General features: G+C 38.2%; 3 protein-coding genes and 1 pseudogene across 4 annotated transcripts; 3 read left to right on the top strand and 1 right to left on the bottom strand.

Annotated features, from left to right (window-relative positions):
• Positions 1–26,421: 26,421 nt before the first annotated feature.
• On the top strand, positions 26,422–29,654 carry LOC113300210. Of its 2 annotated transcripts, none has more exons than XM_026549415.1 (2): positions 26,422–26,555; positions 27,674–29,654. In XM_026549415.1, exon 2 carries the CDS (start codon positions 27,703–27,705, stop codon positions 29,260–29,262), a length of 1,560 nt encoding a protein of 519 aa, XP_026405200.1. In that variant the 5' UTR covers positions 26,422–26,555; positions 27,674–27,702; the 3' UTR covers positions 29,263–29,654. The 2 variants fall into 2 exon arrangements, with proteins under 2 accessions (XP_026405200.1, XP_026405201.1); XM_026549416.1 differs by having other exon boundaries at positions 26,426–26,555; positions 27,743–29,654.
• Positions 29,655–36,466: 6,812 nt separating this feature from the next.
• On the top strand, positions 36,467–36,967 carry LOC113296447. Its single transcript, XM_026544756.1, has one exon. The coding sequence runs from the start codon at positions 36,467–36,469 to the stop codon at positions 36,965–36,967; it is 501 nt and encodes a 166-aa protein (XP_026400541.1).
• A 9,563-nt stretch (positions 36,968–46,530) lies between these two features.
• On the top strand, positions 46,531–48,548 carry LOC113296448 (annotated as a pseudogene).
• Positions 48,549–56,423: 7,875 nt separating this feature from the next.
• Positions 56,424–57,368, bottom strand: LOC113293691 (MLP-like protein 423). Its single transcript, XM_026542248.1, has 2 exons — positions 57,032–57,368; positions 56,424–56,944 (listed from the first exon to the last, which is right to left on the bottom strand). The coding sequence occupies exons 1-2, from the start codon at positions 57,288–57,290 to the stop codon at positions 56,655–56,657; spliced, it is 549 nt and encodes a 182-aa protein (XP_026398033.1). The 5' UTR covers positions 57,291–57,368; the 3' UTR covers positions 56,424–56,654.
• Between the last annotated feature and the right edge of the window lie 3,580 nt (positions 57,369–60,948).

Raw genomic sequence — 60,948 nt, forward strand, 5'->3', positions numbered from 1 at the left:
CAGTGAAGATCTACAGAGGGAACAGTATGGAGATGAAGAAGAAATTAAAAAGATTAAAAGAAGAAGAAAGAAGAAAAAGTTGCAATGGCAGAATTTATGGAAGAACAATAGAGTTGCAGAGATGAGAGAATAAAAAGAGAAGAGAAAGTAAAAATAAAATGGAAAGAAGAGTAAGAAGAATATATAGAGAAGATTTTTTTACTCGAAGAAATAAACACCATTAATACGAAAAGACGTGAGCGGTTGAAAAGCAGCGGTTACAGAAGACGTGTCAAGAAATAGATGGAAGAAAGGATACGTGTGATAAATGCAGAATATGAAGAGATGGACAGCTGCGGCATTTCTCACATCGTTCTCTACTTCGCAGAGAAGATATGAGAAGAGGCAAGATGATAGAATCTCGCAGCAATAATGCCTCAGCGAAATTATTAACAACACAACACAACAGCGTTGCAAAACGATTTCAGAAATGACATAATAAACGACGTCAGCTAAATCATGAGAAAAATGTGACGGTCCTGCGAAAATTAGAGAGTTTGCGATATTAACATTTGTAAGGTCGCGAGAATGTCGCAAGCCATATCCGAAAATAAAGGACAGATTAACTGTCATCCACTATGTAATTCCCTATAAATAGCCGCTCAGTTGTAAAGGAAAAAGGGAGAGATCTTTTCTGATTGAGAAGCAAGTAAATAGGAGAGAGAAAATCAAGAGCAGTGGTTATTCTTGATTCCTTTATCTTTTCTTGTAAGATTGTTCAAAGATTCATCACTAAAATTAAGATTGTTAATCTAAAATGAGTTGAATGTTAATGAAATCTGGTGAGGGGTGTAGTGTAGGATTTCCTGGAACTACAGTGTACAACTCAGAGGATCTGATACTATGAAGCATTGATGCCTCTATTGAACTGATAATCCTAAGTAATAAATGATATCTAAGATCACAATAATAACGAAGAACATAGATATAAGTAAAAGCTTCTAAGTTATCATGAGACACAAGATATACGTGGTTCGACATTTATCTACGTCCACGGGGTAATGAGTGATTGTATTGTATTAAGTTTTTGGTGGCTACAAAGATCTTAAATGCTTCCCAAAGTAGTAGAGAGAACTCAAGTAAGAGTAAATACTTAAGTTCTAAACATTAAAGAGGTATAAGCTTAAGACTCGGTCCATCGTCCGCTGATATACCTTTCGTACCAGTGGTACCTTCGTCCACCGCGCTCTTCTCCAGTCGTATCTTGCCAACTCAGCTGGCCCACGTTCCTTCGGGAACTACTTATGAGTGCTAAAAAGTGCATATTCTATATATTTTTCTTGGCATTTAACTCATCTTTTGTGCATTAATTCTATATTTTATCCCATATTCTGTATTTTCATTGTTTTCAAGAATAAATATTTTTATTAATTAATTTTGCATTTTTAGGTACTAAATAAGGCCTGGTTAACTCACGGAGCAAAAAGAGCAAAGAGACGGCAAAGACTCCCGCAGAAAGGCAGCGAAGAATGATGTTTGCAAGAGCCGGATCAATTAGAAGTGGGCTTGAAGAGGAAGAATTTTTATTAAAGAAGATATGGGCTTTGAATACCCAAGGCCCAAAACCCTTACCCAAATCCATTTCCATTATCCATACCCATTTCCATGAGAGCCGTCAGATTGGATCCATCTCATCATCCAACGACCACTTCATCATTGTGCATCAAAATCCAAAGCTCCTGTCAAACACCATAGTACCTAGCTCCATCGGTAGCCGTCGGTTTCGTTGTATCAAATCATCCAACGGTCTCTACATACCTCTTCATCTTAGCCGTTCGAGTCAATCTACATGGGATCATCCAACGGATTCTCGTCGCCGTACATCAACTCTTGATGTCTCCGCCTCACACCCTAGCATCAGAAACCTATACCCTCAACCAAACGAACCCTAATCCCATTTCCATCGACTTCTCCCCCATCTCCTCATTTCTCTGCAACTGCTCCACCCCCATACCCTGCCATCGCCACCACCTCCACTGTCTCCTCTGGCGCAACCACTTCCCCTGCCACAACCATCCTATCTCACCATACCCCAAACCATAACTACCACCTAGCCCCCTATCCTCCTAGCCGAATTGTTCCATAAATCTCACACTCTTCCTCTCTGAACCCTAGAGTGTGCAGTTGATGACACAAATCAAGCTAGAAACGTATCAGGAGCAAGAGTAAGAAAAGATAAAGCATGGGTCGAGCTGAATTCGCAAATGGGTGAGAGAAATTGAAAATCCCCAAATTTTAGGGTTTAGAAATTAGGGATTTGATGTAAGCTATAAATAGAAACTGATGTAGAATGTTTAAAGTGTTCTTGGGTCATCCGAGATACCCCCTAATTGGGTTAATTTCATTTCAATTTCCATTTCAAAGCAATTTAGGGTTCTTCAATTTCTGTTCATATTTGTTCTTTGTTGTTTAATTCCATCTTTCAATTTTTGTTTCTCACATGTTAGTTAGTTTAATTTCCTTTTTAAATCTTAGAGAAGACCATTGAACCATGTTGGTTAGCCATTTGGGTTAGACCCTGTTGAGCTCAAAACACTTAGGTTAGTGCCATTCCAAGGGTTCACTGGCTTGTGATTAGTGGTGCTTTAAACAGACCATTAATGCTAGGAGTTAGTAATAATCTAAGGGATTCACAAAGCCATATTAGTTAGAGACCTAGACCTTAAATGACCTGTGATTGCCTATGCTTTAATCAGATAGGCAATGCTAGGGGTTATCCAAGGACTTTAGGTAGTTAACTAAGCCACATGACAGGGATGTAACCAAGGTGAACTAGCTAGGTGAAGGAGAATTCTCATCCATCTTCATACACTTCCATCTTCAACTGTTTTGCTTGTTTTCTGTTTTCTTTCATTTTTTTTACCTTCATTGCTCACTGTTTGTCTTCCCCTCATGCTCACAGTGGTGTCTTAGCACCACAATCTTTACTTGTTTCACTCACTGTTTACTGCCCCCATTCAGCTCTCATACATCAGTCCATTCAGCTCCATGTTAGCTTAGGAAGCAGCTAGAAAACAACATTTGCTCCCCCTTGTCCCTGTGGACTTTCCCTTTCTTCCCATTCTAGCTACAATTGACCCTGTATACTTGCAGGTCAATTTGTAGGTTGTTTATAAAACCCATCAAGTTTTTGGCGCCGCTGCCGGGGACTCGGTGGCGGCGCATATGTTGTTTTTCTTTCCTTGCTCATTTGCTTGTTGTTGCTCTTAGCTTGCAGCTGCACTTGCATCATTTGCTGTTTACAGTGCATTCTTGCTGTTTGCATCTTCATCTATTTGTTTGCTTGCTGTTCTTGCACAGCATCAGAGCATCTTCTTGCCTGTTGCTTTAGTGCACTGCTGTGAACTGCTTAGCCCATTTGCACCTTTGTTGCTGGTTCTTCCTTGAACCTGGTGCTGCTGCTGCTTGCACTGCCTCTGCTGTTGCTGGTGAACTGGTGGAACTGAGGCTGTTACTTTCCCTGTTGCTGCCTGCTGCTGCCTTCTGCACCTGTTGCTGTGTGACCTGACCCAAAGCCTGCTGTTGTGCTGTTGCTGCTGTTGCTGATCTGCTCCTGCTGCTAGGCCTGAAGTGGTGCTGCTGCCATTCATAAGCCAAGCCCAACTGGGCTTCAACAAAAGCTTAGGGTGATCCAAAGCCCAACTGGGCTTTTGCAACCAAACTGAACAGCTGGGCTGTGCTTAAGCAAGTAAGCCTAAACCCATTAAGAGAACCCAAACTGTGGGCTTCCATTTTTCTTGTGGGCTTGTAATATTAAACCCTTTTTTTGGGCTTATATTTTCTTTGGGCTTGTAATTAATTTCTTGTGGGCATGTTTGTTTAATGGCTTGTGGGCTTGTGGTGTTAGATTGATTTGGGCCTGTAGTTTTAAATTAGAAAAACTGAACTTTTAAAAGCCCAACTGGGCCACAAACCAAACAAGCAACAATTGGGCTATCTCAAAAGCTACATTGGGCTTCAGTTTGCATACACATTGTGGGCTTGTTCACCTTCCCTTGGCAAATAAATTTCTCCCACCAATGTGGGCTTGCTCCCAATACTAAAACCAAAATTTTTGCTCCCAATTAAAAAAACCAAAATTTTCCCAAAAATCCAAACCCATTAAAAACCAAATTTTGGGCTTTGTAACATAGTTACTTAGCTTTTGAGCCAAATCATGTCTAGATCTTGGTCTACAGTTGGGGAATACAACAAATCCCTTAGAGAACTTGCGTATGGACATACTCCACGTTATGAACCTCCCATAGACCATGATGTCAATAGTTATAGGAATTATTATGGACATTTTCAAAGTCCCGAGCCTCAATCCATGAACCCTAATAACTATTCACACATGCATCATTCATCACAACATGAAAATGAACATTTTGCTAGTGCCTCACTCACACAATCATCACTGAACGATCAATTAGAAGCTCAAATCGCAGCTTTAGAAATGCAATCACATGAGGAATCTGTCACATCTAATTTTCTTAGGCAACCTGAAATCTATACATGTCCCGCATGTGGTAGTTTAGACCACCCTGTTGAGAATTGTCATATTTTGCATAATTTTAGGCAATCTAGAGAAAATCCAAGGTATGAAATGCCCATAAATTGTGAGAATGGTAGTCATTGGGACCATAATCAATCCTTTGAGGGTTGCGATCAATATTTTGTAAACCCTAATGACCATGCACACATGTACCAATCACCACAATTTGAACATGAAGAATTTTGTACTCCCATGAACTTAGACTCCACCATAGAAGCACTTAGTGAGCAAAACTTCGATAGATCTACATCACGAATTCAGGCATATTTAGATCAGATTTTGCTTCACCTACAAAAGGAGGAAATTCATGAGGAAATGTATGTTGTCCCTAATGAAGTGTCTAGTCCCATTCATGTAAATGATGTTGACTATGAACCTAATTTAGAGGAACATGAATCGACTAATGACACCACCACTGTTAATGAGGACCAATATGCATGCTACCATGATGATGATTATGATGATTACGATGATATGTTAGAAGAACATGAAAATATTGTGGAACCTGTTGGTTCAATAACATATGGCTTCTCTCCCTCGACCTTCATGAATGTTGTTCTTTCTAATACTCATTGTAATTCATATGATTTTGATATTGACATGGGATTCGTACAATTATTCTGTGAAGATGAGCATGACATAGGAATAGTTGAATCTTCTGTAGACACTAATGTTAATATGCATGAAAATATATTTGATGTGTCTGATTCTCTACCTAGGTCATATTGTGATATTTCTCCTGATTTGCCGATGCATGAGAATAAATCTGTTGATGATGTTGATGACTCTGATTGTGATCTTGCCAATCTGTTTGATGATTGTGAGCATGTTGTGACACGTGTAGAAGACTTAAGAGATGTTGATGTGATTAATAATGATGTTCCTATCGTTCTACATAAGTCACAATCTGATGGCCTTCCACCCAACCTAGATTTGGTTTGTACCGATATTGTCAAACCAATTTTTCTGAGAATGCCCAACCTAGGTTTGGAACTGTGTGCTTCCCAAGTCCTTTTGGACTATTTTGCATCTAAGTATAATATCTTTGAGGAGCCACAGTTGGCATTAGCATGTTTTCCCGTCCCTAGCACAGTTCATTTCGAGCTAGACCTTGTGCATGATGAACCCCCAAAACTGCGAGATTTTGTTTCCAAAATTTTGTCCGTTGAAAATTCCAGGTTTGGGGGTAGCTCATTTTGTTTCACAGTTTCACTTGCGTTTCTTTCCTGTTATATTTGTGTGAAGCTGTTGAAACCTCTACACTTCGTCTTTTGGGTTGATCCTCAACTCTTTAGATTATTGGTGTATGGTGAATTTTTTGTACATAATCCAGTAGATAAATTTTTTTTTTAAAAGAAAAAAAAAAAAAAAAAAACCTTTTGTTCCTTTTGTATATATTTTGCTAATCCAATATGATCTCGGCTGACATATGTTGGATCCTTGCCTTGAATAACGGAGTTCTAATCTTGCTTTCGCCGAAATCGGGTATTCTCTTTCCTTTTCTCTACTCAGCATGATCCTCTTCATATGTGTGTATTATAATATTGTTCATATTTGAAACATTGAGGACAATGTTTAGTTTAGGTTTGGGGGTGAAAAGTAGATACTTTGATAATATGCCATAATTGAAAAAAAAAAAAAAAAAAAAAAAAAAAAAAGCAGAACTCCTTCTTTTTGAAAAAAAATTAAAAATTCCAAAAATTAAAAATTAAAAATTAAAAAAAATCATAAAAATGGAGCTCATTTACCTTGAAATGTTGACTCTTGTGCAAATATGTATTTTTATTAGGAGTCTTAGTCTAGATATTTAGGCACCCTGATTCTAGCACAATTCACATAGTGATAAGAAACTTGCACGCGCACGATCTACCAATACATGTATAGCCTCATCCTTGAGGTGTTCTATCGGAAGTTTTAGTTGCCAATCACTTTAGAATACTGTACGAAACTTGACTAGCTTGTTCTTTGGTTGGTTGGGATAGAAGGTGGAGGTTACATTAAGAAAAACAACCATCGAATTTAACTGGGTGCATCAAAAAGGGCTACCTCTTGCAAAGTGTCATGTAATTTTTTGTTTCTTTTTCCTTATTATCAAAAGTGTTACCTAGTTCAAAAAAAAAAAAAGAAAAGAAAAGAAAAAATGAAAAAAAAAATATATCAAAAAAAAAATATATCAAAAAAAAAATAATAATAAAAAAAATAAATCAAGTATTTATTCCATGTTTTGTCATGTTAAAGACAATAGTTCTCTCTTGTTCCAAAAATAAAAGAGAGTAATCAATGTAAATGAGAGTCATCTTTTTGTTGTAAATAGTCTTGTAATAAGCAAGGAGGGTGTATGCCATTGATGTACAACGCGAGTAATTGTGAAATACCTCCAACTCATTCACAATTCTCGTAAAGTCCGGACAGCTAGCTAGATTTCGACCTTGGTTCTTAGCCTGAGAAACTATCTCTTGGTGATTAGTAGTCATAACATCCGATCTTTCTTTACACATGTGTAGATACACTTTACACTCTTATCACATGTCTTTATTTGTTATCAGTGCTAGGATTGTGCCTTAGATAGCTAGATTGATATCTCCATTTTGCTGTGAGCTTAAACTGTCTTGCACATGTCACATTTGATGGAAGATGAGCTTATATTTTGTCCTAGAACTTTGTAGGTACGTTCTAAGCAAACCTTCACGAGACTTCACTCGTCCACTAGGGACACTTAGTGGTTTAAAAGGCCTAATGCATACGCTAAATGCATTCGAGAGACCAGCGACAGTGGTATAGGTAGGATTTCCTTAGTTTTGTTTTACTTGAGGACAAGTAAAATTCAGGTTTGGGGGTATTTGATGAGTGCTAAAAAGTGCATATTTCTATATATTTTTCTTGGCATTTAACTCATCTTTTGTGCATTAATTCTATATTTTATCCCATATTCTGTATTTTCATTGTTTTCAAGAATAAATATTTTTATTAATTAATTTTGCATTTTTAGGTACTAAATAAAGCCTGGTTAACTCACGGAGCAAAAAGAGCAAAGAAACGGCAAAGACTCCCGCAGAAAGGCAGCGAAGAATGATGTTTGCAAGAGCCGGATCAATTAGAAGTGGGCTTGAAGAGGAAAAATTGTTCTTAAAGAAGATATGGGCTTGGCATACCCAAGGCCCAAAACCCTTACCCAAATCCATTTCCATTATCCATACCCATTTCCATGAGAGCCGTCAGATTGGATCCATCTCATCATCCAACGGCCACTTCATCATTGTGCATCAAAATCCAAAGCTCATGTAAAACACCATAGTACCTATCTCCATCGGTAGCCGTCGGTTTTGTTGTATCAAATCATCCAACGGTCGCTACATACCTCTTCATCTTAGCCGTTCGAGTCAATCTACATGGGATCATCCAACAGATTCTCGTCGCCGTACATCAACTATTGATGTCTCCGCCTCACACCCTAGCATCAGAAACCTATACCCTCAACCAAACGAACCCTAATCCCATTTCCATCGACTTCTCCCCCATCTCCTCATTTCTCTGCAACTGCTCCACCCCCATACCCTGCCATCGCCACCACCTCCACTGTCTCCTCTGGCGCAACCACTTCCCCTGCCACAACCATCCTATCTCACCATACCCCAAACCATCACTACCACCTAGCCCCATATCCTCCTAGCCGAGTTGTTCCATAAATCTCACACTCTTCCTCTCTGAACCCTAGAGTGTGCAGTTGATGACACAAATCAAGCTAGAAACGTATCAGAAGCAGGAGTAAGAGAAGATAAAGCATGGGTCGAGCTGAATTCGCAAATGGGTGAGAGAAATTGAAAATCCCCAAATTTTAGGGTTTAGAAATTAGGGATTTGATGTAAGCTATAAATAGAAACTGATGTAGAATGTTTAAAGTGTTCTTGGGTCATCCGAGATACCCCCTAATTGGGTTAATTTCATTTCAATTTCCATTTCAAAGCAATTTAGGGTTCTTCAATTTCTGTTCATATTTGTTCTTTGTTGTTTAATTCCATCTTTCAATTTTTGTTTCTCACATGTTAGTTAGTTTAATTTCCTGTTTAAATCTTAGAGAAGACCATTGAACCATGTTGGTTAGCCATTTGGGTTAGACCCTGTTGAGCTCAAAACACTTAGGTTAGTGACATTCCAAGGGTTCACTGGCTTGTGATTAGTGGTGCTTTAAACAGACCATTAATGCTAGGAGTTAGTAATAATCTAAGGGATTCACAAAGCCATATTAGTTAGAGACCTAGACCCTAAATGACCTGTGATTGCCTATGCTTTAATCAGATAGGCAATGCTAGGGGTTATCCAAGGACTTTAGGTAGTTAACTAAGCCACATGACAGGGATGTAACCAAGGTGAACTAGCTAGGTGAAGGAGAATTCTCATCCATCTTCATACACTTCCATCTTCAACTGTTTTGCTTGTTTTCTGTTTTCTTTCATTTTTTTTACCTTCATTGCTCACTGTTTGTCTTCCCCTCATGCTCACAGTGGTGTCTTAGCACCACAATCTTTACTTGTTTCACTCACTGTTTACTGCCCTCATTCAGCTCTCATACATCGGTCCATTCAGCTCCATGTTAGCTTAGGAAGCAGCTAGAGAAGCTAGAAAACAACATTTGCTCCCCCTTGTCCCTGTGGACTTTCCCTTTCTTCCCATTCTAGCTACAATTGACCCTGTATACTTGCAGGTCAATTTTTAGGTTGTTTATAAAACCCATCAACTACCCAACCTTAGTACAGGTTGTACCTTCATTCATCGCCAGCTTCCGCCAATTAGGTTCTTCCATGCTTTTTCTCTCCACGTGCCTTGATTCATGCGTGTAGATAAGATATTAGAGCATTTAATGCTGATTGGATGCGTCATCTACCTCTATCCCCTTTCCAGTCGACCCTATGTAGACTAGACTTTTTCCTTCTTTATCTTGGCCGTTCACGTCCACTTCCTTGGGATGAGATAAAGTAGATCTGCGGAGGTATCCCTCGTTACTCAGGCTCCTCTGTTTAGCGAAGGCTATACAGTTAGATATGTATGCGGCCACTAAGATCGTGACACGTGCTCCACAGAATATTGGTATTCACATTACCCTATTAGGCATGGAACAGGCGTCAATATTAGTGAAGGAATCTGTTCATATGCATGACTGTTTATTTCAGTGCGTTGGTCGTCTTTTAGTATTGGGAAAACATGTAATGTTTTCCAAATCATTTCAGTGATTACTTGAAATTTAAATGTTATTTCTTCGGGGAACCCCTTTTAGGGATGATGTGCTCACTCATTCCAACTTTTAATTTCAGTGTCGGATCAGATATGCGCAACAGAAGCTTCGAGGAGTTGAGTCCGTTAGTTGATTAACGTCGGCTATATTTATTATGTTATTTGTTCTATTTGTAAACTAAATGACTATTGTTTATGCATCATTTGAGAGGAGTTCTTGTATATATGTATATTTCAGAGTGGATTTAGTTTCCGGGTTAAGTTTTGTAGAAGATTTCTTAACTGAACGCGGAAGTATATGATTTAGATCCTTAGTGCCTCTTTATTTAGATAATCCCTTGGATTAGTCAGCTGCTAGCTTTGGGGGCGCTACAAATGACTTCCCGTAAATATTAATAACACCTAATTTTTAGTATTCTCTAGCACTTCTAAGTTCCATTATTTCGACAGAGAATTTTGTATGTAAACATAGCTAGAAGTATACTAGTGACTCTAAAATCTCTACAAGTTGGAGGTTTTATGCATTTTATTTTTAAATATATGCTTAACCACTCCCCCACATTTATACCTTACATTGTCCTCAATGTAATTGAATCCTCCTAGTAAAGTCAAGGTAGGAAATCTTAACATGGTATGGAACAAGAAGAAAAATAAAAATAAATAAATACATAAATAACCGAAGGATAAGAAATACAAAACCTATGGGTTTCCTCCCATGCAACGCTTGGCTTAAAAGTAGTCATCCCGACTCTTTTTTTATCGTTCGTAAACCAACAATATGAAAATCTGGTGGTCCATCCAGACAACAATCTGCAATTCTAGTAACAACTTCACACAAACGTTAGCACAAGAACTAAATATTGAAGCTATCAGTTTATTGAAGTTTCTCCCACACTTAGTTGTTTCTACACTCTTAAGTGGATAGAGAACATAAAACATGGGTACTTCAAAAGGTTCATCTTGGTTAACCTGCACATCTCTATGATCAAACAAAATTAGTGGTGGGTACTTGGAAGCAAAATAATCCGTTAAAACTTTGGAAGCACACAAATCCAATCCTAAGTGAGGTATTTTCCTAAAAGATGGGTTAAAAACTCTTCGGGGAACTACTTCAATTGGATGGAAATGATCAATAGATATAGAATTATGCAAATGATTAGACAAAACTTGTATCGGATCCTCATCTTGCTTAATTAATAGTGAATTATTTACGTCAAGTATGTCGTGGTCCTCTATCAAACTTTCAATATCTGCTTCAACCAAAATCTTAGCATCATTACGTTCTTTAGAAAAGTTCACTTGGGTCTTCCACGACTTCAATCAATTTGGTTTCATTCTCAATCTCCATCTCTTCAACAACCTCGTCATCCGAATCGGGCCATTCACTAAAATGATTCTCGTCGGTATAAATTGTAAGATCTTCTTGTGTTAAATCAAGTCAAAGTAAGGTGTTGTCTGTTTTCGCTGACGTAGGTAGGGACGACTCTCGGACTAACAACACACTGTGTCCGATGGCTATCACGTCAGGGATGGTAAGAACTCTGATGAACCGCACGATCTCCAATAACAGCATGCAAGGAGGAGTAACTGGGACGAGGCGAGGGAGTAACGGGCATCCACCACCAGAGGAATCATGAGCTGCTGCAAGGGGTATGCCAATTGTGGACGAGGAGATCGATTTGGGACGAGAAGGTGACCCATCGCCTATGGAGGGATGATTAAATAGATGGACTTACCGCGTCAGACACGGAAGATGATGAGGCAGTATTTATCCTGCATGCTCAGAGACGAAACATCAGACGACAAGCCGAGTATCAAGAAGCCCTCGGGCGAGAGCAAGAACGACTAAGGCGAGTACAACTAGGACGAGAAACAACTATCAGAATCGATCCGGCGACATCGACTTAGATACCCCCCGCAGTACCACCTCCACCACCTGTGACGACGACACCACCCCCTGCCCATTTAGGCTATCCAAATGGTCACTCTATACATGAGAGTACAGATCCAACACTTCTCACAATTCTAGAAAGCCAAAGACGGCAAGAGGCGTCTTTAAGATATCTTCAGCAGAGGAACCTAGCTCTAGAGTTCGAGAACTATCAGCTACGGAACTTAAGGCCGAGGTCGAGAGGATCCTCAAGTCGAGGAACATCGGGTCACCAAGGCCGAATCGGGCAAGCACCACCTGCAGTGGGACCAAGCAATTCTGGTCGATCGGGACCACCCCCGACACCACCTGTCAGGGGATACGGACCACCCGAGGATTCATCAACAGACGACGAAAGGCGAGAGAGGAACAATCAGCAGGGAAACACAAGGTCCGATAATGCGACTGAAGCCAAGATGAGAGAGTTGGAGGAGAAGATAAGGAAGCTGTTAGGAACCGGCGAAGAAGACAAGCTCGTCGAGGTTATAAGCGAGGCCGAGAGGACCCCTTTCACCCAAGAGATAGAACTAAGGGCCTTCCCACCTAAGTGCACGCTCTCCACCTTCCCATCTAGGTTCGACGGCACGGGAGACGCAGTTGAGAATTTGAAGATGTACACAATGTCCCTAATACAATGGAAAAACCATGAGGTGGTAATGTGGAAATTCTTCCCTGCAAGCTTGGAAGGCGAGGCAAAGAAATGGTTTTACAACCTCGCACCAGGAACAGTCAACATTTATGAGACTCTAGTCGAAGCCTTCCTTGAGACATACATGCACAACAACAGACCTCGGCTCAGGGTCAACAGGTTATTCAGCTTGTCCCGACAGTTCAGAGAACCTCTCAGATCATTGACCGATATATGGAGAAATTTGTGTACAGAGATTGGGAAAGTACTCGTCGACCAGCAGATATTCGGGTTTGAAAATGCACTTGGTAGATCGGATCCCATCTGGGTAGCCATGTTCACTGAGAAACCACAAACGTTGAAAGAAATGAGGAAAATGCAAGAGCATTTCATCGTTCTAGAAGAAATCCAGGAAGAGTCAAGAGATAGAGGAGTGCAAGAAGCTAATGCAGCTCCCGAGTCAACGTCGGACGATACTCAAAGACGTCCCGAGAAGAACCCGAGTCCTCCCGTGCGAGGAAATGGGAAGAAGGAATGGATATCTAAAGGGAAGAGGCCAAGGCACGAGGCGAGAACGTACACCCCTTTGAATGCTCCACTGGAAGAAATCTTCAAAGAAGTCGAAAAAAGGAGTGACATCATATACCCAGCTTCAAGAGGGATACAGTTCGAAGAGAGCAAGTATCACCCGGAATATTGCCATTATCATCAGTATCGAGGCCACTCTACAAACAACTGTTGAGAATTGAAAGACATCGTGCAACACCTTATCAAAGATGGTTATCTGAGGCAGTTCGTCTGACATCCAGCCCGGACGACCGTAGCGCCCAATGCACCAATCCACCAGGTTCGGATCGACATATCCACGCAGTTTGTCAACACGATTTCGCATTCCGCCACTCAAGCGTACAATCTGAATCCCGGAATAGTGTCTAGATTCCACAAGAGAGATCACAGTGGGAAGGAAATTTTCAGTGTAGCAAAATATTTGCCTATGGAACCATGGATGCTGCGACCTATCTTTTTCTCGGCTCAGGATGTCCCGATGAACGGCCAAGCTCATAGTGATGCTTTGGTTATTACCCTGCTAATTGAGGAATGGGGGGTAAGAAGGATACTAGTAGATAGTGGGAGCTCCGTCGAAGTACTCTTCTACGATACGTTCAAAAGGATGGAGTTTTCAGATGATATACTCGTCCCGTCAACGTATTGTATATACGTTTTTAATGGGACAGTAACCATCCCAATGGGCGAAGTAACTCTAAGGGTATCAGATGGAGGTGGCTACCTGGATACTTTAACCACATTCTGTGTGGTTGATTTCGCCTCGCCCTATGAGGCTATTATCGGAAGACCATGGATCGCGGGAATCAAAGGAGTGGCATCGGCCTATCATCAAAGATTACGGTTCCCAACGTACAAGGGGATAGCAGAAGTCGTAGGATATCCACAAGCATCCCGACAGTGCATGCAGGCCGACGCACAGATAAATGAGGAGCGGCGAGCACGGCAAAGTGGAGAGAAGAAAAAGACTAAAGAAGCCAAATTCGCAGAAGAACTGGAAAGGGTTATTTCGCAAGCGGTCATGGCTTACGAAGCACAAGGAAGCGAGCCTTCATAGAAATTAAAGGAGACGACGCCGGTGTAGGAATCAAGACCAAACTTCTCGGCCGTGGAACCTACTCGAGAGATTAATTTGGGAACTGAAGAGGAACCAAGGGTGGTAAGGATCAGGTCCTTACTATCGGATGAACAGGTAAACCAACTCGTGGCGGTGCTAAAGGAAAAAATGGACGCATTCGCATGGAACATGCACGATATGGAGGGTATAGATCTAGAGGTATGCTGTCACCATCTAAGGATCGACCCAAACTTCAAGCCAGTCCGAAAAAAGATGAGGCGAATCGCACCAGAATTACAGGCGGCCGTCGAGAAGGAGCTAAAGAAGTTACAGGAATCGGGAATAATTAGGAAATCGCACTACCCACAGTGGATATCTAACATGGTCGTGGTACCAAAGAGAAACGGAGGAGTCAAAATGTATCAACTTCAGCGACCTGAACAAAGCTTGTCCGAAGGACAGTTTCCCTCTCCCGAGTATCGATCAACTGGCGGAATCTATAGTGCGGTACGAGGTACTGACATTGATGGACGGATACGCGGGGTATAACCAGATCCCGCTGGCTCCCGAGGATCAAGAACACACCTCCTTCTTCACACCAAGGGGCCTATACTGCTACACCAAGATGTTGTTTGGGCTGAAGAATGCAGGCGCCACATATCATAGGTTGGTGGGCGATATGTTTGAGGACCAGATCCACAACACCATTGAGGTCTATGTCGACGATATGCTAGTAAAAAGTCACCTAGCCAAGAATCACATCCGAGACCTGCGGGAGATTTTTCGAACGATGAGAGACTATAAAATGAAAGTTAACCCGACCAAATGCGATTTTTGGGTCACATCGGGCAAATTTTTGGGATATATCATCACTCCAAAGGGGATAGAAGCATATCCCGAGAAAGTTAGAGCCATCCTCGAGATGTCGTCACCAGCCACAATAAAAGACGTACAAAAGCTGAGCGGAAGTATAGCAGCATTGGGGCGATTCATATCTCAGTCGTCCGACAAATGCAAGGATTTCTTTAGCACTCTTAAAAAGGGAGAGAAATTCAAATGGATGGAAACCTGTGAGGAGGCGTTTCAGAATATTGAGCTACATCTTGCAAGTCTTCCAGTATTACAAAGACCCGAGCCGCCGGAGGTCCTCACATTATACCTCGGAGCAACTTCATATGCTATCAGTGCAGTCTTAGTTCGAAATGAAGGGAACGAGGAAAAGCCCGTTTACTTCATTAGCAAGACATTGAGTCCGGCCGAGAAAAATTATACAAGGATGGAACAGATGATTCTAGCGCTATATTTCGCCACCTTGAAGCTAAGGACATATTTCCAAGCCCATCGGATCCGCGTGCTCACAAAATCACCTATTGAGGCGGTACTAGACAATGCAGGCCGATCTGGAAGGATCTCCAAATGGGGGGCGCAAATAAAACAGTTCAACGTTTTCTACGAAATGAGGACAGCAGTGAAGGCACAAGTAGCGGCAGATTTTTTGGAAGATTTTCCACTAAGAGACGAAGATGAGGTCGAGGACATACCCAGAATGGAAGAACATCGAGAAGACCCGGCCGACTTACTCGATGCAAGTATCCCATCACGTTGGGAAATATTTGTCGATGGAGCATCAAACAAAGATGGATCGAGACTTGGGATAGTCTTTACCACACCAAAGGGACGAAAAATGGTCCATTCGTTTAGATTGGAATTTAAGGCGACAAACAACATCACCGAGTACGAAGCTGCGATTCACGCCCTGAGATTAATCGTCGAGATGGGCCTACAAGATGTAAGGCTAACTAGCGACTCACAGTTGGTAATCCGACAAATCACGGGCAAATATGCAATTCACGATCCAATTCTGCAGAAATACTGGGAGCTCGCCCAATTCTATATCAACCAGATCCCCATCAAATTCCGCCACATATGCAGAAAAGACAATCCACTCGGACGCACTGGCATACATCGCCTCCCAGCTCCAGCCCAACCCTGTGGAGGGAATTCGTGTCATGAGACTCCTCGCCCCATCCATACCAGAGACACCCGATCGTCGACGTGGCTATCAATACGGCCGATAGATATCCGACGGATTGGAGAAAGCCGATTCATTCGTACTTGGAGACAGGCGAGTTACCCAAGGGGCGACCCGAGATCAACAAGATCAAAAGCAAATCGGCCGCTTATGAGTTAAGAGATGGAATCTTATACAAAATCGTACTGGGGCCCTCTTAAGATATTTGAGCAAGGAAGAAGGCCAGACAATCTGAATGAACTACACTATGGGCAGCCGGAAATCACAGCTCGGACGAAGTTTCAGCGAGAGCGAAAACGATGGGATACTTCTGGCCGTACATGAATGATGATGCAAAACAAATGGCACGAGCTTGCGAAGAATGTCAGCGGTTTGGTAAGAAGATACATGCGCCATCTGTAACTCTAAACTCGGTGGTGAGCCCTGGCCCTTTGCAAGTGGGGGATCGATATCGTGGGGCCATTACATGTGGGATCGGGGCAGAGAAAATACTTAATAGTAGCGACGGATTACTTCACTAAATGGGTGGAGGCGGCACCACTGAGACATATCCGTGACAAACGTCTTCAGGTTTTTTGGGAGCACATCATATGTCGTTTCGGAGTACCGGCGGCCATCGTCTCGGATAAGGAAAACAACTCCAGGGAGAAAACATCGACCTACTATTTAACACCTACAACATCAGAAAAAGCAAGGTTACCCCATATACCCTCAAAGTAATGGGCAGGCCGAGATCACAAACAAAACTATCGCCGATAATATGAAGAAAAAAATTAGATGAAGAGTACGGTAATTGGTGCGAAGAACTCTACAATGTTTTATGGGACTATCGAACCACTCGAAGGGAAGCAACATGGATATCACCTTTCATGCTGACATATGGAACCGAAGCGATACTACCAACTGAAGCAATGATACCCACCACAAGAACTGAAGCCTGGAGGCGAAACATATCGGCATATCTAATGTTGTCCAAGATAGATGACATGGAGGAAACAAGGGAGATGGCGTTACAAAAAATGGAGAATTACCAAAGGAGATTACAACGAGAATACAACAAACGAGTTCGACCAAGAGAGTTTCAACCGGGGCAGTTAGTGTTGAAATATCTATCCGATTGGGAACGTGACAAAAGGGCCGGTAAACTAGCGGCAAGGTGGGGAGGACCATACACAATCGTGTCTAAAGCTGGCGAGGGAGCTTATCGATTACTCAAACCAGATGGCAAACCCGAGTTAAAACCGTGGAATACACAATATCTGAAACTCTATTACCCATGAGGGGTTCGAGGGAAACAGGAAAACATATTTGTCATTCATTTCTTTAAAACCGCGAGGGGTAGGGAATATGACATGAGCGACCAATGGTCATTCGTACTCGGGGCAAAGCCAGTGAGGAAGTGCCGAGGTGACTTACACTCGAATGGTCATTCGTACTCGGGGCAAAGCCAGTGAGGAAGTGCCGAGGTGACTTACACTCGAATGGTCATTCGTACTCGGGGCAAAGACAGTGTGGAAGTGCCGAGGTGACTTACAGTCGACTGGCTATTCGATACTCGGGGCAGTGGAAGTGTGCAAGTGCCGAGGTAGCCTAAGGGTACTGGTGGTTGGAAGCCATATACCAAAGGTTGTTAAGATACAATTTCTTCTCAGCCAGGTAACCTACTTACATCTGAAAGGTTACCCCCATCGCAGGTGGTCGTGACCACTTACCCGAGTTGGTTGGTCGATAACCACTCGGGATTATTGGGCCTAGACCTAGGGATATTATAACCCTTCCACTGAATCTAAAAGATAGTGATGAGATACCTCGGCTGGGACATGGCATCGGGCCCGATGACCCTCCTTGTTGAGTGTGTTCGACAGGAAAGGCACTAATAACAAATATATGTGACATTAAATGTAGGTGCGAAACATAAACAACAAGATAGGGCTGAAATTATCAAGAGAATTGTCAACACAGTGGAAAAGGCGGAAATTTTCGAGGAAAATAGAAAAGAAAAAACAATCTTGGCAACGCAGCACCCCATTTAAAAGAAGTTGTTCAAAGAAGCATGGGACATGTGTTCAAACGAATTACAACTCGCAACAAAGGGAAAATTAGTGGCGAAGCACTACAAAAGGCGTGATCAACTCCTAGGTGGAACAGCACCGGCCCCTCCCTTCCTCTGAGCAACCTCGCGGTGCTTTTGCGCGATGTACTCGTTCACACCGGCCTTAATCGCCTCATCCAGCTCGCTCTGATGAGCGTTTCTCTCGTTCACAATCTGCTGAGAAAGCTGCTCAGACCTCGATTCGGCGGCTTGGAGCTTAACCTTCGTCTCACCTTCAGCCTTTTTCCACCGCTCCATCTCTTTCCCGAGGTTGTGCACATCTCGCTCCATATCCTTAACACGACCCTGCTCGGCTGTAACAGAGAATCACAAGCATGTTAGACAAGGAGTATAGAAGAATGCAGAATAAGAACAACAAATTAACTCGATCTAAGGCCACCCCAACATACACCCCAGAGACCTGATAGGGTTCACAACACAGATTCTAACGACTCCACGTACTTGGAAAACTCATCCTCGTCCTTAGAAAGCTTCAAAGTTAACTCATTATAGTATTGTCCATTGAATTCATTCGAAGGGCAATATTTCTTGTGGTCGCTCCACTCGGCCCTCTGACGATTATAGGACAATTTTAGCATCGATAACTGGGATTGGGTCCACTCTAGGTCACTGGACAACTTATCAAAGCCCTTGGTCCTTTCAAGAAGATCTCGGTTGGACTGTTCGGCCACAGCTTTTTCCCTCAAAATTCGTCGCCGATCTTCATGAATATCTCGATTTTGAAGCCTAAGGGAACCATTTTGACTCTCCAGATTATCGTCTAGTAACGTTTTATCACCAGCAAGTCTCTGAAACATCCCCAAGCGAGCCTGCAAGTTATCTATCTCCTCGGGGACATACTCAAACAGGCGATATCTGTCCAATTATTCTTGAAGTTGTTGGATCTCAGCCTCCTGTCGGTCTATCTTCCCATCCTTATTGCAAATTCGTTGTTGAAGATTCTCCACAAGATCTTTCTCGATATTCCATTTTCTCTTCATAAGCCTATACTCTGAAGAAGCATCTAGATCTATACTAGATATTTCGGCTAGAAGAACAATAATTGACTCAGGAAATTGGTACGAAGAACTCAATCAACACAACTATGTACACAATATACCTTGAGCATCAGCGAGTTTGATCTCCAGGTCACGAGATCGTTCCTTCTCCTGCTGAAGAGCAGCCTCCAACTTCCTAATTTCTAGTCGGCGGAGTGCAGCCTCCAAACTCGACCGATTCAACGCCTACAAATTTCACCCCAAGACGAGATTAGTAAGGCCCGAAAACATCAAAACGAAGAGTTCATACGAACCACCTACCAGATTATCAAAGACCGGCGCAATGTCAGGATACAGGGGCACGACAACAATCATTTTTCACCAGTATAGGAGCTGAACTCCTCCGAGTATAATGCGCCAAGAGAATCACACAGAGGGCCCGATATGGTAAAAGATGTGTGAACACTCGAGGAAGAACCAACATCCATTGGGGGCCGCTTTTGGAGCGATGTTTCGGTCGGCCCCTGAGCCCCAGGCTGCACGGTAGGAGTCACAATAGTAGTCTCCAAGGGAATCTCCCCTTCTTTTTTCCCACCACCATCCTCATCAAACAGCTGCTCGTCTCCGAATATATCGTCCTCATCATCTTGATCGGGGATGTCGATCACGATGTCCGAACTTTTCAGCATCACTCCCTTCGCCGCCACTTTCCCCTGAGGAGGATTACGCCTTGGAACCAAACCTTCATCACCAACAGTATCGGACCCTCCAACATCTTCATCCTCGCGCCTAGGGACTTTCTTCACAAGGTTCAGCGTCAGAACACGTGAAAGCGAAAAACAGGGGCAAGTACATGTACTTAGATTTAAAGCTATATGTTTGTTACCTTCCCTTGGTCTTCCTCGACCCTTGTGACAGCGCTCCTCTTCTTGGAAATAGAAGTCGATTTGGTAGGATCGCCCTGAGGCTTAACCTACGACAAGAAAGTAATCAATACCCTGAGCCGACATAGAAGGAAGCGAAGAAAATGGAAAGAAAACAACATACCCTATCATCATTAATCACCCAGAATAAGTAAGGATACACAGGAAACTGAGGAGGAGGGAAGCTACCATGCAAAATCTGGTCGCGAACAAGTAATGGAACCCGATCCCAGTATGGGTCATTAGTATGGCGAGCACGCTTGTTGGAACCTCTCCTTAGAGGATCAGCATCCAGCATCAATCGCTCCGCACCATCGGGCATAGACTTCAAGCGATGAGGGATGGCAGCAAAACCAGCAAGGTCACCATTGGTAGATGTCCCACTCCGATAGTTCACAAGGAAATTGGCGACAATATATTTGGGAGCATCCTCTGGCCTGTAGGTCGACCAATCGGCCGTAGATCCATGACCATCGCCCCGGTCTCTCCACTCATTCATCAGACGTAAAGTGTTGCCATTCCTCTGGGTCAAGGCCCGAGGCGGATGAAGCTGCGACAACACCTCATAGTAGAAAGGTCTAGCAGGGTTATACAAAGGAAAGCGAAGGCCGAGCTCTAATTGCCCACGAGTAACGATAACCTCCTCGGATGACTGATCATATCTGTCGACATCGGACTTTCTCAATACATCAATCTAGCCCGAGACCAGGGATACCTCGTAGTTTTGAAGGCCAAATTATTCCTTCAACTGTTCAATAAACTCATCATCAGACAAGTCTTTTGAGACTCTCTTATCAGACCTACATGAAAAGGAAGGAGATTCATCAGGGAAAAGGGAATTTATAGCACGATAATCGTGATGGGATGGACTATCAAGCCAAAACAGGGAATCGAGAGAAACGACATCGCCCTCGGAGAAGGTATCACTCACGTACCTTTTTTCGGTCATTGACGGAGAAGAAGAAGCCATGGAAAGAAAAACGAACAGGGAGATACGAGCTCTGATGAAGAGAAAATCAAAAGGAAGAACTAACTACAACTGTCGTGAATCTCACCAACAGAAACAACAAAGACGAAGATTGAAAAGAGAATAGAGTCACCGGAATTAATGGCGTCGGCAATAAAGGGAGGAAGAGAAGAAAGATGAACATCACTTCGTTTCTCTGAAAAATGGCGAACAAGGGAGTGAGAACATAAGGTAGGATATTTATAGGGTACAACGCCTCAACCGATAGCAACGGTTACAAGTTATAAAGGAGAGTTAGTGGGAGACTGCATGGCGGAATTCCCGGCACGCTCGAGGACGTGGGAAGATGGAACGATTTTCTTTCCCTTGTGTCAAGCACACGAGCTAAAGAAGGGGCATAAATGTAGGTGTAGATAATCCACAGGGCTAGGTGGAAAGATCCTAAGCTATGATACACCAAAGAAAAAATAGCGGCGAAGCACAGGATAGAACCAAGCGGCGCAAAGAGCGAGGTATCACATGGGTCGGACGTGATGGCCCAATAGGTTTCGGATGTGATGTGACCCTTATCCTCTGACAGGTCGGGCGAACAATCAGAAAGCACTCGGTCAGACGAAGGAAGATGGTCAAAAAAAGGAACGAGAAGAAAGAAGGGCGACATGGTGCTAACCAGGCGATACAGACTCGGCCTCGGGTGAAGAACTATCGGTCAAACCGGGAAGTCGGGCGATCAGTGAAGGTCCGATAGAGAACAACTAAAATGATGTAATGTGACCAACATTGTAATTCTGTTGTATGTCGACTTTAGCCTATAAATATAAGGGCGGGTCGAGAGAGAGAGAGGTAGGTTGTAAGGAGAGAAAAAACAAGGCATCATACTTGAGTTGTGAGAGCTTCACCATTTGAGAAGGATAAAACAACTTGTAACCAAAGAAGAGAAATAAGAACATTCATCCTTTCACCCCGTGGACGTAGGTAATCATACCGAACCACGTATATCCTTGTGTCTACATTTTCTTGTGTATCTTCACTTTGTGTTAAATCATCTTATACTTCGTTGGATGTAGTGTGTGGTTTTATACTTTGTGTTAAATCATCTTGTATTACACCATTTATAACAATAGGTAAGCGACATCCAAACTCCTCCTTTGGACTAGGTGAAGGATCCTTATTATGATCCGGAGTTGGAATAACTTCCTCATTGTTGCAACGCTCATAAACTTGTGAGGATTCATATTTTTCCCTAAGGAATTTTTTAAAAGCACTAATTGCATCTTTTTCAAGCTCTACCTTTTGAATAGGTGTTTGATCATTATTAAGATCAAGGCTCGATTAATCTACACTGGCGTCATCAAAATCTCTAAAGGTTGCTCATCTTCAAAATATTCTATGTCGTCCATAGGAATTTCGAAATTGGTTTGGTTTTGAGGCCATACTTCTTCTTCATCCCCTTTTTTACCGAGTTGAGCAATTTTTTCGTATAATTTCTATGAATTCCCTTGAATTTCTCGATGTGATTCCTCGCTTTGTTGTTGAAGTTCATGCATCTTTAATTTGTTGAAAATCCCCAATCATGGTACACATCTTATATGCAAAACTAGAGAATTTTTGATCAAAAGCATAGCAATCATCCCATCCTTGTGATTGCTCACTTACATACCCGTCATAAAGTTGTTGATATGTATGAGAGTACCCATAAGGTTCCGTAGAATATTGATCATAGCCAAAATATTGGTTTTGATTGTATCCGAAGGATGGTTGGTAGTTGTCATATGAATGAGATTGAAAACCATATTGATTACCACTATTATATGTGTAATCTTGTGCTCCGTACATGTTATTTCCGTAAGGAAACATGACGACTCACAAGAAATCAAAAACAAGCTAAAAAGAAAAACAAATCAATTAACAACCGCTTCCCGGCAGCGGCGCCAAAATTTGATGCATGTCGTAACCACAACAAATTAATTAATATTTTTCTCACTAATTAACTAGTAATATAGCGATAGTAGGGATCGTTCCCACAGAGAGCTGTGTAATTGATAGGTTATTTGAATCAGCAAAATAAAGTAAAATACAAAGGGGGGTTGTATTATTGATTAAAGTAAATAAAAAGAAAATAAGAAAATATTAGGGAATCCTTCATCGTTACCAAACGATAACTATGTTAGTATACGTATCTATCTTTCGTTAGAATCATTCATCACCATTCCCTGTTTTGTTGAAGCTCTTCCTTATCGTCATCACGATCCATCATCTACTGCCGATCGATAATGATACCAACTCAATACTCATCCATTTCCTCGAGACCATTTATCTCATATTACTCGAGCTTCTCAATTTCTCGCTACTCCAAGGCACATGATCTCACGAAACCCAATACCTCAGTCACGCACTGATCCATTCGACCTCACAGACTCGTGTTATTTCTCCATCTTCGATCAACTAACAACACAATGCAATTCCATTGTCGTTATCGATATCACCACCACCTACCCATCGCTGCCATCACAACAGTCAACATCATTGTGATCAATCGATTTCAATGGAAGCAACCATGGAAAACCTTGATTCCACGGACCCTTGATTTGTCGGAAAGTCATGCATGGCTTGTTGTTAATAATTGTATTTCAACAGTCAGTCTTGCGAGACTGACTGTTCAATTCCTAATCAGTGTCTGCCTTGAGTAATTCAGGCGTCCGCCTTTATAAATTTTGTGCGTTCACAATTCTCGCAATTTTGGCTTGCTTCAAATGTTCGTAACTTCTTCATACGGAGTCGGAATGACTCCATTCTTTCGCCTTTCTTCGTATTTTCGCCCTCTTCAAGATGATAGAAACCACTCCTGCATTCGAACGAGTTCTACTTGGTCTTTGTCCCTTTTCCGCTTGTAGACTTCCCTTTTGTAGATATTTCCACTTCTTTTTGGATGATTCACCTAATAAAAGACATAAAATAGAAAACAATCATAATACAAGGTAATATGCAAGAAATATAGCTAAAACGAGTATGGAATTGACATTCCGAACATGTAAATAAAGCACTTATCATTATGCAATCCCCTTCTTTTCATCCCTTGCTTTTAGCCCATAAAACAGCTTCTAGTCAGGAGTGTGCTTCAGCTTTCTCTGGATCCATTGCTAGACATGCACCTCCTCGCAGTCTATTGATGCTCCCTGCAGAATATCTACATATTAGACCCCATCCTGACAGTATGCTATTATCAGTAATTAAAGATGCATCAAAATTTATCTTGCACACATCATTAACTGGCGGAAACCAGTGCTTAACATGCTGAGAAGTCAAGCCCCATTGGGAGGCTTGAAGAGCTGTAATTATATTCGAGTCACCTAACTGCAAAATAACATTATTAGCCACTTCAGTAGGATTAAAATTCTTATCCTCAAAAACTTTAAGACACCTGGATTTTCAAATTATCCACATAGTAAACAAACTGTCTCATACATCCTAAAATCTTTGGGAATCACAACGTTATTTCTTAGGAAGAAATTACATAACCGTTGATGTAAATCTTGACCTTGTAAAAGGTTAACAAGGTTACCAACTGGCCTTATGAGAGGGCAATCAAAAAACAAGTGCTGAGGAGTTTCAATGCTGGCAGTACATAGAGTACAAATATTATCCTCATGACCACATACTCTAGCAAGTCTAGAGTTAGTTAGAAGACAGTTATGGATAAATTTCCAAGTAAAGTGTTGAACTCGGCAGTTTATGCTCCAAAAGGATTTCTAGCAAATGTTCAGATTATTCTTAGTAGGTTTAGTTACTAAGTTTTCATTCAAAATAACATTATAGGTTGACTTGACAGTAAAAAACCCATTGTGAGAGGGTACCCATCTGAGTTTATCCACAACTGTAAGAGGAATCCTTATATTAGTAATTTATTTCACAGTATTACTGTCAAACAAAGTTTGAAGAACATCAACTTTCCATGTTTTTTGTTCATGATCAATGAGTTGACTGACAATAGTCATATCAAAAGAGTAAAAATGAGTTGGTGGAGGTCTGTGCATATATGGAATCCAGGTATCTTTCCAAATTTGCACATTCTTACCATTTCCAATCTCCCACACATAATGTTGTTTGATAATACTCAGACATGTACATACACCTTGCCAAATCCAAGATCTCTGCTTATCTACACTATCTGTAAGAGGGTTAAGACCTGAAAAATATTTTTCTCTAAGAATAATTGCCCAAGGTTCATCAGGATTATTTATCATCCTCCAAACTAACTTAGTAAGTAAGGCAAGGTTCAAACGATCCGTTCTTCTAATATTTAAGACCCCCTAGCTCTTTGAGAAAAGTAATGTCAGTCTAACCTTTCATAAAACAACCTTTTTCATTATTTTTTCCCCAGTTTCAAAAATTAAAAGATTTTTCTGAAATGGTATTCCCAAACTAACTCCTGGGCGTCGACCAAAAAAACCAAAATTAGCTTATCTCCGCAATTCCTAGCAGCAGCATCTCGGAAGGGAGACAACTGACAACAGCATCTCCGAAGTGACAACTAGATCGTCCTAGGTAGGACCCAAGGTAGTTAATCTCGGATTCCGGTTTATCTCGGTTCCGAGCGAGACACTGGTACAACGTTGTCTCGGGAAGATTCCGTTTTCAAATTTCGGTGTAATTTCGGTTCCAACTTTTATAATAAGAAGTGTTTGTTGCCAGGTTCAATTTCATGGGGATGGAGCGTTAATTCCAAAACAGTCCGCCCGTAACTCAAACTAAAATCCCGTTTGGCGAGGATCCAGCTAGATTAAAATTGAGCTTATCCTTCATTATCTCCGTCTGTCTCAAACTCCTAACAAGTTGCTCAATCCATTCGACGGAGAAAAAGACCTAGCCTTCATTACTCACTCAATCATAATAGCTCAGCAGCTTAATCTTCTTGGTCTTCTTTTCTTAGTTTTTTTGTTTTGAAAAATCATGGATTCATGGTGGTGCTATAAGTAAACTCTAAAATCAGTTAATTTGAAGGCTTGGTTTATATATACAAGTAGATTGCGGGAAGGTGAAATCGATGTTATGGGTGTAAATATCTTGACTTTTATTTGCTACAAAACAGAAAGTCTGTATGAAATTTTTTCCGAAACCAAAAGCACTCAAATCCATCTGAATCTGAAAGAAATTCCGGCCGAAATTTGAGCGATTTCAGGCGAGACAGGCCGATATTCTCGATTGAATCTCGTTTCAGCGAGATTATGAATTTCGGATGTTATTTTTCCGAAACCGGAAATATCACCGGAATCTCGGCCGAGATGGCCGAAATCGACTACATTGGTAGGACCTAGATGGATAGAACTAGATCAACATCAAAGTGGATACAAATTGACCAAAACACCCTCATAATCTTTTCTATTGTCCTTTACCTTATCCCAATAATTTCTTTTCCTTTTCCGAACAAATTTTGGGGATTTCTTTTTTTCGTCGGTGTGTTCTGCTTTAGATAGATAAAATCTCAAATCTCAAGAATCCCTCCTCGATTTCAATCCCACTTCTGAAGGAGGGCTCCAAGCTTCGATTTTTATTTATTTCCTGGTAAGTCTCTCGAATTCAATTTTATGATGAATCCACACACAGCTTTTTTCATAGCCATAATCATATGTAGCAGTAATCTCCGAGTTACTTAAATCTTGGTTTTTTTTCTTCTGGTTTATGATTTATATTGGTTTACAAGCAATTTGAATACTGGATTTTAAGTTAATCTGTGATCCCTTGTTGTTTAGTTGGTGGGTAGCTGCTGTAGTTGTAGTAGATGATGATCTTGTCTTGATAAACTAAACCTATGCATGATTCTTTTTTATATTTAACTTGTAAAGCTATGATCTTTTCGGTGTCTTGGTTATGATTTAGAGTCCTAAGCTTAGCTTTCAGACTTGAATTGATCAGTCTAATTAGTCATGTTGTTTGAGCACTTGAGGCGTTTGGTGCCGATTATAGGAGACCCTAATTACCATTACCAGCTTTCGAAATCGTTATTGGTGTTCCAATATCATGAGTGCTTGAAGCTCGTGTCTTTTCCGCTTATTCACCAACTCAAAGTCTCTGCGAATTTTGTTCATTGATGTATCTTACCGTCAATCTGTGATTCGGAAATTTATTAGTTATGGTTGCTGGCTGTGCTGATTACCACAGTTAAAAATAGATGATTCCGATCTTTAGTTAAATGTATCAGATTTCTACCTATTGAATCCGACAGTTAGCTGTTACTCTATGTCTGTAGAACGATAACTGGCTATAAATGGATAGATTCAGTAGATGAAATAAAAGCTGTTAGAAAATCTTGAAAACCGACTTCCCTGTCTTTATATATATATATATCTCCATATTACTTTGTGAACTGTAGCAATATCGTGCTTGTACAATGCGTCCCTTGTGCTTAATCGGTATTTTCACCATTGTTTTGATTGAGTGATTTCTGAACTCTATACATTACCAAATGATACAAAAGACCTTATTATGGTTCGTGGCCTTTATAATCTGAATGGCTAAACCCCTTTTCTTGAATTGCAATACGATCTTTGGGTGGGTGTCTCGTGCATAGTTTTGTTGCTTTTATCCTTGTATGCCTATATGTACTGGAGTGATGTGTTTGTGAGTATTCAGTGTTATTGTTGCAGTCATATACTTATATGTCTTAATTTATACATTTGTAGGAAGATAAACCTTTGATGACCTTTCCTTAATGGCGAATTCAAATACCTCTTTAATGATATTGTCTTCAGAATCAAGGAGCGTAAACGAATCAGGTTCTATGAATTCAAATATGGGTCCTTCACAGGCATTTATCAACCAGCAGAACATAACTTCTCTTCAAGGGCCAGTTGCTATTCTGTGGGACATTGAGAATTGTCCTGTTCCTAGTGATGTCCGTCCCGAAGATGTAGCTGGCAACATAAGAATGGCATTAAGAGTTCACCCCATTATTCAAGGTGCTGTTACATTGTTTTCTGCGTATGGTGATTTTAATGCCTTTCCAAGGCGCCTTAGAGAAGGTTGTCAGAGAACCGGTGTAAAGCTTGTAGATGTCCCCAATGGAAGGAAAGATGCTGCAGACAAGGCCATCCTAGTTGACATGTTCCTTTTTGCACTTGACAACCCTCCACCATCTTCAATCTTGTTAATCTCTGGCGATGTGGATTTCTCTCCTGCTTTGCACATACTTGGCCAACGTGGTTATACAGTTATCCTTGTAATCCCTGCTGGTGTTGGTGTGTCGTCTGCCCTAAGTAATGCTGGGAGGTATGTTTGGGATTGGCCTAGCGTGGCTCGTGGAGAGGGATTTGTGCCTCCTAAAACCCTATTGTCGCGTGGTTCATCTGAAGGTGCTGGATATCTCAGGGGGTGCCAGATAAATGAAAACCCAGATACCCAAAATGATGAAGAAGCAATTGTGTATAGGGGGATAAGACACAGTGAGTATGCAGCTCAAACAAATATCAACCAAATGTACTGCTACTCGAGGAATTCACAATCTTTATCGGAACACACCAATAATCTTAATCTATACGGTCTTCCCACATCAAGATCAAGAAGTCTCCCATCTGGTTTGAACGATGTTCCAGCGATGCCTGCAAATGTTGAAGACCCGACATTGTGGGTCCAGCCCGGGGACATAATCGGTCTCAAAGGTCAGTTGGTGAAGTTACTTGAGCTCTCAGGAGGTTGCCTACCCTTAGTTCGTGTTCCTGCAGAATATAACAAAACTTTTGGCCGGCCCTTGTACGTGGCTGAATATGGCGTGATGAAACTTGTCAACCTTCTTAAGAAGATGGCTGATGCAATGACGGTAGAAGGGAAAGGCCAAAAGAAGTATGTCTATCTCCGTACAGCCAATGGCGGACATGAAAAGGTAGAAAATGGTAACCCGTCAGCTGTTTTTCCAAAGAAGGACAAGAGAGGTAAGGGATGCCAAGAGGAGACCGTAGATATTAACGTATGCTCTTCTGATGAGTTCTCAGATGATGATAAGGGAGCCGTTGCTGGACTAACAAGCAACTCAAATGACCGTCTCAAACAGTTTAAACAAGAAATGCAGGAGCTGCTTGTTAGTTGTTCATGTAAAATTCACCTGGAAAGTTTCGAAGAAATGTACAAGCAGCGGTACAAGAAGAATTTACATTATCAAAGCTTTGGCGTCAATAATCTCGAGGAGCTGATCAATAAGGTACGTGATGATGTTAATTTATACGAAGAACAAGAAAGCAAAAGAAAATTTGTGGTCCCCAACTTTGCAAGTGGCTAAACTAACCTGTGTTGTGTTTTCAGACATTATAAGACTTGTGCTTAACTTATGTCTGCCCATGTAGCAATATCAGCCTATCTGTTTTATTCATGTTACAGAGCTGAGCCCGTAAGGGTCTTTAGAAAACTTTCGTTTTAGTCGTGTTTACAAAGCTGAGCCTGTAAGGTTTTTTAAGAGAATGCCAGCTTTTTTTTCTTCTTCCTTCTTTAATATCAATTTGTATTACAGTTTTGTTGCTCTTTGTAGTGTAAGAAGATAAATGTCAGGGTTTTCATGAGTAGGAATTTGAAATCCCTGTGGTTGAACTGATCAGCTAGTTTTGTAAATTATTAATTGGAGTCATCCTGCAATCCAAAACACAGTATCTGCCGTTGTTGGTTTAGACTTCTTGAGTCAAGATGTGTGTTTCTACTGCAATTGTTCCTTTAGTACTGACATTTTGTGCAAAACTGTGCTTTGGGACGGGTTTAGCACTTTACCAGAGAGATGATTTAAGAGTTTTGCACATTCAAAAAATATTTTGTACTTCTGCACATTCCTTTAAAATTTTACGTTATTGTCTGTACATCTAGTCCAAGTAATAGCTGCAGCAGTAGCCTTATCAAACGGTCTTGCGGCGTCTTGGTCGATCTTTTTGGATGTGTAATTTGATGCCTAGATTATACAAAGTATAAGAAAGGCCCCTCCCATTTGTAATCCTTAAATTTGGAGGCCAAGGAGTGTATTATAGTCTATTTGGATACATATCTAGAAGTTATTTTTGGACTTTCAAAATAAAAAGTTAGTTTTGCTATAGAATTTCAGAATGATTTCCAGAAGCAAATAGAAGCAGAAAGGTTAATTGACTTTTAGAAGCAAATAAAAGCATATATGCATCCAGAAGTAATTTTTTGACTTTCAGAAGTCAAAAAGCAAGAAATCAGTTTGGGTAGAAAATTTCAAAACGACTTTTAAAAGTCGAAAATCTAACTTTTTTCCGACTTCTACTTCTGATTTTGGAGAAGTAACAGGGTGTTTGGATGTACACCCAAGAGTCGAAAAGTTAGAAATCAGTTTGACAATAATTTTTCAGAACGATTTCTAGGAACAAAAAAGTCAGCTTTTTATGAAGTACAAATTTTTTGCTTCTGATTTCTGCGTCTGATATCCAAACGCGCCAAAGCACTGCTGCTTGTGCTCCTAGTATCCAGCTTGTGCCTTGCTAGGGGTACGATGTGGTCGGGCCACATCAAAGAAGTATGTGGCCCCTCTTCTTTTATTTACACGTAATAAAAAGTTAGGTTTAACTAAAATTATATCTACCTTTTAGAGAAGGAAAAGGTAAAGAGTATAAGAGATATTCGTAATCCATCTAAGTGTAAGACATTTAATAAAAGAGATTGTTTTCTTCACCGTGGATGTAGGTGTACAAGGCTGAACCACGTTATATGCTCGTGTTCATGTTTATTTTCAAGTTTTATTCTTCTTGTTTATCTCCGAATCTTGTTTGTTAGTAATTTTATATCCATTAGATCTACTTGGGTGTAGTCATCAGAAAAGATGCAACTATATTTTGACGCTAGAAACATGGAGGTGTGTAGATTTTGTCTACCTCCCTTGAAAAGTTTTCAAAGTTATTTTCAAAATCTCCTAGAATAAGTTGTTTCTGGCATTTTTTTGTTTCTTAGAATACATGTTTTCTATGGTCTGTTCACCAATTTCCTAAAGAGTCTCAGGAGAGAAGATGATTAGAACATCAGAGAAGCTAAAAACTTCTTGTAAAAGTTCAAAAAACCTCCTCCATTAACGAGCTGGGAATAAATTTGAGCAAGTAAGCTTCGTAGAGAGAAAACAAGCTATGACAGTTGAAAATACTCAAAAAAAAGAGCAGTTTTGAAGTGTTCTTCATCTTTTGAAACTCCATATGACCGAAAATCTTCTTCTTAGAATTTCAAATCTAAGCAAAAATGAGAGGTAAATGAGTACATAATCATTCATCAAACTCAAGTCTGTCAAAATAAAAAATTCAAGGCATTGAGAAACACTTCCAAACATGGAAAAACGTACTTAATCGTCATAATTTGGTTTATACCAATTAAAGGTATAACGTGCTGGAGGAGGTAGTTTACTCGAAAAGAGAGAAGAAGCAAAACACCTTTTCCTGACACTAAAACTTTATCCAACTTGGGAATGTTTTAACATCATCACATGTCCACAAAACTATCTGAAAAGTCTTTCTGAACTAAAAACTGCACAGTCTGAATTATGACTTAGTAATAGCACATGACCTGCAAATTTAGGGTCCCACTTTTCTGAAAGAAAAGACAAGTTAAACGTTATTGTATGACGAGACGATTCGCTCGTACGAGCCAAGAAGACACTAGTGATATATGCCACAAGAAGGACTTGACGCGATGAAGCCCGTAGAAACTTAGCTCAATGGTGTGCTCCCAGGCAAGGGACAACCCGATAACCAATATCGGGAAGGGTTAACAGATAACTCTGACTCAGACGAAGAGAAAAATCCCTTCGAAGGATAAGATGACATCCATATGATTCAGCCAGGAGGGCTATCAAACCATGTGGAAAACACCACGACCAAGAAGGACGACTCCTCTAGCCTTGATAACAATACTGCTTCTCTTGCAGCCATCATGAAAGCACAAAAGTGTGCATCGCATAATCAGATTGCAATTAAATCATATGGCCAACAAAATTCACATTAAAATAACCATTAATGTGCAAAAAAAGTATAAATCAGATTGCACAGATCAACATAGGATATCCAAAAGAACCATATCCCACAAGAGCCATTCAGATCTAGCTGCAGATTATAATCGGTCATGCCAATGAAAGAAACGTTGTAGTCAAGAACATATGAGTATGAGACTAACAAGAAATAACATAGAATAGTTGAAAGGAATATCAGTCTAGGATGAAATTAAGGGACTAACATTTTCGATGAACGTGAACTGTATATATATATATGCATAGCGACTTGGGAGTTTACATGTACAAATAGTTGGATATAAAGAATGCTTGAAACTTATCTCAATGCAAGACACATAAAAATAGTAAAATAGTATATATATATATAAAACAAATGTTAATCTTATATATATACCTATCTATTTCATATCATATAAAGGGAACTCCCCATACTATAGCAAGTGAAGCTGTAAAAAACGTTTTCCGGATTTACTCTCGGATTTTTTTTTTCATTCTACCATTATATAAATATAAATGAGGTTACAAAAGTAACTTTAAGCGAATTGAAAATCACAAATGTTTTGAAGCATAAAAAAAAAAAACCATACTACCGCAATTCTATTAGATCTACCGTGACCTATTGTGCTTGTAACTGATGAATTCCATAAATTACATTAGCAAAGAAATGAAATTGAAATCTATCTTCACTGCAAACTTAGTGTTGAATGAACTATTCTGCTATTAATTTCTTCAATCACCATCAAACAAGGAGATAACAAAATCTATAAACTAAACATTACCAGTTACAAAAAAAAATAGAAGAAGAGTTTGGGAGGATGAGAAAATCAAGCAACAACAATAGATGGGGGAGAAGATTAAAGATAGGGCATAGTAATGCAAATAAGTCAAGTAATCGACCTAGATGCCCAATTATTTTTCCACCTGTTGAACATGCATGTGTGGTCATGGTGTGATCCTGTACACTAACGTGTGAAATAACTAACGTATTCCAACTTCAGATGTTTTGTTAACCATCGATCGGAGCACGTGCATATATTCTTGTATAAACTAAGAAAACACATGTTAATCTTATATTATATTTAATGATTAAAACTTATCTTAATGCAAAACGCATAAAAATGTGGCTCAAAAAATATCTATAAATCCAATAACTCTTGGAAAGAAACGAACCATATTATAGTGCATCATCAATCAAATTGGAAAATAACCTAAATCATGATCTCCTTAATTGTATTTTCATGGATAACTACCACTTAGATGCAAACGACCCTTACGATGGTAATGCTTTCATCGCCATTTTTTGTCATGTTGGCCTTGAAATTTCCATATGGTTTATTTGTGTGAAATATAATGTATTTTATCGATTTCTAATCCCATTTCCTCGCAAATCTAAACACTTAAATTCCATTTTTTTGATCATGTTTCTCATATTTAAGGTGAAGGCTGTGGGACATTTATAACGACCATGATTTTAAGATGTCCTGCAACTTTAACTTTCTCGGACACTCGGAGTTTCTATTGCAAACACGATGGCATTACCCGTAAGTTCTACAAATATGAAAACGAATATGGAGACGAAAAGATAGACAAGAATATTTTAAAATCTCAGGAAGAAGTGTGTCATGGCCATAGCTGGTTACACTGAATGGGGCATCAAACTACACGAGTTGATGTCTGGTAAAGTGAAACCAAAATCTTCATCCTCAGAAATTGAGGACATTGCTTTTGATTGTATGGAGGCTATCCTAAAGAGTATTTCCGAAGAATGTCGTTGTTACGACCATTATTGCATGTCTCGATAATGTAAATGGCACTCATGTTCCTTAGATTCTTGTTTGTGATAGTCTAGACAAGACAATAACATACTGCTATAATTATGCTTTCGCTGGTACGTGCTATGATTCTAGTGAAGAATTCCTTTTTCATAAATATAATGATGGTAATCTCGCAAAGCGAAATGCAAATGCAATAGGGAGGGATTGCCTTTGTTTAGCCTTCGGAACGTCTAAAACCGATCAAATAGGAAGGCGCATGGTGGATGATGCTTATGTGGGAGGTTTCAGTAAATGTAAGTTTTTTTTTCTTTTACTCGCATTAATTTGATATACAATTAACTTCCAAATTGTAGCTGCTTATGTGACATGGAGGAAGAGAAAGTTCTGAGATTTAGGAAGGATTGAGAATAAGTTCCCCCTCATAAAGTTGCTCGTCTCCTACTGTAAGACATTTAGAATGCCTTATGAAGCATGGTGGGGTGTCAGAGGGCGTGTGTGAGATTTCAACCACACCAACAAGGAAATTTCGAATCATCTGTATTTAGTTCACTCGGATAATATATATTCAAATTTTGAGTGCCATATCATAAATATTTTTCTGAAAGTCAAGTTCATAATATAACTTATTCGTCGAAAGCAATTCATCTTCTAAAGCCTTATGTCCTTCTTCTGTTATGTTTCCATCCATATAGGCAGAAACTCCATTCACAAAGACCATTCAGATCCTTTGAGTGCTTCAATAGAAGTTGTTGAGAAGCTTATATAATAAGCTTAGGTAAGATAAGATCCTCACTAGAAGGAAGCGGTGAAGAAGAATAATCATAATAACAATATTTTATGGTTCTAATAATAAAAACCAAATAAATTGAGAAGCTTATATAATGTGGAAGATGAAGAAATTCAAATTTCTAAAATCAAAATCCCTTATGTTGAAAAGAAACAAATGTAGGAGACGGGAATATATTTATGGAAACACTCATGTTTTACTGGGCTATATTTATGCCATGACTTCTCTTGATGATCTTAATGGGGATATATTTATAGAAACACTCATGTTTTACAGGGATATAATTATGCCATGACTTCTCTTGATGATCCTAACGTGGTTTAACTCATGAAATCTTGGATTTTATGAATCTATTTGGAAGTAAATTTAAACTCTATTAACAACTCAAACAAAAAAGATTACATTCCAATTATTTTAAGTAAACTCGTTAGTTTTTTCTTGTATTGGTCCCGACTTGGGCCAGTTATATTTAAGAGTAGACTCTATATTAGAATAAGTCATAATTTTTTCCAGTCCGTCTTAAGGAACCTACCTCCATATAAAAATAAATGACATTATAATATAAATATTGTAGGCATTATCATACATCAACATTTAGAGCTTGAGTATCTTTGAAGTCGGGTAGAAATTCTTGAAAAAGAGAATGAGTTTCATCGAAGTGAGAAATTAGGGCTTCAAAATGAGAATGTAGAGCTTCGAAGTGAGAATGAAATTCTACGAAGCTCCTTCAACTCACGAGACTGTTATGCTCCAATTGTTGGGGGTCCTCCAATCAAGTTCATCCGAATGTTGTTAATGAAACTCAAGATCTTCCTCAACCATCTAATACTACCTGGAATGGACAGTGGTTTACATAGTTAATGAATTAGATCAAGTGGTCAAAAATGGATGTTATTTTATGGACTTGGTGGCTTTAAAAATGAATGTTATTTTGTAGATTTTCTTGTTAAAAAATGGATGTTATTTTATGGACTTGGTGGCTTTAAAAATGAATGTTATTTTGTAGATTTTCTTGTTAAAAAATGAATGTTATTTTCGTTACTGTCTTGTTTAAAAATGAATGTTATTTTGGATTTACATGTTATTTTGGTTAAGTGATATATTATTTTGCTTATTTACATGTTAATTTGGTTATTTGCAATGTTTTCGTGGTCCTAATTGGTTTTAAATTTTTTTGCAGGTACAATGAGTGACACGGAATCGAATGACAATTTCTTTTCTAGACGCCGGAGAAGGAGACAAACTAATGGGGCGATGGTGGTGAGGACGTTATTGTGGTAACAATCAATCGTTCTCATGTCTCAACAACCCGAACATGTTGAGGTAAGAAGAATACGTTATGCTATTAGGAATAGGGTTCTTCATGATGCTATTATGATGCGTGATTATTTTACCGGTGGTAAATTCACTTATTCGGAAAAGAATTTTCATGACCGTTTACGTATGAAAAGAGAAATGTTTCTTAAAATTAAAGATGATTTGTGTGAAATAGACACTAAGTGGCCTCAAGGAATATATGCGCTAGGAATCCCGGATCATTCTCCACATATGGAAACTCTAGCTTGTCTTAGGTTACCTGCTGCAGGGAAATTGGCCGACTCCATAGATTATTATATGAGAATGGGCAAAACAACCCTATATAGGTACTTGAAGAGATATGTTAGAAACATAGTTAGGCGTTATAGTGTACTTGCGCGACCCAAACCAAGATGATATTAATCGCATTTTAGCCGAGAATGAAGTGAGGGGTTTTCAGGGTATGCTTGGGAGTATGGATTGCATGCATTGGCCTTGGAAGAATTTTCCTTCGTTTTGGGCGGGATATTACGCATCTTATAAAGGTGAACCGACGATAGTGTTGGAGGGGGTTGCTACTTATGATATGTGGTCTTGGCATGCATATTTTGGGAGTCCGGATCAAATGATGATCTTAATGTACTTCGATGAATTAAATCCAAAAGTTGATTTTCAAGTAGGTGGTGGAAGATTTGCTATGGGTTACTACTTGGCCGATGGGATTTATCCTAAGTTATGTATTATTGTGCAAGCTTATAAACAACTAAGAAAAAATATACAAACATGTTTCACCAAGATGCAAGAAGGGGTTCGGAAAGATGTTGAGCGTGCATTTGGGGTTCTACAAGCAAAATGGCATATAATGAGAGGTCCGGTTGAATATTGGGATGAAGAAGACTTAAAATTCATAATGTTGGCTTGTGTGATATTGCATAGCATGATAATTCAACATGAGAGGCGTGATAGGGCATGTGGAACCTTTGGGGATGAAGACTATAGGATTTACCGTGATATTGTACCTCACCAAGCCGTTAACTGTCATGAGTTAAAACATGAACCCTTGTATAATGATATTCGACTAAGATTGACAAATCATGTTTGGGAGATGTTTGGTAACGAACAAGGGGAGGAAGCATAACAGATGGATGAACCGTAAAGAACAAGGTAATTAAAGTTAGTTTCTTTTGATTGTTTGGACATTGTGTTTATTTTATGTTAATTTGGATGACTAAATGACATTGAAACTTAGATACTTTTGTTGTTTGGAGAAATAGTTGTCATCTTAAATTTGTTCCATTGATGTTGAGTCTTACTGACTCATTACATTTTTTGTTGTTCATGATAACAATATATCTTTTAATTGAAAGAAAATTACAACTAGGAAACCAATCATAAACAACACCAAATATTACCCATTACTCATCATCGCTACTTTCTTTCTCCATCAAGTTATTTTTCTCTAATATCTTGTTTTGTTTACGTTCAAGTCATTCGTGGCCGGCATTAGATAGCTTGGACATATCCGTCATCATGATTTTTTCTACACGTTCCTTTTTCTTTTCTTTCATTCGACTAATATCCTCCTATGTTAGTTGTTGTTCTTGCTCTTTCAAATAACTTAACATTCTCTCATTGATTTCACTAAAGTTGGATTAAATGGAATCACTTGAAGTACCACATTGATATTTTCCTTGTTTAAGAGCTTGAATAGATTTCTTCCCCGGTCCTCCTTCTTTTTAATTGAGCGGCACTCGTTTGTTTTGTATTAGAATCGACTCACGTCTCTTCCTCCTTGACACCATCGACACCATCATCATCAACAACTTGGACCATGGGTGGTGGGGGTACCGGTGGTACTTTGACATACTTGGTGTAATCATAACCGGGTTCATGCTTGTTTAACTCGTAGCAGTCATCAAGGATGCATGAAGGGTCTCCCATGTATCTTGTGGAATTCACACGAACACGTATCAACTACAATGTAAACTTATCGAATTAGTATTCATTTACAAAACATAATGAGAAATACGTACGAAACAGAAATACTTACTGTGTGCTCGACTCCTTAACCACTTATTTGTCCTCCTCGAAATAGTTTTCCAAGAACGGCGACAAATAGCCTAATGTCTTTCTTTATAGAACATATTCGGTTTTCTAAACTAGTTTTGTCTCTATCATTTGGGTTACCTTTCATTTTCTCGGTAATCAATGGAATAATTCGATTCCAATATTTTTTTTTCTCTTGATGCACACCAACACTACCTTCACCCGTTATTGCTATATGTTCTTCGCAAATAGCTACATCTTCATCCGTACTAAATTTAATTTGTTGCTTCATACGAGCTTTTTGGGTTGAAGTAGTGGGTGTTGGTGAAGAAGACATGGATGGAGAGTGTTGAATCGAAAGAAAGAATAAAACTTCAAAACCAAAATGGAGTAGAATGAAGCTGAGTCGGAGTAGTGTAATGAAGAGAAAAGAGTTGGAGTTGTTGGTTTTATAGGCTAAAATTTAGCCGTTGAGGGGGAAAAAATTCATATATCAAACGAGAGACAGTCTCCCGTTTGTGTCTTAAAAACTTATGGAACGGGGGACAGTCCTCCCTAAAGAGAAAAAATAAAATAAAATTCGGGGACAGTCCCCCGTCAAGACATAAATTTTTTTTATAAACGGGAGACAATCTCCCATTTGTTGTTCTTTTCTCTGACGGGGGATATTCCCCGTTTAGTGTTACACTCCCAACCACTCGTTCAACTGAACGAGTGTGAGGACGTGTTTGGGGGAAAAGTGAGGTAAAGACTACCCATAGCATCCTCTAATCTGCTCAAATTGGTATTGCACTCCTTCATTTGAAAGTAAATTTATGCCATGACTTCTCTTGATGATCTTAGCGGAGATATATTTATGGAAACACTCATGTATTACGGGGCTATATTTATGCCATGACTTCTCTTGATGATCCTAACATGATTAACTCATGAAATCTTTGGTTTTATGAATCTATTCGGAAGTAAATTTAAACTCTATTAACAACTCAAACAAAAAAGATTAAATTTCAATTCTTTTAAGTAAACTCATTATTTTTTTCTTGTACTGGTCCTGGCTTGGGACAGTTATATGTAAGAATAAACTTTATATTAGAATAAGTCATAACTTTTTCCAGTCTCGTCTTGAGGAACCTACCTCCATATAAGAATAAATGACATTATAATATAAATATCGTACGTATTCTCATACATCAACATTTAAGATGAAAAGGTTCTTGTAACAACTTTACAAGATTATTTTACTTCAAAGTGAATTCATTGCTTTTTTGTGCACAACTTAATACAAATATCTTTCACTTATATGATTTTATTTGTCAATTTTAGGTGTCAAAGTTGAGTTTACATTTACCTAGATACAATTTTGTGTTTACGTATGTATTTTCACAAGTACATATATGAACATTGTTACAAGCTTGGTAACCTCCATAAGAATAACCCAAATATAAGAATATTATTTTGTGGTCCTTAGGATACTCTTATACAGAGATTTAACTGTACAAACTAGCAGAAAGATTAACAAGTAAATCAAACTAATCCTATTCCTCATTTTCATTTTCAACAATGTTGAAGTATCACAATTCATAAACATCACGGACTTTGCTGAATGCAATGACTCTCAGCTAGTCCCTGAACCATGGAACTTGACGAATCAGTCATTCATTTAGAATACACTAGTATTCAGGTTACTCACAAAACTTGTTACATTCTCATTATTATTAATCCTTTTATGTTCTCTTTCCCTCTCCAAAATTTTTAAACCTTGATAAAGTAACCAACCCTACAAAGCAAACCCAAACAAATCTCAACCATTTTATGATGCTTTTTGAAGTCAACAAAAATACCATCCAATACACCATGGGTTTCCGTGATGAGCAGGAAGTGGTAGATGATCAGAGTCAGGAAATTTTTTTTGAGATAATTCTTAGAGACCAGTGTTGTGGATTGTTGAACAAGTGTCTTTTCCTTTTTGGTACAAAAAATTTCAAGGATTAATGTTCTGGCTTGCTAAAACCTATGCCTACGTTTCGTTTGTACAGTGCAAATGTTATATGTGCGTCACTCATGTTTACTTTCTAAAACAAAAACAAAAACGGCTTCAAATTCTTTTTTTCTTTTTTTCTTTTTTTTGTTTTGCCACATTCCACAAGCAAAAAGCTCAGGCTTCAAAGTTCCCCAAAGCTTCCCATATGCTTCAAAAAAAAAAAAATACTTGCCATAGGATTTCATTATGAGAATTTCAGATTTGGAAGTGCACTTTTGCGCGTAGAGAGTCAAATGAGGTTGCTAATTGTCTGGCTAAAAAAGCCAGATCAACTAGAGCAAACCAGAGTGGGTCTTTTCCTTTTCCTAGTTGGTTTAAAACTCTTGTCAGAAATGCACTAAATGTCAGGATTTAATCATCAATAAGATTCATCTTTCTTATTAAAAAAGAAAAAAACTTTAGGGGTTGCCCTTAGTGATTATTCCAGTGCCTTTTAGAAAAAGAGAAACTTCTGGAATTTTTATTTCCACACCCCTCCCTCTCTCTGTTAATTCTCAACTTAAACACTCAAGAATTCTTTTCTTGTGTGAGAGAAAAACAAAAGATAAAGAGAAGCAAATTCTTCCGCTGATTTCTGTTTCTGATTCTTCAATTAATCTCGAAATAAAAAAGGTACATACATATCCATGAAATTTCCGTTTGATTTCTGTTATTTACTTCAACGATTCTGAGCGTTGAAATGTTTCTGTAAAACCTAGTTTTGTTGATTTTGGTTCGTTTTTTCTATGTTTGATATAGTTTTCACTTTGATTTATTAGAGTTCAAAGAACAGTCACTTGTGAAATTGTTTGTAGTTGAAAATTTGGGTGTGGTGAGCTTACAGACAAATTTAATCTAGCATTTGTCTATCACACTTAATTAATGCTGTATTGGTGCTCTTTTCATCCCCAATCTGTGTTATGCTTTCAAGTATGTGATTATGTCACTGGGGTGTCACTTGCTTCCGCCTTGCGTTGCTTAATGTGTGTTGCAATGTTTGTTCTGTTGAGTTTAACAGGGGGTTTGTTGTGGGAGATTTTGAGATATTATAGTGTAATTGTCATTCTGGGGATTTCGAGGTAGTCTGGTGATTTTGAGAGAAAGAGTTTTTATTGGATGTTTTGTTGATATCTGCTTCTTCAATTGATCTGGAATTCAAAAGGTAAACATATCCATGAAGTTTAGTTTGGTTTTTGTTTTTTAACTTTGCCTTGAGTGATTCTAGCATTTAAAAGTTTTCTGTAAAACCTAGTTTTGGTTTCGTTTCTTCCTTTAGGGGTAAATGTTTCATCCACTTGCAGTTTGATTTGGAATCTTCTTTATTATAGTTCAAAAAGTCGCTTGTGATATTGTTTGCAATTGAAATTTGGGTGATTGATTTTGCAATTGGGGGTTTTATATATGTTCTTATGCACTTTGGTTCATGAGGCACACCATTGTGTTGGTTGGGTGCTCTTTTCATTCCCAATATGTTTTTAGAATGTAACTGGGGGTGTTACTTGCTTCTGTGTTACTTGGTGCATGTTTCAATGTTTGTTCTGCCAGTCGTGGGAGATTTTCTGATACTTCAGTGTATCTGTAATTTTAGAGATTCTGGTGATTTTGAAAAAGAGTCCAGGGGGACTATGGAATAGTCTGAGGATTTTGAGAGAGAGGGAGAGTCTTATTGGATCTTTTTGTTTTTGTTCGTTTGATTGTTTATGGTTTTCAATGCTTAAATTTGTACAGTTCTGGGGATGGAATAAATGATATTTTGCTATAATCTAGTCCGATATGGAGAAAATGAGTTAACATTCTATTGAGTTATACTGGTATAAATTTCATGTCACTTAGTAGGCTTTCTGTCTGTCTTTAAGATCTTTTATCACCTTAACTCCCTTACAATGGAGAACAAATTATAACATGATAATTTCATAGTTCTCAAATGCGTAGCAGTGTTATTGCTTGTCTATTCATAGGTTTTTCAGTATGCTATCTAATTCATATGTTTTAAACTTCAAACAACTCTTTTACTTAATGATCTAAAATTTCGTTCTTTAGAGGTAAATAATTTATATAATTTTTAATCCAGTTGCACTTTGATTTAGAGTTTTCTTTATTACAGTTCAACAAAACAGTCACTTGTGAAATTGTTTCTAGTTAGAAATTTGGGTGCGACTGCTTATTGTTTTGCAATTAAGGGTTTTATACTTTTATTATATAGTTCAAGAAGTCACTTGTGAAATTGTTTGTAGTTGAAATTTGGATGTGACTGCTTATTGATTTTGCAATTGGGGTTTTATAACATTGTGGTTGGGTGGTCTTTTCATTCCCAATCTGTTAGTATGATTTTTAGAACGTAACTGAGGGTGTTACTTGCTTCTCCATTACTTAGTGCATGTTCCTTCTGTTAGTCATGGGAGATCTTAAGATACTTTAGAGTAGTTGTGATTTTAGGTACTATTCTGATGATTCTGAGAGGGAGTCAAGGGACTAAGTAGTAGTCTGAAGATTTTGGGAGTGAGGGAGAGTTTTATTCCATATTTTTGTTTCTTTCCATGTGTTTGTTTGTGTTTTTTTTATGGATTGCATTGAGTCATCTGGGGGAGATCAAAGCTTGAATTTGAACAGTTTGGGGGATGGAATAGGTGAATTCGCAGTAATCTAGGTCTGATATGGAGATAATAAATCTCATGTTACTTAGTAGGCTGTCTGTCTATAACATGATCTTGTATCACGTTAACTCCCTTACAACTGTTAGAACATAAACAACCAAGCATAATAGAGTGCATCTGGAAACAGACTATAACACGATGTTTTGATAGTTTCATACGCACAGCAGTTTGATATTGCTTGTCTATTCATAGATTTACTATATTTCAGATCCTTAGCTGTATTTTTGTGTTCTGTTTGAAGTAGCTATCTAATACATATGTTTAAAAAACCCTTCGTATTGAAGTGTTTTCAGCAATGGAGTCTCAACAAAACCAACCCCAAGTACCACCTCCTCCAGCACCCAAACAAGCCTCTTCTTGTCGAAAGAAGAAGTCAGAGGGTGCCAGTTTCGTTGCTGATATGAGGGAGCACGTTGATGAATTTTTTAGCGCTTCCATGGATGAACACAGAACCTGCTTTAAGAAGACCATTGAGAAGGTTAGTGAATTATAATACGTGTATACAACTCAAATAGATAGGAAAATGATCCATCTTCTCCGTCCCTCTCTCTCTGTCTAATTGTATATTTGTGTTTTTCAGATGTTTGGGATGTCAAAAATTGTTGCAGAAAAGAACTCAGTTAGTGTTAAAGAAGTTGAAAGCTCCCTTCCTCTTAAGACAACTGTTGCCGAATAGGAGTGGCAAGCTTTTGACAGAGGTATATGGCATGATAGGCTTAGGGATTTTACAGGATACGCAAGACTGTTGCGCAAATGTTTTCTGGTGCTTTTAATATTGATATCTATTGACATCTTATTTGCCTGTAATTGAAAAAACAACTCATTTGCAAATTTATACATGAAGTTGAAAGTTTCGACAAATATGGGTTTCTATATAATGTGATTTCCAGTTTATCAGAATGAATTCGTATTGATTGTCTGACCATTTACTCTTTGTGAGTTATGTTATTCGAAGGAAAGTAAAATGTACAAAAGCTTCTGTAACTCAAGTTGTTACAAACCAACTGGGACTAGCCAAGTTGGACAGGAGTCGAATCTACGCGCGGATAGTAGGCCAAAGTAAGACTATCCTCGAAGATATCCCATCCACCTTTAGCTATGAACATCTCAGGACGCTCTCTGACTTCACTCACCAATTCCTTCCAGTTTGGCCTTAAATTGTTAACATAGTACTTGACGTTTTTCCTGTTCAGATGATATTTTATGCCAGCAAGAAATTCCAAAGGAATCGAGCCGAGTTGAAGAACATCACGCTCCAAGACTTTGAATACGACTGTCATATCAATTCGATCTCCAAAGCACGCCAGGTTAACAATCTGGATGTGCCATAGCCAGACCACAAGGTAAGGTGCTTCTTTGAGCACAACTAGGTTATTACGAGTCAGGGCACAGATAGTTGGCGCGCCTGTGGGAAGATAAGCAGCATCAAATTGGAACTCGTCTAGCGCCTGAAATTTTACACGTCTAAAAGGCAGTCCAGTCTTGCAAGCAAACTGAGTTTCTTGAACATTGTGGACGAAATTTTTATAGATCTTCGTTGCGGCATTTTAAATCTTCGTTACGGCTGCTGCTGCTGCTAAACCTGGTTTTCCTAATGCTAAATCTGGATTTCCTAATGTTATCTGAATCCTTGTCAGATGTCACCTTTGGCACCAAGAGGAACTGGATATCCTTTGTCTCTGTATTTCGGATCTTGATGGGGTGCTTCAAGTGGAATTGCATGAGAGGCGGCTTCCTCCCATTTCCAAGTTCATAAAAATACCATTCTACATTTCTATGCATGAAAACTTCATCGCAACCATGATCTGAGTATGTGAACCCGTTTACATGAGCCTCAATGGTGCCGGTCCCGATATGTTGTTTTTTCCCTTGGCCGGGAAGGAGAAGTATGACGTTAAGTATCCTCGCAACCCAACTCTCATCATGCTTCTGCAGCGGCCAGTTTTTATAACGATCAATTGACGTTGTGACCGGTGTACAATCTATCCTATAAATTCTGCCAGAACTATCTGTTGTACTAGACTGACCTTTACATCTCTCGACAGTTGCTCTCCTTAACAAGTGACCAAGTCTTGCCTGATTCATCATACGAGACACCTCCTCCGAATCGTGATTCACAAGCGTGGTGGGAACAGAATTTCCAATTCGCTCCGAGGACTCGCAGATCTCCATTGCAAAGAAGAGATGCAGCAAAATCTACGAGTATTCAACAACTTCAGAAGCAATATAGTTAAATAAATTAGAAGAGAAAATTAGTGTAAATAAATCACAACTCAAAGGGATCTCGCTCTCGACAGACGGTTACAGCTTAGAAGGGGAAACCGGAAACCGAAAAGAAAGAATTTTTATATATGCTCGCTAACTGTGTAGTTTCCTAACTTAAACAGATTCCTAATTGGTAGAAGTTTGACAAACTAAAAACATATCTTCAGGACTAGCTCCAACAGTATTATCCTCACGAAACTAGTTACGAGTACAAGAGCATAAATAATAGTATACAGCATTATCCTTGAGGAAGGACACTCCCCTTGGCAAATCTATATCAGCAACAATACATTAAAACTAAAGAAACTAGAGCAACAGAGGTAATTATTTTCTACTTCTCAACTTGCATTACTTCTTGGAGGATTGTCTTACTCTGAACCATTCTTGACTTTCTGGATCTACCCGTACTATTTTCCGCATTGTAGTTTTGATATCTTTACGTGCTCTATCGTAATTTTCCCTTACTGAATGTGGATCGAAATGCGGATACTTGGACAGAGTAAGACTATCCTCCAAGAAATCCCATCCGCCACCAGCTAAGAACACCTCCGTGAGTTCTCTGTGAAGTCTCAACTTGTCGCTCCAGGCTGGCCTTAAAGTGTTCACATAGTACTTGACGTCTTCCCTGTTCAGGCGACGTTTCATGTCAGTAAGATATCCCAAGGGAATTGAGCCGAGTTGAAAAACATCACGGTCCAACTCATTAAATATGACTGTCATTTCAATTCCATCTCCAAAGCACGCCAGGTTAACAAACTGGATCTTCCCTAGAGGGACCACAAGGTAAGGTGGTTCTTTGGTGAGCACAACCAGGGCAGAACGAGTCAGGGCACAGGTAGTTGGTGCACCTGTGGGAAGATCAGCAGCATCAAATTTGAACTCGTCAAGCGCCTGGAAATCTATAGGTGTAAAAGCCCGTTCACTCTCGCAAGTCCGCTGAGTTTCTTGAACTTTGTGGATGAAGTTTTTTAAATCTTCGTTATGGACTCTTTCCATATTTTTAACTCAGTGGCACCACACGGATCTGGATATCCTTCCTCTCTGCATTTCGGATCTTGATGGGGCGCTTCAAGTGGAATTGCATGAGAGGCGGCTGCATCTCGTTTCCAAGTCCATAGAAACACCATTCTACATTATCATGCATGATAACTATATAATCATCCAGAATACAGTCTGAGTATTCGCACCCGTTTACATGAGCCTCAATGGTGCCGGTGCTGCCGCAACTATGTCTATCACATCCGCCAATCATGACCTGATGTATCCTCGCAACCCTGCGGTCTTCATGCTTCTGCAGCCTCTCTTGATAAACGTCACTTAACCTTGTCAACGGTGGACCTCCGCCGGAACTATCTGTTGTCCTGGACTGAACCCAGCATCTCCGGACAATAAATCTCCTTGACAAGTGACCAAGTTTTGCCTGATTCATCATACGAGCCGCCTCCTCCGAATCATCATTCACAAGGGTGGGGTGCTCTGAGGATTCTCCTTTGTACCCACTCTAAACAACGAATAAATTCTGCATGAGAGAATTATTAACTATCTTTTTGTTTTGTTAGTGGACAAGTGTGTGCCAAAAAATTCGATTCTCACACACAACTTGTTAATAAAATATATAGAAGAATGAGAGATTGAAAGTAAGTTTTCGAATGTCTATATAATGGATTTTTAGAATTTGAAGACCACGACATAAGTTTTTGGTGAGCCTCAACAAAAATGGCCAGTACGGTTGCTGACAAGGTTTTTCGGGTATTTTGTATTGCAACAGCTGACACAAAGCTTGAGGAGCTTCTTTTCTTATCAGATTCAGTTCAATCTAATCTCGACAAATTTCACAACAACATTAGCGCATCAACCAAAGTACGTAAGTTCCTTTCTGTTACCGATATTTATTTTTTTTTTGAATTTCTGTAAAAAAGAATTGTTATTCTCAACACAATGAACTTTTGTTCAGTTTAAATTGATCATATAAAATTACAACTCAATCCGAATTAGGTTCTTTCAACTTTCTGTTTGTCATCTGGGTAAAATTTTCTTATGTAACTTTTTTTTATACCGAAAAAGTTTAATTTTTTTTTTATATTTTATATAACTTTTAATAGTTTTTTCTGTTGACTGATAAAAGTTGTCACTGATTGAAGAAATTAATTACATCAACGTAGCGGCAAGAGCTGCGTCGCAACACCTTTTTAGGCTGCAAACTCTATCATTTTAAAAACAAACTTTCTGGATGGGGGAGTCATGACATTCTTTTGGATGATTTTTTGGACTCTCTTAAATTTAAATGAAATTACCCGCATAACACCACTTTCTTTATATGCTTTCTTTTAAATTTAGGTACTTCGGAGAATCCTAAAACTTTTGTATGTTTATGGAAATTTCAGGTTGAAGTGACGATAGTCGATGTTTCGGCTAATAAGAAAGAAAAAAAAGGAGAGTTTTAATAATTTTTCATTTGTAACAAGAGACGAGATTTTATCTTCTTATTATGGAACTGACAATCAACAACAAGTATCGTCAGAAAATATTCTTCCAAATGACAGAGGTGAAGCAATTGCTGTTATGAGTAAAGCACTCGAACTTTTCCTTAAGAAAAATCTCGACAACCAAATTCTCGCTGGAGCAATCGGACTCGGAGGTAGTGGAGGAACATCTTTAATATCGCACGCTCTGAAATCTCTTCCATTAGGAATCCCAAAGCTCATTGTGTCAACTCTTGCTAGTGGTAATACTAGTCACTATATTGGTACATCGGATTTGATATTGATCCCGTCTGTGGTAGATATTTGTGGGATTAATAGCATTAGCCAGGTCGTGTATTCTAATGCTGTAGCGGCGGTTGCTGGAATGGTGGTGGGAAGAATTTCCGGATTCAAAGATGTTACTTCAACAGTGACTAAAACACCCACTATTGGTATAACCATGAATGGTGTTACAACAATATGTGTGAATTTTGTCAAGGAAAAACTTGACAAACAAGGGTTTGAAACACTTATTTTTCATGCCACCGGTCTTGGTGGTAGAGCTATGGAGGATTTGGTTACAAGTGGGTTCATACAGGTACATTCATATGGTTCGTCACTAGCTACGGTGTACATTTTATGTTTAAAGACCGGAGTAGATGCATTCCAGATAGACTTTCCCACACACAATCTAAGGAGTCTCGCCTTAGTGTTTCTTATCCATACCATGACTTATCTTTTCTATGCAATGAATTTTATTCGATTCATTATACTGAATTTGCTCAGGGTGTTTTGGATATCACGACGACGGAGGTAGCCGATTGTCTTGTGGGAGGTATCATGGCTTGTGATAGCTCTCGTTTTGATCGTATAATGGAGAAGAAGGTCCCTTTAGTTCTGAGCCTATGGGGTTGGATTTTCTGGTGTTCGGACCTTTGCACACTGTACCTTTAGAATGAGCAGGTGACTCACATCTCATTAATTATAATTATATTTTTTCATGTATTGTGATAATTTCCTAAAAATTTAAATATAATTATATTTTTCTATAGATTTCAGCAATGAGAACCACGATAGATGAAAACAAGAGGGGTGCTACCTTTATAGCCGATAAGCTGAATAAATCATCGTCATCATCAAAGATATGTATTTGTCTGCCAGGGAGAGGTATATCCTTTTGATTCACCGGGAAAACCCTTTTATGATCCTATTGCTGCTACTACTCTTATTGATGAACTTCAACGACTTGTTATTACAAATGAAAACCATTAGGTACGTAAACCTAACTTTTTATTGCACCGGCCTCATGAGTTAATGCTCAACTACAAGTCTTCTTAACGTCGGCATTGAATGTGCAAAACCTAACTTTTGATATACTCTTCACATACCTCTTTTCTGATGAAGTTCTCGCAAACGTCTGCGTTTATTTTTCAATCATCAATCTTCGAGGATGATTCAGTGATGTTTGGTATTCCACTATCATGCTCTAATCCTAATCCGAAATTTTACTTTAATAGTTTTAGAAATCAAGATATATTTTTGTACATCCAATATTGACAACAAGATTGAGGTAACAAAACTTGTAAGTTCGACCGACCTATGTTCCAGCAAGAACAATTTATAACTTCTTAAGCAAAACCTGCTTGAACCGTGGTGAGTTAGACTACACGTAACCAACAATGCACACTAATGTAATACTAGCTTTATGTGGCTCAAAACCTGCATAATGCAATGAGAATGGGAACGACTTATATAGATCCAAAAGGGATTCTTGGTTAGATCTTTTCATGGAGAATCACATCCCTTAGGATAACATGATTTAAATTGGATGGGCTTAAGTGAATAAACACATCCATTTACAATGTTATTTTAGTTTGAAACTCAACTAACGAAATAATATTTTATTCAAAAAACGCCAATACTAATGAAAATTATTTACACCCAATCTCTCTTCCTGACACAACAACACCGACTTGTGAAGATGATAAGCTGCCATTCATTCATATTGAGACTATTTTTACTTTATTTAACTTCATCTTAAACATTGACTACATCTGTAGTAATTAAACTACTTGTTCCATAATTAAGTTATTAATTGGTATAATTGACATTAATTAACACTTATAATAAAAATTAGTCAAATCTTGAAGTCGATGTGGGTTAATAACAGACAACCTAAGAGCATCTCCAATATAAGGGGTAAAGGTCTTAAAATTGAATGACACCTAGGGTTCAAGATTTTTTGCACCAAATTTCCATCTCCAACACAAGGGTCAAGGTTATAGAGAGAGATGACATGGCTAAGTGGGGTAATGAAGAAAGTGTAAATAAGACTTCCACTATGACCTTGGGTCTTAAAGCCGCATGATTATTTTGTCTCTAAGAGCATCTCCAATGTTAGGGGTGGAGGTTTTGAAAAGACATGCCACCTAGGATTTAACACCTTTCTTGCCAAGAATTTATCTTCAATGCCAAGCTCAAGGTAAAGGTAAATGCAAGACATGGATGTCATCTCATCGGAAAGGGTAAAGGAGAAAGTCATATCTTTACCTTCTCCATGACCCCAGGTCTTTTGACAAATCATGAATTCTTTATTAAAAAGTTATTTTTTCTCTAAGTTCAAGGATAATAATACCTTGACATTGGAGATGGAATTATAAGTTGAAAATATAACTTTCATTTTTTTTTTTGTCACATAGTAATGACCCACAACAAAAAGGTATTAATAGGACCTCCACCTAGGATTACCTTCACCCCTAGCATTGGAGATGCTCTAAGGTACATTAACCTACGTTGAAAATATTGGGTTCATACTAAGTTTGTTTGGAGCACCTACATTCATTTCCTAGAACTCTTTGAGAAATACCACTGGATGCAACGCCTTCCAAAAGTGTAAGTTTGATTGCATTTTTCAAGCAAAGATTAACTTTGCGTGATTGCGTCATCGCCGATAATTTTGGAACACTTCCGAGATTCAAACTAGTGTCGTGGATGGTAAAGCTGACAACGCCAATTCTGCCGGATATTCATTTTGATTATGCTTATTTGGTAGAAAGATTGGCATTCATTGATATATAACAATGGGAACATGCGTAAAATAGCTTCATATTAAGCAACATTTCTTTTCTTAATGTTAAGGTTCCATTTAAACTTACAATGTCAGTCAAATTATTAGGGTACGGATGAAGTATACCTGTCATCACATATAAATTCCAGGGTAATATACCTGGGTGTAGTTATGGGGATTGTTGTTCTATTTTATAGAGAAAAAAAAATGTATTTATCAAAAAGGTTTTCGATTTTGTGCACATCCTTTTAAACCTAGCATTTTTATGGGCCACCAAAATGAATTATGGGCCAACAATAAGACAATATAAGGTCACCAAAACGTAAATTCAAGCTAGCCCTTATCTCGCATATTTCATAATGGCAAAATTATCCTTCCACAATCGGTAGTAAAGTGTGTTACTTTAACCTCCGAATGTATTCAATTTTCAAATTTTGGTACCACCATAATCGGTAGTAAATTTAACTTCCGAATGTATATTATCCCCAAAATGAGTAAAATTTTCGAACTTTGGTACTACCATAATCGGTAGTAAAGTGTGTTACTTTAACCTCCGAATATACTAAATTTTCGAATTTTAGCACTACCATAATCGGTAGTAAATTTAACTTCCGAACGTATATTGGCCCCAAAATGAGATTTTGCCAAAATCCTAAAATTTTTAAACTTTGGTACTACCATAATCGGTAGTAACGTGTATTACTTTAACCTCCGAATATACTCAATTTTCGAATTTTAGCACTACCATAATCGGTAGTAAATTTGACTTCCGAATGTATATTCGCCCCAAAATGTGATTTTGCAAAATCCGAAAATTTTCGAATTTTGGTGCTACCATAATCGGTAGTAAAGTGTGTTACTTTAACCTCCAAATATATTCAATTTTTGAATATTAGTACTACCATAATCGGTAGTAAATTTGACTTCCGAATGTATATTTGCCCAAAATATGATTTTGCCAAAATCCTAAAAAATTCGAACTTTGGTACTACCATAATCGGTAGTAAAGTGTGTTACTTTAATCTCCGAATATACTACATTTTCGAATTTTAATACTACCATAATCGGAAGTAAATTGTGTTAATAAGTGATGCTTATTATCCGTCGATTGTGTTCATGGCCTCAAATTCAAATTTTCAAAACTTAACAAAAATTTCAAAATTCTCTACTTTCACAATCGGTAGTTAATGGTGTTCATTATCTATCGATTGTGCATAAAGTTTTGTACAGAGAAATTTAATTTTTAGAATCAAGAATAATCGGTAGATATCGATCAATTTACCTACCGATTATGGTTGATGTTCTTCAGAAACGAAGAACATCAACCATAATCAGTTGGTAAAGTAGATTATTATCTACCGATTATGTTTCTGCTAGTGTAAATCCAAGAACATCAACCATAATCGGTAGGTAAAATAGATAGTTATCTACCGATTATGTTTCTGCTACTGTAAATCCAAGAAAATATTCGGATCAAATTTTTGATTTCAAGTAATCAAATCCTAAATTTTGAATCACAACTACTATCATCTATTCGTTTTGTTTGTTGAACTCCTTTTTTTTTATGTTCTAAGTTTAAACTTTAAGGTATGAATTTTGGGTTTTAATTTTAAACAATCAATCATAACATTTGTTTGATCGACGATCTTTGTTTTCAATCAAAATTAAAATGATGAAAAAAAAATTCAATGGGTAGAAAAGAGAAGAAGAAGAGGAATGATATGATTATGAAAATAAAGGATATAGATTTAGATTTAGTATAAAGGTGAAGGACAATATAGACAATTTTCTATTTTTAAGACACCCCTTAACCTCCTTCAATGGATGAGAATAAAAAGGTGGCCCCTAATTCTGTTTGAGTGGCCCCTAAAAACTCAAGGTTTTTAAAAGGTGTCAAATTGACTCTAACAATATCTTGCCTGGATACTGGAAGAGCATGTCAGTTGACTCAATCCCAGAAGCTTAAAGCAAAAATATTTTGCTTCACAAAAAGTTCAAATTTTTCTTTCTAGAAATCATTCTGAAGTAGATAGATCAAATACTAAGGTGGTGAATATTGTTTGCATACCAAAGCAGAAGTCAATATAAGAAGCTAGAAGATGAGAGGATGTTTGGATACCAAAAGCATAAGCACATTTGTTTTTCCAAAAACAAAAGTCAGTCCTAGAAATCAGAAGCAAAAACATTTTGTTTCACAAAAAATTAAGTTTTCTACTTCTAAAAATCATTCTGAAATTGTATACCACTAGACCATAACTAATTTCTGACTTTTTTGTTTGTAAACATCGAAAAACAACTTCTTAAGTGGTATCCAAACATTCTATAAAGTCAATCTCAGAACTCAGAAGTAAAAAAAAAGTAGCTTCATAAAAAGTTAACTTCTTTCTGTTTAAAAGTTATTTTTGAATTTTGTTCATAGCCTAACTCATAATATTTTTGCTTTGAGAACTCGAAAAGTTAATTTCTTTTATTTAAACCATTATCTTTTAAGTTTTAATAATATGTTGAATCTTAACCTGGCTAAATTGGGACCTATGGATTTTTTCATCCACCCCATTGATAATGATAAGGGGCGTCTAAGTTTGATGAAACTACCATTTTACCCACTATGAAATTTTAATACTACCAATTTATCCTCATTTAATCCTAATAACAAAAGAACAAAAAAAACTAATCAAATCAAAATCACTCCCATTTCCATTTCCATCAAAATTAAGAATTTAAAATAAAAAACATTGTTGATAATCATCAAATTCACTAAAATAGGTAATTTTTCGTTTTAGCTCGAATCAAGTACTTTTCTATTAACTCAATCCCCTACAGTAGGTTTAAATAACATGTAATCACTCAAACAATTCAATTTTTTTAAATCAAAGTTATTTGGGTTTATAACAATCGGTCTACGTCAATGCATTTGTAGACCGATTTCATTTAGAAACAGTTGTTGTTTATGCCCATAAAGACCGATTGTCCTGGATGGCATTCTGGTCGGAGGAAATTGAACCAGAATCGGTCTACGTTAATGTCCACATAGTCCAATTCTTGTATAGAATTTTTCTGTGTTTTTTTTTTGTTAGAATCGGTTTACACGATACATATATAAAAACCGATTCCTGTTATGCAATGTTAGAAATCGGTTTTATATATGTATTGTGTAAACCGATTCTGGTTAACCAAATTTTTTCTCAATTAATACTCGATCACAAAATGAGTATGAAATTATACTCGATTTCATTTCGATTAAAAATGAATTTGAAAATAGTTCTATATGCTTTTACCCAATTTGAAAATGAGTATAACTGAATATAACTGAAAATGAGTATAACGAGTACAACCTCTTAAACGATTTGAAACTGAGTATGAAGTCATACTCATTCTTAACTCAGGTACTTTGATGTTTAAAAACACATAAAGCACATATATAAAAACCGATTCTTAAGAAGAAAAGTTCTGTAACTTTAAGAATCAGATTACATGTATATATATGTAATCCGATTGTTATGAATTTTTTTTTTGTAACTTTAAGAATCAGTTTACATGTACATTACAAAAGCCCGATTTTAGGAATCAGTTTATGTGGGTATTGATCAAACTCCGATTCTGGGTTTACATCGTAACTTACAGAAAACCCAACGTAGAATCGGTTTACAAATGCACTAACATAAACCGATTCTAGATCGAGTCTTTTGAAAAAAATTAAAATTTTTACAAGTGGTGATTCATAGTTAATCCAAGAATTAACTTGATTAAAAACTTTTTAATTTTTCGAATTAACACTAATTGAACAAGGGCATATGAGGCATTAACGAAAATAGTGGATAAGGGGTTTTCAGGAATTACTTCTTAATGATCCTATTTTATCATGTAGTTATAGGCCCCAATTAAGTGGCACATGCCCAAATTTAGCCAGGAATCTTAACTGATTCCTACCGTTCACCTTTCTGCCCACAAATGATATTAGCGGTGTTGTTTTTGTTTTTAAATACCTAAAATTTTATTTTTAAAAAACAATAAGCAATTAAAAACGAATATCGTCATTAAAAATCCAAGTATTTTAATTGGTCTTTAAATTTTTTTTAAAATAACCTGATATGTAAGGGTTTAAGTGAAAAAAGTATCCAAATTATTCTTCAGCTAAAAAACATACTAAGAACAAGATGGACAACTATAATGAGGGCAGGCCAATGGCCATGAACCATACCAACTTTCAAATATATATCTCTTCCCCTCCACTTTCGTAGTCGGAATCCGAATACGAATCTACGCGCGGATAGTAGGCCAAAGTAAGATTATCCTCGAAGACATCCCATCCACCTTTAGCCATGAAGGTCTCCGGGAACTCTCTCATTTCTCTCACTATTTCATTCCAGTTTGGCCTTAAATTGTTCACGTAGTACTTCACGTCTTCCCTGTTCAGGCGATCTTTTATGACAATAATAAATTTCCAGGGAACTGAGCGGAGTTGAAGAACATCGCGCTCTAAGTCTTCAAATACGACTGTCATTTCAATTTCATCAAGTCCAACGCGCGCCAGGTTAACAATCTGGATGTCCCATAGTGAGGCCACATGGTAAAGTGGTTCTTTGAGCACAACTAGGGCATAACGAGTCAGAGCACAGATGGTTGGTGCACCTGTGGGAAAAGCAGCATCGAATTGAAACTCATCTAGCGAGTGAAAATCCACAGGTGTAAAAGGCAGTTCACTCTTGTAAGTCCACTGAGTTTCTCGAACTTTGCGTATGCAGTTTTTTAAATCTTCGTTACGGACTCTTGCACTCGTCTCCAGTGGCTCCAAACGGAACTGGATATCTTTCCTCTCTGCATTTCAGATCTTGATTGGGTGCTTCAAGTGGAATTGCATGAGAGGCGGCTGCATTTCGTTTCCAAGTGCATAGAAATACCAGTCTACATTATCATGCATGAAAACTTCATAGCAACCACCACGGTCGTCTGAGTATACGAACCCGTTCACATGAGCTTCAAATGTACCAGGACCTGTTTCTCCTGCACTGGGAAGCATTGTGACGTCAGTTAACTTGGTAACCCAGCGCTCTTCATGCTTCTGCAGCCCCTTTGGAAAAAGATCTATTGTCGTTGTCATTGGTGGACCTCTTGGTCTAGACTTTGCGGCAGAAGTATTTGTTGTTCTAGACTGACGCTTACATCTCCTGACAGTTTCTCTCCTTAACAAGTGACCGAGTTTGGCCTGATTCATCATACGAGTCGCCTCCTCCGAATCATAATTCACAAGCGTGTGGGGGACAACATTTCCAGTTCGCTCCGAGGATTCGCATACCTCCATTGCAAAGGGATGAAGCAAAAATCTACTTTGGATGATTATTGAACAATCCTAGAAGTAAAATATAAAAAATTAGAACAAAAATTGGTGCAAATAAAAGTGGGGGGGTCTGATTATATATATATATATATATATTTTTTTTTTGAAGCATGTCTGATTATATATATAGGCTCCTTTTGCCTATTCTCGTATAGTTGCCTAACTTAAACAGATTCCTACTTGGAGACCAATCGGAGATTCTTTCCTAATTGAGATTGATTGAGTTTGGCAAACACATAGGCCCTGACTAAACCCTTAAGATGGGATAAATTGCCCAGCCGACCTTCCTCTGGTAGAACAAGATTGTCATGTAGTGACTATCTGAAACATGGTGAATGAATTTCCAATGGAACTACAGGATATACTTTACGAAGATGCATATGAAGGTCCTATGTATTACAGTAGGACAACTACTTGCGATGCATATTTTTTAAGTAAGTAAAGGAAAAGTTAAAACAAAATACGTCAAGGAAAAGTTTAAAGGATCACTTGGGAGTTTTCCAGTGCAGGGTATTCTCTAGAATCTCTACCATGATGCACATATTACAAGTTGGCGTGTAATATTTACCCATGATCTCGTATAATACTCTAGAGAGAAGTACTCGCATTACTTTTCTGCTTTTCTTTTGGATTACTTCGTATTTTGTCCGACATGGATGCATGAATTTTTTTAGGTGTGATGCAAACTTTTCTTGAAATATTTGAATAAATTGCTCTTTGGTTTGATTGATATGGATCACACTTAGGAAAACTGAGCATATTTTGCATGCAAACTATTTTGGAGTTCTTGGAACAAACAAGAGGAAGATGGTAATACATTATTTATTACACACATAATGACATGCACCCTAAGTAAAGAAAAGGGGACAACACATTACATATCAACTACAGATCCCTAGCAAATTCAAACGGCATGACACCATGAACATGCGAAATAAAACAACCCATTCCAGGTACCCGATCGGTCTTGAAGCTACTGGAGAAGGTAGTGACCCAACTCTTTAGTAATAGCAGCTGCAACTTGAATATGTGCATCTGGACTATGAACATCTTCGGTTCGTTTCTCATACTGTATCCACCATTTCACTTTGCTACCAGACTCTTCAATATTATCAACATCTTTAGGAGTTACGGTCATTATGATATCAAAGGTCTTATACTGAGTCATTAAGTCTCCTCCCAAAACACTGAATGTGATCGACCTATTATCCTCGTCCACGGATTTAACAATTTCCTTCACCGAAATTACCTTCGAAGACGCTCCTGTATCAAAATTTGTTCATCATCAATATTATAAAAACTAGTTGGACGAAATAATATTAGGGTTTGTTTTCGATTTCGATTTCGTACCTGGTGTAACATATTGCCATTCCCTGATATTTCCTACGCTGCTTTTACCATCACCTTTAACGATTTTCACACTCTTGTAAAATTGAGGGAAAATTGTAGGCAATAGCATTATATTGTGCCTAAACAAATTATAGAACTTATCTGCGGAACACTTGAGTTCAGTTTCAACCTGAGCCCCAACAATTTTGCTCATCCCAATCACAACTAGTGTGAGCAACCATAGTCTAAGAAAGCTTTCTACCATGCCAATTTTCGCCATTCTAGCTAATTTTATGAAAGACTAGTGTATGTTTTAAGATAGATAGTAGTAGAGATGGTTTGGAATGAGAATAAGTGAAGTGCGGGGCTTATATACTGAACTCAAGAATAAGTGAATGGAGGTATTTCACATATTTAATATAGAGGCAAGTACATCCATTAACGAGAACGATCGATATAATGCGCATACTTTTTTTGGAAGTTTAGATCCTACATGCAACTAAAATTAAGTTTAGTGTGGTTGTTCATTAATTCCACTATAGCCAACTTTACTATTGGAGTGTTAATTAAGATACTTCTTAATTAGGCACTAACGAATACAGCATGGTGATTGATCCCCATCGTTTTTATATAGGGGGCTCTTTTGATTGAGCACTTTGTGCCTAATTAATCAGCTTATAGTCTAGCAGCTAGATTAGCAGTCAGGACTATCTCCTAAGTCTTATGGGAGTGCTAATCTAGCAGTTAGATTAGCAGTCCACATTAGCCCAGCGATGAATGGTTCAGCGCTTTAAATCTCAGCCGTCAGATCAAAAATAAATCTCTCAGCACTAAATCATTACGCAAAAAGGTGGTTCTTCAGGCGCTGAATCATTCAGCGTAACTATCTAGCATGCTAGTTCACTTACTAGCAACTGGTAGGAGAGAGAACTAGTGTTAACTTTTTTGCCACATTTTTTTTTGAATTGCAACACTTAAGTCCTAATCTAGCACCTCCAATCTAGCCCATAAGACTTAGTCTAAGTCTTAGTAAGTAATTTTTGCTCTCTCGTGAACAGATCGATCAGAAAATAAAAAAAGGTTTTTTGACTACCAATGGTCCAATGTATATCTAGAGTATTAAAAATTCGTTGGAATTCGTATTCTAAATATTAATTTGGATAGCACACTAGAAGTAGTTTTTCACTTCTAGAAATCGAAAAGTCAGAAATCAATTTATTCGAAAAAGTCGAAAAATTAACTTTTTGTGAAGTACAATAATTTTGCTTCTAACTTTTATCTTTGACTGTGATTTCTGGAAAAGCTGAAATCAGAAGGAGATTTGTATCCAAATGCGTCATTATTATTAGAACAACTTTTGTAACTTTGGGATCTGAAGTCACGTATGAATGACATTTAAGTTTCGTACGTTCTTTAGTGATCGGAATAAAACCTTGTACAGATAACATATAAAACGCTTGCACACAATAGTTGCTACATATTTCTCAAAGATATTGCTAAGTTGTAATGACACTTACACTTGAGATTTATCTTACTTTTTAGCTAAGATTTTCGATTCTGACGCGATCTTGTTTAGCCAGAGAATTCAATGGCTTTGACTTGAGGCTTCTTCATTTCAACCTTTGGTACTGTAACAGTTAATATACCATTTTCCATAGTAGCTTACACCCGATCGATCCCCGCATTATCTGGCAATTTAAATCGACGAAGAAACTTGCCGCTACTACGTTCGACTTGTTTGCAATATTTTCCCTTCTTCAACTTTTACTTCTTCTTTCTTTAACCCCCGAAGATCTGCTTTAAACACATGAGCTTCAGCTGTTTCTTTCCAATCAATCCGGGCGTTCGCAAATCGAGCCGTTTCGATGGAATATTCAGGGCGCATAATACAAAATGAGTGTGAAGCGAAAGGATCCCATACGTTTAGACATGAGAATGGGTCGTAAATGCTGCTCCTTTGGCCACCGAAAATGCTTGGAATGATCGACATATTGAATAAAGAGGATTTTGGATATATCGCAGAGAATGTATGCTAAATGGGTTCAAATAAGTGCAATGTTCTGATGGGAAGTCATGACGATGAGAGTTGGCATCATTTATAGAGAAGAGAAAATATTAGGGGTGAGCATTTGTAATTTTCTTTGATGGGTTTACAAAGTAAAGTCCTACTACTAGTAATGGGCCTCAAATCCCGTTTTCATTAGTCAACCATCGGAGATTCGGAGTCAGGATTTTTTTATTTTACCAGAATTTTTTGTTTTTAAAGATTGAAATCTGTTTTGAGGCATACTGAATTTTTTTGAGGCATACTATATAATGTCAAAATAGGGTCACTAAATAAAAAACAACATCACCCTTTATCCATCCTTTTTGATAATGTCATAACTACCCTTACATAATTTGTGTTAATGATTATGATTAGATTTGATTAGCTAGGAATTTTAAGGATTGATTAAAAATAAAATTATTAGTGGTGAATTAGTAGATAAATCAAATCTATGTGAGAGAGTTGGGATTTTTGAGAGGAAGAAGAAGAAGCGAAAAAAAACTTGAGTTTTGAATTTTGAGATTTTAGTGATTAGAAGTGACCAAAATGGGTGATTCAAATCAGAGGTAGACTTCTATACGAGGTTTAATTTCTTTTTATAAGTTGAATCTTACAAAAAAATGAATTTTTAAAACCCAGATCTACTGACCAGATGAACAGTTCGGCTGATAACTTTTCAGCCGAACCTCTGTTTTTTGAAAATATACCTAGGTTCGGCTGATAACTCCTAGGTATATTTTTAAAAAATTGATGTTCGACTGAAAAGTTGTCAGCCGAACTTCACTATGAAACTGACAAAATTAGGTTCGGCTGATTCGAACAAAATTTAGCAAAGTCGCGTGAACCGAACATAGTGTTTCTCTAAATCATACACTAGGTTCGGCTCAAAATTGATACTCCAAGATCAGCCGAACTGATCTTCTGAAAACCCTAATTTCATCTTTGAAATCATATTCTGTCGATCAAACAAAATAAAATCAATCAAAAATAAGATGGGTTTGTTACACATACATTCTAAAATACATCTAAGAGCAATTGAGGTTTGGATTTCGCACTTCAATATCGCTCACTTTGATTCGTGTTTGCTTTACTTGATCAATTTCTTGATTGAATTGGAGTCCAAGATGTTTAAGTTGAAAGTTTATTTTGATTTTTGATTTTAGGTTTTTGAGGATAAGGGCGTTCTAGTAATTTAAATTGTTTAAGGATATATAGGTAATTGAACTACCTTTAGACACCCCTTATAGACCCACCTAGCTGGTGTAATGAATGAGTATGCCTCAAAAAAATTGAGTGCCTCAAAACAGGTTTCTAAAGATTTCTCATGTCTTATATTACCTGAGGCATCAATCTTTATTCTCCCATAACAACTGCATCCTAGTCTTAAGTCCAATTAGAATGTCGCCTTCAAGTTTCAGCTTTATGACATTTCTTCTCTTTGCTAGTTCCTCAATTCTCTATTGTTGTGGTTAAGATACTTCTTCATTTTAAAAACCTATAATGACTTGTAGAGTCAGTAGGTCGGCCAAACATTATGGTAATATATTTCACTTGCTTATAGCCACACCATACAAAAGGCCAATCGTTTAGCTATACTGAGGCAATATTTGATCTTAGTATAAGAGAGGAACACATTTGATCCGCTCACTAGTTGAGAAATTCCTGACGGAAATTAAGTTTCTGCACAAGGTTGTGAAATCGTGAATCGTAACGTAAATCGTTTTTCAGATTTTAAGAATCGAATCGTATATTAGATCGTGAATCGCAGATTCATGGTTGAGTTTTGAATCGTATATTTCCTAATAAATAATTCATTTTGTGTGAAAACTTTAACCTAGGGTGCATTTTATTTGTTAATTTGATATAAAATTATATAGTTTCACTGCATTTC

This window comes from Papaver somniferum, chromosome 7 (genome assembly GCF_003573695.1).
Source record: "Papaver somniferum cultivar HN1 chromosome 7, ASM357369v1, whole genome shotgun sequence".
NCBI classification, from domain to species: Eukaryota; Viridiplantae; Streptophyta; class Magnoliopsida; order Ranunculales; family Papaveraceae; genus Papaver; species Papaver somniferum.

Coding starts and splice junctions, on each gene's coding strand:
- LOC113300210 (XM_026549415.1), top strand. CDS start 27,703: ATGGCGAATTCAAATACCTCTTTAATGATATTGTCTTCAGAATCAAGG.
- LOC113296447 (XM_026544756.1), top strand. CDS start 36,467: ATGTACTTCGATGAATTAAATCCAAAAGTTGATTTTCAAGTAGGTGGT.
- LOC113293691 (XM_026542248.1), bottom strand. CDS start 57,290: ATGGCGAAAATTGGCATGGTAGAAAGCTTTCTTAGACTATGGTTGCTC. Junction 56,945..57,031: donor ATGGCAATATGTTACACCAG/GTACGAAATCGA, acceptor ATTTTGATACAG/GAGCGTCTTCGAAGGTAATT.